Below are 71,078 nucleotides of genomic sequence, written 5' to 3' on the forward strand. Positions count from 1 at the left end.
AAAAAAATGTGTTTATCTATTTGTTTGTGTTTCTCCCACGATATTGGACGTTGTAGGATGCATTTTAAGATTTATTTATTAGGGCACAGGGTGACCAATAAGGTCTGAATTGGTCTGTAATAAGAAGGCTGTCATAAAGGGTTTTATAGGTATGCCTTGAATTGTATAAAATAAGACAACTAAATGGCTGTTGCTGCTGCTGTAGTAAACATTTATTATTTATAATTCCTAAAAGCTGAGAAGCATTCATGTTTTACAATAAGTTTGCCTGAACGTTCTCAATCTTAATTTTCAAAGTCTCGATTCAGAAGAAAATCTCTCTTTGACCGCTCTCGGCCGCCGTAACCCATTCCAGATCGTTACGGGTGAGCGCATCTCATCGTGCGGGGTGGGGGGGACGAGGTCAGAACAATTCATTTTAAAGAAATCCACCGCTCGTTGCGTCGTACGCCCATTAACCAAACATCACAATAACTATGTAACGCTATGTTATTTAAATAAAATGTCGTGTGTTCACAAATTTAAAATATAATTGGACTGTTAGTGACAATGGGTTACCGACCACGAACACCATCAAATCCATCTTCTCCTCACCCTCCCCCAACGTCGGGCGCGCAGTTGGATTCGCCCAAAGCGAGGCTCCGCGGCGTAAAGGCGCGCATTGTTAATGCCTCTTAATCAATTATAAACAACAAACATCAACAACAACAAACGCAAACAGCACAACCCCCCCAGCCTTCGTCTATGCTCTAACCATGGCCCGAACGTTTCAGCCGGGTGACTTGGTTTTCGCTAAGATGAAGGGCTACCCGCACTGGCCTGCCAGGGTAAGAGCGCTGTGGCCGCCAAAATCGCGCGGCTTCTCTGCTCCCACACCACCACCACCCCCCTTCCCCGGTCCTTTTGCGCCGTCTGTCGATTCTCCGTGGCGGTAAGGGAAGCTTAAGAATATGATGGTCGCATGGGAAGGGGGGAGTAAAGTTAGTCATCCTCCTGCCTGCGTGCATGCAAACGCCCGCTGCTCGTGGTGGTTGAGGCAGATCGGCTTTAAAAGTTGTCCGCGGCCTGGCGCGGGCTTTTTCGTCTGGGGCCCGGCTCGGTACGCGATGGTTTTGCACGGATGTTTTTTTTTATTTTATTCATCGTTTGCACATGCATTGCAGCTACGGTGCAAAGCTCGTGCATTTTGAACCGATGTGCAATGATGCTTTTTGCACATGAAATGTACAGGTACGGAGAAAGGCTCACACTGCCAGGGGACGTATTTTTAATAACGTGGCCGTAGCGGCAAATGTCAAGCGCTGATGATTTATGTGCGGCTCCATACATCTGAATTCGGTTACAGGAAAACGTCATGCATTTTAATTGATGCGCACGAATTACGTTTATACCTGAAATCGGGTACGGACAAACCTCATGGCAGGGGGGGGGCATCTGTAACAGCTGTAAAGGCAAACCTCGTGCGCTGGTGCGGTGATGAATTTGCATGAATCTGAATAGTTACAGGCTTTTTGCACCGATGTGTTCGTATCGTTGCTTCTAAATACCGCTGCGGGAAAACTTATTTTTGCAATGACATTAGATAAATGTATACACAAACATCGTGTATTGGCCATTGTGTTTTGTTTCTATAAAAAAGGGGGAAACCTATTCTCAATTGTGTACATGTTTTGTACCCGAGTGCAAGTACAAACAAAACTTGTTTCCATTTATTACAGGAAGCATCTTAATACTGCACAGGCAAAACCGCACGTGTTTGGTGCCAAGGGTCCTTTCTGAATCTTGGAAAACTTATATCTGCATAAATGTCGCAAGCCCTTTATCAATTTTGTAACAGCCAACTTGAAACTATATTCAAGTGAAATGTGGATTAATATGAATTCAAATATAGTTAGCATTTTTGTGTGCATGTAGGCTTAAAATGGTAATTATTTTACTCAGGATATTGCAAATTTTAAATTAGTGCATCCGTTTGTCAGTTAAACTTCCAATTCCCTCCCTCGCCATGATGCATGCATATAATCCAACGGCGAATCACAGATATATGGAACTCCCAATACTACTGGGCTGCAATGTGACCAGGAGATAACACAGCTATTGGCTTATGAACCTCGTACTCAAAACATTCTTTAAAATTGATGTCTATAATCATCATAGGGCAGGATCCTTTGGAAAATAGTGTGCTGAGATTCAGTGATACTTTCCTGGATAAAATACATAAATTATGGTGATATACATTCCCACTGGCGTTATGCATGGAGCCAAATTTCATTATTGATTGCATTATACAGTATAAACAAAACGCACAAGGTCCACCAAAATATAAAATGATGCAATAGTGTGTATAAACAAAACGCACAAGGTCCACCAAAATATAAAATGATGCAATAGTGTCTGGTAAATGTGCAATTTGATTTTACAGATTGTGACTTGAGACTGCATTCATTGCAGCACATGCGTACAGTGTTGCACATTAACAGCTCAGTAAGTATTGCACATGCACAACACAGTGGCTTTATCTCCTTAAAACAACACACCGTATTTTCACTGTTGAATTGTGTGGTGTGTGCAGATCGACGAACTTTCCGATGGAGCCGTAAAACCGCCAAACAAATATCCCATATTTTTCTTTGGCACCCATGAAACGTAAGCCCAAACACCATTGTATTAATCATATAGACTACTCTATATTATAATTCACATAGTAAATAAATACACCGTATATATGCTGCATATATGTGTACAACAGATACATTTTTGTGTTGCTATCATTGTAAAATAAGTTGCTTCCTTACTGACTGTAAGGGATTTAATTTCTGGCCACGGTGTACAAGTCAATAACTTATTGCATATGTTTCATTAGTGCCTTCATCAACGCAAAAGATATCTTTCCATACAAAGAATACAAGGACAAGTTTGGAAAGCCAGGGAAGAGGAAAGGATTCAACGAAGGACTATGGGAAATAGAAAACAATCCCACAGTAAAGTTCAGAGGAAATGAAGTAAGTGATTACTTGGGGTGAAAGTTCCTTGGAATAAATGCAAGCAATATTTAAATACAGCAGAGGGGGCCAGAGGACGTAACATCAAGCACAATTTTTTGCTCTTTGCTATCGTGGATGTAAATGCACTTTTAAAAAATGTTTTCTCCTGCTTTTGTGTGTTTTTTTGTTTAATTGTGCACTGATTCTTTGCATTAGGAGCAGTCGGGCTCTTCTGAAACGGAGCAGGATCAGAAGGGCGAGAAGGTGGAGGAGAGCAGTGATGAGGAGGGCAAGTTGATCATTGATGAGCATGGGAAGGAAAAAGACAAAGAAAAGGAGAAAGAGAAGGAGATAGAGAAGGGAAACAAGCTTGCTGTAAAACGGAAGAAGTCTCCAAATGAAGAGGTTTTTATTTTAAGTTGATGTTACTTTCCAGATACAGATTGCTTTAGGTTTTTATTGATGCACAAATTAATGGATTTTGTTTTGTTGTATTGAAGTGTTTAATCCTGAAGATGTTAGTTTTAATTAACTTAAAATGTATATAGTTATTTTGACCATTATAGTTATATTTATGTAAATTACATCACTTGCGATATTGATCATTAACAGTGTACAAAACTAGCACACTTTCCACATAGACACCAATAAGGTTGATTACCGGCCTTCACAGTCTGATCACAGTAAATTAAATTAGCTGCTTAGTCGTGTAAAAACTCAACAATTACGATTTTATTTCTTGTATTTCATGTTCTCTTACTGCTTGCAGAGGAAGGCTATATCTTAATTAAATTGCTTTTAAGATTTAAAAAAATCCAATTATACATTGTTACAGATAATTAGTTGGTATAACTATCAGGCTAAGTTGACACTTTTACATTCGTTACCAGGCTCATAAGTAACAACTTTTTCCTGGCCCTATATGTAGTTAATCGTTTGATCTGTAAGCTTAGCATTCCATCCTGCTTTACGAGCAGTTGAATGTATCTGCTATTAAGATTTAAGGAAAAACTTTACTAACAAAGGTATGAAAAAGGAAATCACATAGCTTGTCTTGTTACAACTATGATCACGCATTTAAAATTAAGGTAAATAAAATGTATGTTATATATATTTTTTCTCAAGTCAGGGAAGCGGACAAGGTCAGATGACCAGGAAAATAAAGAGGATCAAGACAGTAATTCGGAGCACGAGCAAAACACGGAGCAGGTTGCAAACTCTCCAGAAAAGCCCAGCGATGAGGTGACTTCTGTTACGATAAAAAAAAATCATTGGGATGCTTTGAAGGACACCTGAATAACATTGGATTTGCAATCATCATGCCTCATGTATTTTTCTTACCATGTAAGAACATGACCATAATTTCCATGGCATATTTTTATATCAAATGTGTTTGCATAAAAAAAAAGTTAAATATTGCATAGTCCATTGTAATTGTTTTAAATATAACCAACAACTGATGGCATATACAGAGTATTCAAATATGCTGAACACTCATTCAACTTGTTTTCCTTTTTTTCTTTTCAGACTTAATTCTGTCAACCAGAAGTCAAATTATACATTAATTATTCTGGTATGCCACCTTCAAGTGAACATTTCCTTTGTGCATCAGTATGCCAATTTTAAACTGCTTATGTATTGTCCAGAATCATGTGGTATTATCTCACTGAATACCAGTTTTCAGTGTTTTACTGTGCTTTGTTTTGTATTACCTTAGGCTTTGCTGGTTTGCGTTGTAATAGCTCTTTTGTGTTGTATATCTAAATTGCCTTTCAATGTATATGTAATGCATATTAGTTGTGAAAATATAGTTTTACTTTTGATCTGCTTTATAAATGTTTCAAAACAAGTTTTCTATCCATGTCTGTATTTGCAAATAAATGTAGTGTAGAAAATGCATCTAAAAAACATAATGTAAAAGTTTTATAACAGATTTTTGTTGCAAATGACGTGGGTTTTTACAAACAATACACTTAAAATGTACAGCAAAGTCATGTTCTGATGAGTGTTGCATTTTATTTTAATTGGTATAATTGCAGTTAAACACTTAAATTCCTGTGGTTTTGTTAGTGTCCTAAATTCGGATAGACTGAGAATCTGATGTGATGTGATTTGTTGTATTATGTGACTGCACATATTCCAGGGGATTGGAATTGATTTTATGACTGCGTATTTCTTTTATGAGTCTGTTTACTTTATCCCCATTCATTCATGTAGTGTTACCACTTTTGTTAATGTAATTTCTCTTTAAATAAAGTGTACACTGTACTCTGAAAGCTTCATTATGCAGTTTATCTGCCGTAGCTAAGTGTTAAAGTAGTTATAAATCGCACTTCATACGAATAAATTGTGTGTGTGCGGGTGCATAACAATGATGTACAATGAAACGAAAATGTATGTGTAACACACGATAATGTGAAAAGACCACAAATGGGGACCAGCGCCCAAACATGTTTGAGATTGTGAAAATGTGGTTAAAATTTAAAGATAAGCTCCCAAAATTACTCTGGTTTGTCAAAAAAGTGTATTAAAACATGCTACAGTATAGACAACATGAATGGGTGAAATTGGGGAAAGCAGCGAATGGTACAAACGAAAATGTAAATTACAGCAAATTGTGATGTATAAACATTATCTTCCTTTTCACTGGACTATGCCTCAGTTTTTCAATTTGCATAGTACATTTGTGGCATACGTGTAAGTTGTGTAGCTGTTAGGCTCTCAAAATATTTTCAACAAGGGTATACAATTGAAATGTATGATAGGGAACACCGCAACGTATAACATCTGACTTGGGTTTCACTTGAAAATATAAAAAATGTAGGGAACAATATTTCCCTTGAGTAATATTTCTTTAAAAAAAAATATGCCATGTTATAATTAAGGTTCAAGTACACGTAGTTTTCTCCCACCTGACCGTGTTATGTTTACCAAGTGTCTATCATCCCAATTCAAGTTGTAGACGTATAACTTCGTGTCAGAGGAACACAAACAATAACGGTATTTTCTTTAGTACTCCGGTTTTATCCGCAGTAGTTCAGCGCGACAGGATATATGCACACATCCTGTCTTTTAAAAAAATTACATCCATGGAGTTTAAAGCAGTGCCAATACTTTGTATAAGTTGACCAAAACAAGTGGCCGCTATACGCAGAACAACCACGTGTAAAACGAATTCGCACGGTAATTAAAGTTTTGAGCGAATTTACACAACTGAAGAAGGATTTATTGTTTTTTTTTTTAAGCGGTGCATTCTTTTATACGTCTGGCTGCTGGTGGGAAGCATTCAAAACACGACGTTCCCCCGTCCTGGCCTGCTTCGTTTTGCTTCCGCAGGCCACAAAACCCAGCCCCCTTTTTGCCAAGACCGGATTTGGTTAATCTTTCCCACCCCCAGAAAAGCGAGAGAGAGACACACAAAAAACCTTTTCAGCCAAGAAAAACTGCATTTTTCAGTAACAGCTGCCGGGTGCTGGCATTACTTCTGGTTTATAACGTAAGTGTTTAACGTTTTATTAAGACACACACACATTGCATCCCTTTGGGGCAGGGTTATCTTACAACGAGTTAACGCACAGGGCACTTGCATGGCCCCTCCCTAAAGGGAACTTGTGAGCATTTCGGGCACCGAAACGTTTATGTATAACGAAATGTAACCGTGCTATAAATATATATCCTCAGAACAAGCATAATGGCTATGAAAACTACTAGGTTCAGGCCAACAGGAGTGGGCAGAGCGCAAGCATTGGACAGAAAGGTGAGTGTAAAAGTTGAGTTTTGGAAGCTTAGATAATGCAAAGATCCTCTCTAAATGCATGTTACTGTATAGTCTAAACTCTCCGCCGAATGCGTTGACTTGATTGTATGGTTCCGTATTTCATACGGTCGCTTGGCTGTTCTTGAATCTAATGTATGAAGACCAGAGTATAGTTGTTGAGTGGTTCCATCGAATTGTTTACAATGTTATTCGTTTAGGGTGACGGTGCACGGTTTCTTTAAAATGTAAACCGTAAGGCGACATCAAGTTCACTGGTGCATACTGAATGGTTTTAACTTTATATTCTTTGGTTCTCTCTGTAAAGTCACGTAGATAGGTACAAATGAATAAAGATAAAATAATAAAAAAAAACTACGACGTTTCGATCACAACACAAGCGAACGTCATCGCTTGTGTTGTGATCGAAACGTCATCGCTTGTGTTGTGATCGAAACGTCGTAGTTTTTTGTTTATTTTATCTTTATTATTTTTATTAATTTGTACCTATCTACGTGACTTTACCGAAAGACCCAAATAATATGATTTCCTGCAGTCACGAAAGCTTTAAGTCAATGATTTAACTTTATATTGCTTCAGCTTGGGAGAAGCAGCGTGTCTTTGTTTATGTTTCAAGAGCAACGTACGACTACTTGGTATTTAAATGATGTGCTGTGAGACTCCTGGAGCACGTAAGGTCCTTTCATGTGGGATGTTGATCATCTATTGTCTTGGTATTCTCTTCGCAATAATGACTCGATTTCAGTCGAGTTGGGACCAACTCAACCTTCTGGAATAGATACATCGGAAGTCAACGGTGGCATTCAGGCAGCAACTCGCATTCAAGAGCACCTTGACCATGTGCTTTTAAAGTTCCGTATACTGTTTCGCGAAAACATTAAACTAACATCAAATTCCAGGTGACAGTGTTTGCATCGGTGGTGAACATCCCATATCTGAATGTGTTCTCGGCTGTACTTATTTTAAATACTGTTCTTACTGAGTGGAGTTGATATTCTAGTTACTGTCTGTACTTTATTAAGTGCAATGTGTATATATTAGTCTTAAGTAATGCAGTGTGCTCTAGAACAGAGTACTGTCATGTCATTATGTTGCAGGATAATGCAGTACTGTATAGAGTATAGACGAAGTGTGGACTTCATGGCTTATTTGACTGCCATCTAGCGGGTAATGACAGTATTGTGCTCTAGATTTGAAGCTGTTGTGACTGCAAGGATTCATACTCTTAGTCACGTAGGTAAAAAAAATGAAAACAACTCAATTAAATCATGATGACGGACGCTTGTGTTGCTCCCGAAACGTCGTGATTTTATTTAGTTTTCATTTTTTTTTTAAATTACCTACGTGACTTTACCCAAAAAAACAGACAGTATTGTGCTCTATAACAAAAGTACGACTGATGATTCTGAGCACATACGTACATCAACAAACACTTGTATCAGTGACTTAAAACTTTCGTTGACTGCAGGAATTAATATTCTTTGGTTCTTTCGGTAAAGTCACGGAGATGATGACGACCGCTTGTGTTGCGATCAAAACATCGTGAGTTTTTTTGGTTTCAATGAATTTTTGTATAATTTTTTTTTTCCATCTACGTGACTTTACCGAAAGAACCAAATAATAATTACATCAGTGAATAAAATGTAAACACTAAACATACATCCTGACTTATACTCCTTAAATACACTGACATCAGTGTGACATTTAATTTTACAGAACATAAGTTCAGGACGTACAATTATAAAAAAAAAACATAAAAAAGTATTTTTAACATTTCAATTTCTCGTGTCTCAAGTCCCATGTAATGTGTACAGCTTTCTTAACGATGACTGAAAATTATGAGTCGAAATGCCAAGCAGATGTGAAAGATCACTGATGCGTATATAATTATCAAGTGGCGATTGAAATTGTTGCACTATCTACACTAGTATTATTACGTATAATAACAGTGAACCCTTTTAATCATCAACTCCCTACTCTCGTATTAAAATGCTATGGCGTTTTGCTTTTTCTTCACTTTTTTTTGCCCACGGATGAAGAATTCACAAGGAAGCAGCGAATCTTCATTCGATGTCAGTAGTTCATGTGAGTGGCACACTCTTTCATGTTCCCAGCATTACACTACATAAGGTGGACACCACACACTACCCAAGTTACAGTTACTCTTGGTATTGTTATTGTTTTAAAGCTTAATATATTTTTTTCTAAAATATATCACACTGATGTTGCTGTTTTAATCCATCCGTAAAGGTTCAACACTAGATTTTTATTCCATTGCATTGTTATTCAGCGTGAAAGGGCCACTGGTGTTAAGTGTTGACAAAAGGGTCATCATTTATTCGTGTAAGAATTACAGTATTACTAGTGTTTTTGGTACAGTACTCGAAATATCAAATGTAGTAATCATATACAGCATGGATACGCTGTACATGTGATAAATGTCCATTGTTTGCCAGATAAATTAAAACGTCAATTTAACCTAGACTCAATTATGTAAAATTCCCTTTTATAACACTAATATTTTTCCAGTTTAAAAGGACAGATACATCAGAGTAAGTAAGCAAAAGTCTAAAGCATAACCACCCTTTTCTTGTGGCAGATTTTGAACCAGCAAGGAAGTACTACTTATTTATTTACTCCCTCATGCAGTTCCTTGGACATTCTTGGGTATTTGTCAACATGACCGTTCGCATGCTTCATTTTGGAGAAGGTACGGATAGAAATAAACCACCGTGTACAGATATATTGTTTTATTTACAACTCGGAATATACTACTTTTTACAATTTTGTCCATAACCGTTATTAATTGGAGTCTATTTTACTCTGCAGACTCAATGATAGATACTTTTTATGCAATCGGCGAAGTGATGAGTTACTGTCAAGCTTTGTCGCTTCTGGAGGTAATCAATTCGCTACTGGGCCTCTCGAAAAGTGCTCTCATCCCCACGATATTACAGGTGAGATGGAGACACAATACTCTTACAATATGCATTTGGAATACTGTAGCTGAATGACCCAGATATTTGTTTCTTTTATTTCTATGGCGTGAGCAAGACATTTCAGGGCTGCACTTGTATTTGACCATGCAGTACTTCACTGCATGGTCAGTGCGGGTTGGTGAGGATGGGGGGAGTCACCATTATCATCACGATCCATGGACAGATAGCCCGTAGGTGTGCACTGCACATTTCGTCATTTATTTCCACGTTCGTCTTTCTTGTACCAATATTCTCAAGTAGTGCGCATCTTTATGGCACCAATCTCTTATCTCGCCAAGCCATTCTCTGAGGTCTTCCTCTCTTTTTGGTTCCTTCAATTTCAACAACACACTTTTGATGTTCCTGTTGTTGTCCATCCTACATATGTGTCCAACTAGTACCAGTTTCTATGTCATCACTGCCTGCATCAGGTCTTCTATATGAAACCTTTTTCTTACTTCTACGTTGGTCACTCTTTGCTGCCCACACTGCCTACTGTGTACACCTCTTTATTGTGCATGATGGTGGTTGCCCATCCGTGCAATATCCAGACTCAACCGTTGCTTGGCTTCTGTGGTCTGACGGGATCGGGTGCATTCTTGGCGATTTGGTCATAGGATACGATATACTGTATTTCTTGTGTCTTTGGCTTAGGTGCTCAGTAGGAACCTTCTGCTGTTTGTCGTAATCTGGAACCAAGAGGAACTTCAAAACACAGTGGTGGTGTTTGCGGTTTTCTACTTGTGGAGCTCCATTGAAATATTCAGGTGAAAAAGTGCTGAAAACATAGTACACTTTACATTATTGTATACAATGTAGCATTTGGAACTGGTTTATTGCAACGTGTGGCTTGACATCCACATATACTTATTGGGCGAATATAATATGTTGTCATAATTAGGCACTGCTATGTATATAATATAATACAGTAAAGCATCACTTTTCCACTACAGTAATGGTTTTTGGTTTGCTATCGACAGTGCTTCCTTAAGTGTGTCCACCTTCAAAATGAGGCCAATCTGTAATGATAACATTTATAGCAACAATGCAACAAAAAAGTCACTTGAACTTTTGCAGGAGAGTCAATTCACATAGCCCGAAAATACATGCATCAATGTGCGTGGACTGACGGGCGTTTGTTGCTGGTGTGCATTCCACATCGTGTACGGGTGAGTGTGTATGCAGAACCGGATTGGTATTCACAGGGATGTTTATGGTTGAAAACTAAAGTGAAACTTGAGTCTTTGCAAACAAATGTTACTGTATTTAAGATGTCCTGGACAAAGCCATTATTGATTCCACCCACACCTCGCCAATGCTTTCTACCCTCGACCAGAATCCACATCTGCGGCACCGTAGACGCTCGACCTCCACTAGATCGTCCCTCCAAACTGAATTAAAACCACATTCAAGTATAAATGTCACTTTTTTTTCTTGGTTCTTTCGGTAAAGTCACGTAGAAGGGAAGTAATAAAATAATAAAAATAAAACATAATAAAATTATTTTATTATGTTTTAAAATAATAAAAATAAAACATAATAAAATTATTTTATTATGTTTTATTTGTATTATTTTATTACTTCCCTTCTACGTGACTTTACCGAAAGAACCAAGAAGATGAATCCCTGCAGTCACGAAAGCTTTAAATCGAAAAATAAATGTCACTATTTCAGATGGCAAGATATTTACGTAAGAAATGTAGGTATTAATCTTCTCTGAAGAAGTGTAGTACAGTAATGCATTTTCGATGGATGTGTTTCACGTAGGTATCCGTATTACATGCTTGCCAGCCTGAGCATGGAGTGGGAGCTCCTGACATGGCTTCGCTACTCCTTCTGGCTTCCACTCTGCCCGCTGCTCTTGTTTGCTGAAGGTTTGAGCAAACAGATTGCTTGCAATAAATTCAGTACAGTTTTGCATATTTCCGTATAACGATAACTCCTGAATGGCAGATGTAAAAAAGTGTCGCAACACAGGTATGGTATCTGGCTCTCATCTTGTTGAAAAATATATCTTCTGAGTTTTCGTTTTAAATCCATTAATACAGGATAGTAGTTGGTCTTATAATTATGGTAAAGTTTTGTTTTTAGGCTTTGTTGCCTCTCCCCAACAAACGGCTAAATAAGTGCACTGAAAGTCGCTGCTAAACTGCTTGTCGGGAAGTAAATTGTACTGGTAGGAACCACCTGGTTCCACCAGCCCACATGGGATTATTGTGTCCGTCCGTCGTGCATCCAAAAATAGGAGGGGTGGGGCTGGGTGGAGAGGGGAGGGTGGGAAGGGGCTGGGTGGGGAGGGTGGGGAGGGGCTGGGTGGGGAGGGTGGGGAGGGGAGGGTGGGGCTGGGTGGGGGGTGGGAGAGGTGGGGCTGGGTGGGGAGGGGCTGGTCACCCCGTGGTGCCCTTATAAAACTCAACGTTTAACCTACTCACGCCGGCTTGTGCCTGCCCTCACAGTGGGCCACATTTGAGGAATACCCCACGCCGCCGTTGACCCTGGCCATTGACCGAGCAACCCAACGTTCCTACCAGCTCCCTCCGCAGGAATGTGTTGGATAGCTACACTTCTTCAAACCTGTTTGACCAGCAAAGCTTAAACGCTTCTGGAGAGCAACACCCTTTTCCTGTATGCCGAAATCCACACTGTCTCAGAAAATAGATAGGAAACTTGTTTATGTTGTATACACTAATATGAAGAATTGCTCCACATTTTATATACTTCCTGTACTTTATTTAAAATGTTCCTTTCAATGCTTACAGAAGGTCAAACTGCAGCCCTGAAATTGCTCACTCGTGCCACTGCTGGCAGTAAGACCTCCAAAAGAGGGAGATCTTGACAGGCTCTCTAGAGGATATTTGGCCCACTATTCTACACTGGCCAGATGCCTTGAAAAAAGTGGGACTGTCTGTGCTGTGAATAATTTTAATTTGGATCTTCGTGGTTTTTCTCTTTACAGTGATTTGCGTCCTGCAGTCCCTTGAACATTTTGAGCACTCGGGAGAGGTTTTTCTGAATCTCCAGGAGCCACTAAACATATCAGCACTGTTTCCTTACGTACTCTACACTTATTTGCTGCTAATATTGCCACTCAGTAAGACTGATAGTTTTTTTTCCTGTTTTGTCATTTACAGCAAACGGCATTTATGCATTCATGGTTTGCCTCTAATAGGCAAGAATATAGTATAATTGTGTATCATGTTTGTAACTTAATATATGTACATTTTAAATGATGTTCGTCAAAATGTGTATACATTTCAATATTTCTAACTCATATTTCTATTTTCAGGGTTTATCGTCAATTCCCATTATCTTTACAAGCAAAGACAGAAGAACTTGGAAATGCTTAAACAAAAGTTCCAGTAACTATACACACATTGCCAAGTGCCACGTAATTACACCTTTTTTTTCAAAATACTGTATAGACCTCAACTTGTGAGGAACCAAAAATTGCGGATCTTGTTATCTGCAAAATTATCTCTGAATTTACTCCCTTTATCCACGGGAAAAATGTACAGATAATCGTGGATAATGAGTGATTTTTCACCCAAATTCCATTAGTCAAGAACATTCGTGGACAATAGGAAATAATTCCGCAATGATCTTTGGGATAATTGGAAGAATAGGGTCACAAATAAGAGTTTTCACAAACCATACTGCTGCCACAGATAATAGGAGTTATGGGTAATAGGGTTAAAGTTGAATTAGTTATTTTCACTGTATATAACCTTTTATGAAACACATCACATAATTCAAACTGAAATTGAGAAGTGTTTACTACAGTCATGCAGTTTTACATTGAATAAAAAGTACAGTATTACTGCAATACTTGTAGCCATATAGTGAATCTTTAATACATGTATATTTTTTTTTATCTGCCTATTCACTGCCGTCAATTTGAACAATTGTCACGATATGGGGTCATGACTCATTTCTACTTCTCGTCTGTAAGGTGGTTTTCTTTACTTAACTGCATAAAAATCGGTCGTATTTGAATGTATGTATCACCATATGCCTAATCTTTTTATATGGAGCAGTTGTCACATACCAGAACCAATTTTCAACAGCTTTTGACAAAGCATTGCCTTTTTTTCAAATAGTGCCTATTGCATTGAACACAGATTTATATTTGTGAAAAAATCTTACGATTTTTAGTTACCGTAGCTGCATTTCGTTGTGTTATAAGGGCTGTATTTTCAATTTGCAGTGCAAACAGCATACAATTAAAACTTCATTTGTAGAAAATGTTACAAGCATATAGCACTGGAATACAGTACTCTTTGTATGCTTTACATTAAACACGGATTTGAAGCTTTCGTGACTGCAATGATTCATACTCTTAGGTTTTTTCGGTACGTGACTTTACCGAATAAACCTAAGAGCATACATTAAACACGGCTTAACAAAATTTCTCTCGAAATTGAAGTTCAAAATATGTAAAGTTATCATTTCCTGAACTCTTATACCAACTTTGGTCATTGTACAGTGGGAGGTTAGCATTGCAATTGCTGGGTGTGTGGCCATTACAGACAGCTCTAGAGAAGGTAGTGATAGAATACAACAACCCTTATGTCTATAACTAAACTAAATAAACCAATTTTATTTTACCAGGTAAGGCCCACTGAGCTATTTGGCTGTGATTCAGAAGCGACCTGGCCACAGATGACAGCTCAATGAAGTGGCTTATGTGTACATTTATAGCAGCCAAACACTACAAACGCATGTTGATTCTAAATGCGGAGGGAAAACACGTAGGACTCGGAAAAAAATCCACACGACCACGGGGGATAACATGCAAACTCCACATGTACAGGCGTCGGGCTTGGGATCGAACCCACGATCTCTTGTATACCAGACGAGGGAGTGAACATCTCGCTACCAGGGCACCTGTTGACAGCAGAAACCCCAATCACACACCAGTACTTGCACAGGGAGCTTGCACCTTATTGTTTATGCGATGGGTACAGAGTACATACTTGCACGGTATTGGTAGATTACATTGTTGGTGCTCATTTTGCAGTATTGAAACCGAAATGGCAACGTTCTTTGTGCTCTTATTTTCACGTGGAAATAAAAAAACATGCAGTTTATATCGACAACAGGTGGTGTTTTGGGTTTTCATTTGTGCTAAAGCAATTGCTACCTTACACGAAATATATTAAGAGCCAGAAAGTGCGCATAACATGACATTTCATCAATGCAACTTTCTTTTTTATGTATTTTCAACTTCTATCGCTCGCATTGAACATAGCCGACCGTGCTCATCGGAGGTATTTGAGATTATGCTTATTTAACCCTTATTTTATACCAAGGTAAGAGCATATTAAGCTGGAACGTGTCCCTGTTTACAAAGGACAATGTACATCATGCAACAAAATGTGTAATGTAGTCTGGTGGTAATCATTTCAATGAGGCTGTATGACTAATTACTGTAGATAACGGATGTGCAGGTGCTTTCCTCCTTGAGTAACCATACAACCACCAAATGCGTGTGACTCATAAGGACACACTTGATGGGTTGCGAGGTGGCCAGATGGCAGAACAGAAAGTGGGTTGTGAACCAACTTTTACAGACCTTTTGACTGTCATCTCATACTTGTGGGTTGTCTCTGGGTTTTATTCTACAAATGGAATTGGACAACCATACCAAAGCAGGTCCTTCAAAGAGTACATGAGATTACACATTTACACGAAAACAGATGCAGTCCTGTATTTGAAAATATATTACGTACTGCAATACTTTTTAAACTCTTATATTATACGTATTTATTCAAGAAACCAGTGTCTCACAACTTTCAGGAGGGGGTCCTGTTCCGTTTTCAGTCGAGGGCGAGAATTGCTGTTTCCCCAGTCACATGTACACGTACTTTTTTCAAATGTCGGCATAAGGGGCCGTCCATAAATGACGTCACGCACCTAGGGGGGGAGGGTGAGAAATGTGACGTCACATAAAAATGCCCAACTTTAAATGCATATAGACAACACGTTCTACTTAATTTAATATACTTTTTTATAAATGTTTTTTCCTACAACATCAGAGTGCAGTGGCACATTAAATACGCACTACAATGACAATAGTTTAAAGCGATTTGAAGCATGTTTAATATTTTTTTTTTGGGGGGGGGGGAAGAGCTTTGTGACGTCATATTTGAGGGGGGGGGGGTCTGACTTTTTGTGACGCCGTGTGACGAGGGGGGGGGGGGTCAAAAATCGTCCAAAATCGCGTGACGTCATTTATGGACGGCCCCTAACTATATTTAAAATTCCACCGCGAAACGGACTGCGCATGCCCACCGGTTCGTACACCAACAGTATTAACCAGGGAGGCCCACGGGGCTCGCACCGCCCTACCTACCGCCCGCTTGACCTCCCCATGTCAATAATGAATAACCCCGCATGAATGAATAGGTTGCGAATTGAGATGCAGTGCTGGTGATTTATGTAAGAAAATTTTTAAAGTAACCGCTTCAGTGCAATTAAACATAATAAAGTACTGCGATGTGAGATTTTAAAAAAAACGTTATGAAGGGAAATAATAAAATAATAAAAATACAAATTCTCACGACGTTTCGACTGCAACACAAGCAACCATCATCCGGTGTGAAATCCACAGCAAGAAAATTTGAAAAAATTTGTTTTTTCAAATTTACAAATATAAAACAATAAAAATTCTCACGTTTCGACTGCAACACAAGCAATCATCATCAGGTGTGAAATCCACAGCAAGAAATTTTGAAAAAAGTTTTCTTGCTGTCGTGAGAATTTTTATTGTCTTCTATTTATTTTATTATTTCCCTTCTACGTGACTTTACCGAAAGAACCAAGAATATTCAGACTTGTTTTACTTTATAGCTGTACACGTGAGTGCCTTAAGAGGAGTCGCCTTAAGAGGAGCCGCCTTAAGAGGCCTAGCGCCGTGCGAGGCACAAATCGGCGTAGCAGAGAGAGACACCCACCAAAAAAGCAATCGATAATCCCTTTCAGGTAAGTTACCGCACCAGTGAACGTTATTAATGTTGATTACTTATTTCTTGTTTCGTTTACTAAAATAAGCTCTGGCAAAGGGACTCGGATGTCGGGGGGCAAGGGGTTACGAGGGTTATTGGGTGTCAAAGGTCGGAGCGCCTCCTCTCACGGAAGGGCGAAATGTTCTGCATTGTTTGTGAATTTAATGAAAGGTTATGAAGTCAGCAGTGTTACCTCCAACACACGTGTGTGTATGTGTCCCAAGCCTCCGCTGTGCACTTGGTGACAGAGCGATACACGGTACAGTGCTGGATACTGTACCTCCCCCCTATGTGCACACAGCACGTGTTGGTCGTGGCAGCATTGGCTGGTGGCGTTTGAGGTTATGCTTGAGATTTAACCATTATTTTCGACCAAGGTAAGAGTGAATTATGTCGGAACATGTGTCCCTGTTTACAAAGGGGGAACTAGGAAGGATATTAAGTCAAGGAGAGCAAGTCTAAGCACGTTGACCGGCTAGAGTACACTGTACTGTAATGGTCCGTACGAGATGCCCTCCACGGTAACGAAATTAAAATCTACAATATAGTACTGTATTGTGCAGATACATTTTCGCCTTGCAAGATACAAAAACATGATTACTATGTACATTACGTGGAGATTGTTACGTCATCTTGGGAATTATGTCACATACCTGTCAACCCCTTATTGCAGAACAATGCAGACCTTATTGGTCACCCCGTGTCCTTATAAATCTCAACGTTCATCCTACAACGTCCCATCACAAGGGAGAAACACAAACAAATAGACTAAACATGTTTTGCCCGTATTGAAATAGCTGTACACCGTATGGACCTGGAAACTAAATTTCCCTGTACAAGAATACGGGTGAACCGTATGGCTTGACATGTATGAATTGTCATGGGGTTCATTAACATCCACTTTACAGTTGTAGTTGCCATCTGTCCTAAATTTCCGATGGCATTTTATTTTTGAGGAACCTGTCCTGGGTCTTCCCAGGACCTTAGAAGTCCCCAGTTGGTGTCAGTTTAATTATAATACACCAATCAAGACAATGCATTTATGTGTAGTTTTCCCCATGTTCGGTAATGTCAGAATCTGCTCGTGACGTTTGCACCTTTGGGACTGTTCATTGAAGAATGGGACATGCTCTTGTAGCTTTCAAACGGATGATTTATTTTAATGCAAAATGGCCAAAGTGAAAAAGCACTGACCCATTGGTTACCCAGCAAACCTAATGTCTTCCAGTTCTTACCGTGAGCAAATCGAAATAAAAAAAAACATTGCAGCCAGTAATCGGAAGAAATGGAAATGCAAACTGTGTTCCAGATGAAAAGGCCTCGCATTTTCCTTCACTGTTTCATGAATAAACACGATTTTGTACTTGCAGGACGTGTCGTCACAACAAGGATCACTCCAACCACAACGCAGTGCGTGGGATGGAATGTAGTCACTGTGCGTAGTGGTGCACTGATGGTACTACATGAATAGCAAAAAAGCACTTTTATGCTGAAATTGCTGGCCTTAAACTTAAAATGTACTTCTGGCAATTGAGATGGGCTCAGACAGTCCTCAGAAGCATGGGACGCATGCCTTGTGGACCTACAAGCAGCCAGCAACCAAAGAGTGGTACTGTCTTGAACCTGGTGAAGAGATGTGGCTGCTCAAATGCCACGGAACATGTCCACAATTCAACAACACCCTCTGGCCCTGGGGCTGCTGAATTATGTGGCCGAGATTTATTTTCAAGAACAATATTTTCCAAAAGAGAATCTGGGTTAAGCCCAACCATATTTGTCAACTCGATGAACAAAACACATTCACTTTCTGTGCATAGCAGCTGTTGGCCAGAAGTCTCTGTTTCAGCAAGGAAAGGCTGCAGCTTATTAAAATCAACATCATTGGGCCTGTGTGAAAAGTTCAGGAATAGAATACAAAAGTGTGTGGGTTCACAGAATTCTGCAGTGGGCTACCACATGTCAGCTAAGGCATTAAACAGCGATGATGCCAATGTGTTGGATAATAAACATTCAGAAGTTAGAAAAAAGCCACCGTGGCGTGTTCTTTTTTTTGGCTCTGACAATTTTGCATTGGAATCTTTGCAAGCTTTGAAGAGTGCATGGTAAGTTTTTAATTATAAATGTTTCACTTGGAGAACATGCCTTCAATATGTATATTGCATAAACCCACTTATAAAAAAAAAAAGCTGTCTTAGATTGTAGATGAACATTCATATATATAGGTTGTTCACACATTTGAGTACAATGCTGTTTTAAAATGTTATACGTTTTGTTACATGGTGAATCTTGCTTGTACCTCTGCAATTATGACTTTCTACTTGCATCTTACTCAGGTTATCCCTAAAAGATGTGTTGCATTGAGCCTTAGCCTGGTTATATATAACTTGATTTATTTAAAGGACATTGTGCAGTATATTTTTACAGATGCGTGACTCATCTATGTTGCTTTGTGGGTTTTCAGTAACAGTGGATTGTTGGAGACATTGGAAGTTGTGGCCCTTCCAAAACAAACAATACCGGTACGGAGCCTTGCTTCAGAGCTGGGACTGGTGGTGCATGACTGGCCATATGTACCACCATCTCCATCAATGTCTTTGCCTGATGGACCAACCAGTGTAGGGTTCCATGTTGGTGTTGTTGTATCTTTTGGCTGTCTTCTCAGTCAGGATCTCATCTCCTCTTTCCCATAGTGAGTACCATTTTGATGTTAACAACAACCCCCTGGTAAATTTATGAATGCTGATTTAATCCTTCACATTTGTGATGTTCTTGTTTTCATGGAATGATGACATAAGCTCACGTATAGGAGATAATTAGTTTGTGGGGCAGAGAAATGCCAGTATGTGGGGATGCCTTCAACCAACAGTAGCTACATTATTATTCTTAGGTCTCTCTTTCTAGATCTGTGTCTTCGTGGGATTTCAGTCAGCTTAAAGGCATTATTATACTCTAGCATTATTTAGAATAACCTGAACAATTTATAAAGAAAACTTTACATTTATGAATGGCCAAAATCCTTACTTGTAGCAACGACTTGTGGATATTGTCAAACTTAAAGATTTTGTCTTTTTTGTTATTATTACATTTTCAGCGGAATACTGAATGTTCACCCAAGTCTGCTGCCTCGCTGGAGGGGCTCTTCACCACTTATTCACACGGTGCTGCGTGGAGACACTGTCACTGGCGTCACGGTCATGAAGATCCGCCCACAGAGGTGACACATTGAGCAAATGAACAGCACACACCTTTGTTCTGTCACAACCACCACTTGGCTACCTTCAGTCTTGAGAGTCAAAATTACTTTTATTCATTTCAAATTGTACACGTGTCACAGTGGTGTCATTTACATATCTAATAATCGTATCTATTTCTTTAACACAGTATGTGAAGAACATTTACTATTATGTGTATGTGTTTTTCTTTGGTCAGGTTTGATGTAGGAAATATTTTGCTACAGGAAAAGCATTCTGTCCCACACAGATGCACGGCTGTGGAGTTGCGGAAAATGCTGTCACGTGTCGGAGCAGAGCTGGTCAGATTACACATTCATAATATTTGTGCTTGATATTTGGTTAGCTATTCATATTCTGTATAGTATTTTGTGGGTGTTGATGTATGTCATGTACAATGGATGGTTGTACTGTTTTGTATTACAGCTCATCAAGACACTGTCTGATCTCCCAGGATACACTGAGAAGAGCACAGAGCAACCTAAAGAGGGATTAACATTGGGTGTGTTGCATTAAATGTCATATTTTAAGCTTTTCAAAACAAGTACTGTATGTCTTTTTAATCCGTATATTTTAATTGTCATGACATGGATCAGAAACATGAACATTGACAAAGAAAAAGGAACAAAACGATGAAAAGTGTGCATTTAGACATGGATAAGTACTTGCTTGTTATCAAACTGAGAAATAGAAACGCATGGATTAGAGAATATATGCAAATTATGAAACATATTGATGGTTCAGAAACATACATAGCCTTGGGCAGAACACATCACTAGAATAGATGATGGCCGGTGGTCGTGACTAACGATGGAATGGAGGACAAAGGAGATAAGATTGACAGGACGTACATAGAGTGGTCATGGAGAGATGAAATCAGCTCCTATGCAGGAGCTGGATGGATTGTTCTATTGTGAGACCATGAGGGATGGCTGTGGCTTCAGGAGGTATTTATATAACTGACAGAAATACTTACCTTGTCATTTTGACAAATACTTGCAACAATTTAATCTGTAAATCCCATTGTCCAAGGGGGTCAGTCAGTCTTTGATTCTTGCCAATTCATACTTTTATGAATCACCGCATGTACCTCTGATTAGCATGGTTGGCTATGTACGGTGCGAAAGAAGTTCAACATACATACATGAGACCTCAAGCTTGCTATGAACATTGACCACAGTTTGCCTAATTTTACCTTATAGAGAACAATACTTCTGTTGTCTGTGACAATCTGTGCTCATATTGAGCATACACATTTCTACAATGCAATCTAACAAAAAAAACATGTGTTTTGGAGTCATCCTTTGACAAAAGGTATACTATAAATGTTATTTATTGTTAATATTACCATGAGATTCATTTAAATTAATTTCACTCACAGCTCCAAAGGTGAATACGTCCATGTGTTGGGTGAGATGGGACCAACAAACGACAGATTACATTGACAGGCTGTACCGTGCTATTGGGACACAGGTACATTTCTGTCATTACAAAACAAAACTTTAATGCATTTTATTAAACTTTATGTCTTATGAGTATTTCAATATATGTGTGGGTTTTTAATTGTATAAATATTATATGTGTAAAATGAACCAAGTAAACCTGTCATTCAGCATGAGTGTTTCTTTTAGCTTCCTCTCAGGACACAGTGGATGAGCAGACCAATAAAACTGATGAACATGGTGGACATTGAAGATATGTCAACAAGTCTAGGTATATTTACAAGTTTTGTTTTGCAAAACACATTTAACCTGTTCATAATCCAGTAATGGGAAGGATTAGTTATCTGTTGGTTGTCTGGTTGATGGTGAGATTAAGGTACTATGATTTTAGCCTTCAATTTCCGTGACAGCCCCACCATCACGCTGCACATTTGCGGAATTCAATCTTCACCTATTTTTAAGAGGCACGAAAAGGCCCCCACCTATTTCGCCTGGCCTTTGAGTGACACTGTTCATGGCTCCATGCTTCATGGTTATTTATGTCTGTGAAATATTGTGCACATTACAATTGCATTGTAATTGTTGAAAATGAAGTAAAATGCAATGAGCGGTATTTCTTAATGGGTATGGTGGTTATTATCCTGACCTTAATTTTTATTTATATATATACAGTGTAGCTGTGATAAAAACTGTACAAATGTTTGTATTTATTGTTCTCATATAGCTGTAAATTGCTTTGTATATAAACAGAACTAAGTTAAGTAATTTCGATTTAAAGCTTTCGTGACTGCAGGGATTCATCTTCTTGGTTCTTTCGGTAAAGTCACGTAGAAGGGAAGTAATACAATAATAAAAATAAAACATAATAAAACAATTCTCACGACGTTTCGGCCACAACGCAAGCAGCCGTCCTCAGGCGAAGAATGAAACACCACCAAGCTTGGAGCGTATATTTAAGCTGGGTTAGAGGGGGGGAGGTGGGAAGAAGAGCGCCTAGACAAAATAATTTGCATATCAAGAGGAATTCAGCATATGGAAAATGCGTAGGAGGTGGGCTGGGGGGGGTTCCAAATCAATACTATGCCCGTGCATTATGCAGGATTAGCAGCATAAAGCTGACCTGAAACACGGTAGGACAAACACCTCAGCCGTGGCAGATCACTGTTACAACTCAGTGGGCTCACATGACATTGACTTCTTCAAGACAGAGGTTCTCTGCAAGCCATCTGGCTATCATGAGAGATTCGTTCATGAGGCGATCCACATATACAAACACAGAGACAATTTTAACCGAGAAGATGGATTCTGGCTTAGCAATCACTGGAAGGACGTAATAAACCATTTCGATACACATTAGGGTGGGTAGAATAATACATAGTGTTATATTAAAATGTATAAGGTATAGGGTGGTTTATAGCAATACAGTATGTAATTTAATGTTGGGTTTGTCTATGGCAGTATATAGTACGGTATAGACGCGTGTGATGTAAGAGAATAAAGTTTAGATGGAAGCATATTATATAATTTTTTACAACGTAGAATTTTGTATGTATTACTTACTGTTAGTAACTCAGCTTATTGTAGAATATAGTAAGTATACTGATGATGCTATGTAGTTTATACTTTAGTTTGTTATGCAGTTTATACTTTCGTTTTTTACGTGGTTGTTTAGTAACTGCAGCTACATACTATTAACATTCCTTTCCTTTGTTAATGCTACCCCCCTCCCCCCCCCCTTTGATGCTGCTAATCCTGCATAATGCACGGGCATAGTATTGATTTGGAACCCCCCCAGCCCACCTCCTACGCATTTTCCATATGCTGAATTCCTCTTGATATGCAAATTATTTTGTCTAGGCGCTCTTCTTCCCACCTCCCCCCCCTCTAACCCAGCTTAAATATACGCTCCAAGCTTGGTGGTGTTTCATTCTTCGCCTGAGGACGGCTGCTTGCGTTGTGGCCAAAACGTCGTGAGAATTGTTTTATTATGTTTTATTTTTATTATTTTATTACTTCCCTTCTACGTGACTTTACCGAAAGAACCAAGAAGAAGTTAAGTAATGATAGTCATATGTCCAGGATGTCTGTTAATGCTTATTATACTTGTTATATATTCAGATATATTTTAAATTAACATTTCAAATATATATGCATGATTACATGGCTTTAGTTTTGCAGAATCAAAGCTAATTTTCTGCAACAAATGGGATTTTCACAATGCCTCATGGAAATTGGGTACATATTGCACCTTAATGGTTTCTGATGTGGTTGCTGAGCTGACAAAAAGTATATTTCTTGCCTCGTTCATGTTTTTTTTCCTTCCAATCTTCATGTGTGCAGCAGCCCAAAAGAGGCCAAATGCACATCCTGGAGATCTATACTTTTGCAAGCACTCCAACATGCTGTGTGTGAGGTGTCAGGTATGATTATTCTCTTTGTCTAATTGAAACATTCAATCTTTTAGCAGCTGAGAAAAAAAAAGCCACTTGTTGGCAGCAAGTGTTTAAACAAATATTAAGCAATGTTATCTTTATGAAATATCTTTGACAGGTTGGGTCCCATGTGTAAAACTCTGATGTGATGTTCCCATAGGATGGCTGGGTTGGCTTCCGGACACTTGTGCTGAAGAAGAAACTCTCTGCAAGTGACTTCTACAATGGCTACTTGCACTCTTTTTTCCAAGAAGGGCATCACACAGAAAGCACTGTTGGTCAGAGCACACAGCCGGGCGAGGAGCCTGAAGGAGCTGCAAACTGTCCTGGTAGCTTTCATACGCCTCCATCTGTCATAGGTTGCAATGGCCGCATTGAGAAAAAATCTCATTTTCAAGATTCATAATTCATTATGCTGCTGTGGAATAAAAAATATATTTGGGTTGTTTGTCTGAGCGTATATATTTTTGTAAATATGTAAAATGATCATGCAAAATATTGATGAAAAATAAAGTATGTTAATGTACCAAAAATTCTGTGCTCTGTTTTTATAAATCAACACTTAAACTTCAACCACCTCTGTGGATTATTTATATATTACATGGATACGTTTTTTGTTTCTCCTATAGATATATATTTACTCAGGGAAATATATATTGTATCCCTAACTCATCTGCACGCATTTTCTACAAGTCTTGAGGTTCATTTCACACAGAAGCTCGACCTTTAGTTGTCATGGAAATGCTAGCATGTATTTTTTACAAGATAGCAATTTAGAAATAAAAAATTTACACAGCAAAAGGGTCAGATTTTGCCATCTAGATAGAGATGAACTCGGAATACATCTAGAAGAAAGCCAACACCTGCTAACACAAGCATGTGATAATAAGCATTAGTTTAATACAAAATTAAGCAAATACCTTCACAACCAGTGTTTAAGAGCTACGGCTTGCTGCAAATTACATAAGTCACACCAGACCACGTTTAGGATGATTACAACCCAGTGTGAATGTCAAAGGGCTCTAACGGTCAAATGAAAGCAACTTATCGAATATCCTAAGAGTTCAGGGGGGAAACAAACACCCCATGCCCGTTCTGCACAGTTCACTTGTTCTTAAGCTCTGTTGTGTACTTACATATTTTATCAGATGCTTATTTTCAAATACTGCATCATGCCTAATACTCCGTATATAAAACAGGAATTCTCCCTGTTTAATCAGTGCCGCAATAAGGTTCTGTAAAGGGAATAAATGTATTTCATAAGTCAGTGAGGAGCTGCTCTGATTTTTTAGATGGGGAAGGTTAGATGTGACAGAGAAATGCAATTGCAATGCTTTTCTGCTGATTAAAATTTTCCTAACCTTTGCACATCACAAAACCTGTCTCTTGTCCCTCAACCCTCCAATAAAATAACGAATGCCAACTAGTTTTATAATGGGACTTGCACGTGCATATGCTTGCATGTACAATATGTAATTGTGATCGAGGCATTCATTCAACACAAACCTCTTTACCAGCCGTTACAAAGTATTATCTGCAAGACCAGAGAAAGTGGTCTGTAGAACAGTTGTCAATACGATTTCTTTCCTCCAAACACTATTATACTGCATTATCCGTGACAAAAATTTGGAAATCTCTGCTCAATTAAAATGATCTGAAACAAACCCAATAACAATCCAGATGTTAACAGTTTGACTTCATATGTGTTTAGAAGATGTAAAAATGGCACTCTTCATGCATGGTTTCTACATGTCTTAAAATACCAGTTAGATGAGGGTGTTACTTATGGGACATCAACAGCTGTGCTCTATCCACTGATGGATGGAGTTCTTCCCAAACTGTCCCCATTCCTCACCGCCTCGTTATGCAATAATCCATTGCTGCTGCACATGCACTAATTTCAACGCCGCTGTATCTATTGTGGATGTCCTCTTGTCAAAGTCCACTTTTCTTAACAGCAAATGTCTCCGACTTGCAGTTGTTCTATAATCCACGTGTTGCTCTTTTCAGTGTAAATCCAATCATGCACATCAGCACTCTTTTTTTGCACTTTCCATCTTGCATTCAATTTTGTCATAGTCGGATGTGTTTTCGATTTGTGTCACCCTAAACAGATATTTTAAATTATTTAGGAAACTTGTACATCGCTTGTTTTACTCACACAGTATTGGAGACTTCAAATATTTAACATTACAAAATATTTCTGCAGCGATAGTTTAAAAGTGGAGTCACGTAGGTAAAAAAAAATGAAAACTAAATTAAATCACGTTTCGGGCACAACACAAGCGTCCTTCAGGTGGGGACAACGTAGCGAAAGCACAACCACTTTATTTGATTTTTTTACCTATGTGATTTTACAGTCACGAAAGCTTCAAATCTAGAAAGAATGGATAGTTTAAAACTCCAACATTGTATTGGCCTAAGCCAGGGGTCGGCAACCTGCGGCTCCGGAGCCGCATGCGGCTCTTTTGAACCTTGACCGCGGCTCCGGGGCGGATGCTAGCGAGGGGAGGAGGCGCACTGTGACACCTGCTCTGGCGTTGCCGCTGCTGACAGGTCGCCGCTCCGCTCCACACTGCCCGCCCGGTGACAGGCAATAACGTTGCGGTTGCTTTGTCACATGTTTGGAAGAAGTAAAAACCTTCCTGGGCAGCAAAGAGCTCACCTTTGCTGAGCTGGAACAGCCAGAGTGGCTGGAAAAATTACATTTTATGGTAGACATGACAGCACATCTAAACACGCTAAATACAACCCTTCAGGGGAAAGGAGGCACAGCCCTGCACATGCTGGAGGAGGTTTTGGCATTCGAGCGCAAGTTGACAGTGTTTGTCAAAGATTTACAGAGAGGTACACTGTCTCACTTTCCCTCTTTGAGAGAGTTCAAACAAAGTCATGATACGATAAATTTGGAATATTTCAAGTCTGCAATCACCACAATGCAAAGTTCGTTTGGGAAACGATTCTGTGAGTTCAGAGAGGAAAAAACGACATTATCCTTCCCTGTCACTCCCCTGGCGATCGATCCATCCCTATTGAATATGACTGCATTTGCAGGTGTAAGTCAACCTGATCTTGAGATGGAACTGGCCGATATAGCCGACAAAGATATATGGGTGTCCAAGTTCAAATGCTTGACCGCTACTCTTGAGGATGTTGCCCGTCAGAAGGCCATTCTGGCTCAGAATCATAAATGGAGTGATATTGAAAACCTTCCCAAACAGGACAAACTTGTATTCGAAACATGGAATGCCATCCCCAACACTTATATAAACATGAAAAATTATGCATTTGGAGTCCTGTCGATCTTCAGCTCCACATATGTATGTGAGCAGGTCTTCTCCAACATGAACTATATTAAAAACAAACATCGATCACGCCTCACAGATGACAGCTTGCAAGCCTGTGTGAAAATGAAGGTGACGTCTTACAGCCCTGATGTGCAGACACTGTGCACTGAGGTTCAGGAGCAAAAATCCCATTAACCAGGTAATTTAGCTATTAATTTGCAAAAATATATTTTACATTGTTAAGTGAAAAAGTCCTTTTTTTATTCAGATTGACAGCTGACTGCACGATCCTGTATATAGCAATAAGGTAAGAAACAATATATGCAGTGTTATATTTGTTTTAATAGTTGCAATGGTTTTGCGGCTCCCAGTTTATTTTTTCCTTCGGAAACGGGTCCAAGTGGCTCTTTATGTCTTAAAGGTTGCAGACCCCTGGCCTAAGCCATGCATCGATGGCAACAACTTTTCGCAGTCATTGATGCCAGATAAACAGCTCAAGTGAAAGGAAACAAAGCTGCATTTCCACTAAATTAAAATCAGGCCATACATCTGACATCTGAATCAAGCCTCAATATTAATACAGTAATGCCTTTCATACAGGGAAAAGTTTGTGGATCTCACATCAAACTTTTGTTCAAGGTGCCTAGAAAATATCGCACTATGCAAAGGGTTAATTGAATTCATCTGTGCGAACCTTTTGAGTGTTATCCCCTATAGCTTGGCTTTTTCCACAAGGCTACTCTGGTTTTTCCCCACTGCATGCCACTCACACATAAAAGACGGAATGGGACAATCGTCGTAATGCTGGAGACCCGTGCTGAAATTGTAACAAAACAAAAAAGTGTCATCTTAAAACGCGCTGAAGAATATTAACTCTCATGTGGCAGTAACTTCTCGAATGTCTTTCGCCATCTAGTGTCGGTGTGCTGTACCGCCACCGTGGAAATGTCGATAAGTTGTTACTGCAATTCACACAGAGTGGAGCGAATCCACGGACGGGAGACGGTGAGTTTGGGGCAACATCACCTTTGAGACACAGCAGTCGCCAATTGACTATTCTTACATTGTGTAGATATTTAAAAAAACACGAAAGTTTAACGCTGAATCGTTGGTAAATTCGTGCCACCCCCCGACTAACCAACCAACATTGAACGTTCACCCAGCGGAGGCCGTCGTCAAAGCGATCGGTGGGGGCCTTAGAAGCTGAGGTTGTGAATGGATCTGTCGCTACACGTCAAAGTGAACGCATTTTATGAAGTGGACGGACTGTCCCCATGCGTACAACTTTAACCCCTTTATAACGTTATAATTGTACAAAAGGCCTCCTGCTGCTGCTGGTATCACGCTACCGCGAGTGAAGCCGTAGAAGCCCCCTCCCGGCTGAGACATTTACAGTAGCGCGTTGCGCTAATACAGCAAAGGCAACAGCGTCTTTTAAACTTTGTAATTCTTGTTAGAAACAAAACATAGACGTTAAGGCGTCGCTGGACGATAATGAGACGAGAGAGGGGGGGGTAGGGGTTGATTGTCTTTGTAAGTACGCATTGGGCACGGCGCTTTGTACGTTGAACCGGGAGGAAAGCAGAACGTGACATTTATTGTGAAATCTTTCATTTAAAAAGGAGGGGGGTGGATTACATAAAGCAAAGCATCAAAAAAAAACTAAATGATGAACGAAGCAAAGTGGCGACTACACCGAGCATTTTCTTGTTTCCTCTGATCGTAAAACAAATAGAGATGGTGGTGGTGGTTGTTGGTGAATGCCGCGGTGTCGTGGCTGATGATCTTTGCAGCTTTCAATTCCACGAGAGGGCAGCATCGAGTCGCTCACGGCGGCCTCCGCGTTTGTTTGGGAAGAGTAAATAACAATAAGTAATATTTAAAAATACTTTATTTTAAACACGCTTTAATGAAATGTACCATACTACCCCATTGGAACCTCATTTGCCAATAGCAAAATATGATAATTGTTTTTTTACCCTTTTATCTGGCAACAAAACTGATACCTTTTTTTTTTTACAAGAAGTCATGTTTGCATTGACCACAATACCTGCAGTCGGAATGCAAACAAAAACATAACTCTGGTCCAACACCATGTGAGACTAGGCTCTAAGGAAAGCTGTCTCGGGTGTGGACCAATCAACTTCAAGGACAGTGCATACAGAGTTATGTTTTTTGTTTGCATTATGACTGCAGGTATTGTGGTCTATGCAAACATGACTCCTCGTAAAAAAGGTGTCAGTTTTGCTGCCAGATAAAAGGGTAAAAAACCAATTATCATATGTACCATACTAGTAATGGTAGAACTCCACGACTCTAGGAAGTGGCCCCGAAGCTTGCCACAACTGTGGTGATTTACAGCCAACGTGAGTTGAACGTGGACAATTAGACCCAAGCCGAAACATAACATATAAAATGTACGTTTAAAATATATATATATTTTTTAAAATATAGTATTGTCATCAGTATGACATACGTATATGGGCCTTTTAAACACCCAATAAATGCAAATCCTATTCAGCACTTACCACTTTAATAACAATGCACTTTTGTTAGTTTCAAATGGCAGCTTATCAATCTAAAAATAAATTACATTTATATTTGTTGTCATAAAATATGCATATATGTACATGAAATACATTATATATAATTTATAGGAACCTGATGTTTTTAGCTAATATGATTGAGTACAGTGCATTTAAATTAATGAGATCCATAAAAATGTATCCTTTTCCAAAATGTTTATTTGCATCACATTTTACTTAAAATTTAACATTTTTATAGGAAGCCCATTGGTACTAATTCCCAAAATGCTAATAAATACACTTATGGGAGACCAAGCAATGATGTGCAGTGGTGCTGCACTGTGCACACCATTTAATCTGAAGTATTTTTTTATTTTTTGCAATGGTAGAGGCTGTGTGAGATTGCTGGTGCCGTGCCTGCCCCGCCACATGCTGGCTGTTCGAAGCCTTCTGAGTCTCGGCTTGTTGGTGGCTGGGCGGACCTCCACACACCCTCTCGCCATCAGACACTCGACGAGGTGCAATGAAATGACGTGACTTTAAAATGCTACAGTATTCGGTTGCTATTGTGATTTCCCAAGTTCACCAAGTGGCACTTAATTTAACACGTAGGCTTTCGCGACCAGTATTATTCATTCTCTTTGGGTCTTTCGGTAAAGTCACCTGAAGACGATTGCCTGTGTTGCGTTCGAAACGTCGTGATCTATTATTTTTCTATCTACGTGACTTTACCGAAACAATCAAAGACTATTATTAGGGATCGTGAAATATTTTACTGGTGCTTATTTTGGATTGTAAAAAAGTGTAGTGGAAAATGTTGTTGTGTGTGTGTATAAAATAAAAATATACTAAATATACTGCTGTTTTACTGCACAGCATTCACACAATTTAAATTTGGTGTGTTTGCTGTATTTTTACTGACAGCCTTTGTGGTTTGTTATTCTTATGTTTAAATTCAGGGTCCAGTTACCTGTATGCGTCAGACAGCACCTGTGGTGGACAGAACAAGCACGCAGCATGGCTGACGAGGGTACCATGCGTGAGACTCCAGACAAAACGATAAAGTATTTAGGGTGAGTTCAACCGAAAGGAAAGGATTTTTAATTGCAGTACTGTACAATTGAATTTATAACTTGCATTCCTCGTGTGACAACCCCACATTAATATCAGTGGTAGCACAGCTGTTTAACCATAACATTGCAATGTCGTAATTGTACTCATGCGTTATATGCCTGGCTACAAAGAATCAGCTGACATGAACAGTATAACAATGTTTCCTTTTTTTATTCCAAAGCGCATGACATCACTGTAGCACTGCTAATACATCACAATGTCACTTTGAAAATGAGGGTGAAAATAATTTTACGCCATCAAGTGAAGATCAAAGAATTCATGAAATGGCCCTACAGCTTGTTAAAAATTAATAACAATGCTGCACTTCATCAATATAACATTTTTGTTCAGGCTCACGGTGAAAAAATGCACTATAAATCTCAATTTATATTGACACTATTTTTTATTACGTGGTTTAAAACGCGTTTTTATATATTGCATTTTTTAGGCTTACTGGATATATCAACTGACATGAGAGGCTTGCTCAGAATCCATACTTAAAATATTTAAATTGTCATATACATTGTTAACATTAACTTTTACACAATAACCACATTTTGTTAGCGACAAAGTACTTACATTTTTGTCTTTAAACAATGATGGATATTATATACACAAAATAAATACATTTAGTATAGTTACCAAGAGGATTTTTCACAAAATATTAATGCACTGTATATTTTTTCTTAATAATTTTTGGAAATCAAATGATAGTTTCTCCTTCCATATTTTCTGCTCATTCATAACAACCTCTTTTAACTAAAATTCAAATGTACTGTTGCTACAGTCTTACAATGCAAACTGAAGTTCATCATAATTTTTTTATGAAAGTATGGGAGTGATTACCATATTTTAATAAGTCTGCTAAAAAAGGTTAAGCTTGTATTGCCTTGATTTAATTTGGAGTATAACTAATGCACATTAAAACTAAAATGTAGGATATGGTAATTGTACATTTCAGCGTGGTGACCATACGTATAGAGAATTCTACACGTTGTTATTATACAAATTGTACATATAATTGCTGCCACATGCAACAGTAGTTGGTTGTATCTTTGCAACAGTTACAAAATTGCAAGCTGTATATGGTAATTATTCATGCATACTTTTCTTTTAAAATAGGCCATTATGTTGGAGTCATATTTTATTTTAAATTATGTAGCCCTTAACATTACAGATGGCCATTATATATTTATGTTCTTATGCCTGTCCCAAGTTCATACGTTTCTTATTCTAAAAAAAATCCTCGGGTGGGCTTTAACAATCTGTTTCATCCAGTTCTTTGCTTTTGTAATTTATATAGATGTTTAAATATTAGTTATTTCTTACGTTTCTACATCTATTTTAATGTTTATAACTTGCAATAACCAGTATGGTAATGAAGTATAGTCAAGTAACTCCCATTACCTCCACAGCATGGGCCTTCACTCATACAGCAGTGGATTGCTCAGAAGGATTCATTTTGGTGTTTGTGAACATTTACTTAAATTTAGTGAAAACATAATGTTAGGATGTAGTTTATGATAGATGGTCTCATACCCATTAAATGTTTGACCAGGGCAAATCGCATTTCCCATCCATGTGTGAGAATTGTACTCTGTCATTGCTAAAATAATTGTTTCCAAACTATATTGCAGCAGCTGCACAAAAATAAATACTTCCAATAAAACATGTTGCCAGCAGTACAACTGCAAACACTTACCTTGTAAATTGCACCACAAGGCAGCCCAAGTTTTGTCCAGAGAGCTGAATAAAGGTTTCCCAATGGAGAAGGTTAGGTTGTTTTTCTAAAGCAAAACTTAGAACACCTCATATTATGCCTGGGGCACGACGTTTATTTCTGTATGTTTTGTTTCTGTAACAAGTTCGTGGCCCATATACCATGTACAATTTTATGAGTTTTCTAAAATAGCTGAGGATATACAGCATTTAATGTGTCTGTCAAACATGTAAGGCCCTGGCATACATTAAATCAAATGATTAAAAAAACTGCATTTAAAGTCTTGAAGCCACTATATTGCCAAGCTGTTTTAAAGGAGACTTGTTTCCTGTCTCTTGTTTGCTTTAGTGCCGTCTTTTGTGTCTGCCAGTCATGCACTACTACTTCGGCCTAAATTATCTGTCCAGAGATTGGTAAAACAGGTATTTGTTTAAAATTTAGTTGGCCTGAAGGGGTCTCTCAATGAGTACACAATCCAAGCAATGGAGGATGTCAGGATGGTGCTTTTTATAACCATTTATTGGAGGCCTTCCTTTCTTTGCCAGAAATCCATCGGCAGGCACAGGTCCAGTGGTTGCCTTTTTGGATTTTCAGGGGGCTGGAGAGGACTCTTTATGTCAATGCTATAGTGAGGAGGATGGGAGCCAGTGTCATTCCACCACCCAGTGTAACACATTATTTGGTGATTCAGCAGTGGCTCTGGTGCACAAGTATAAACACCAGAAACTCAACATATTCGTCAATCACACTGCCTTGAAGAGCCATTGCCCAAAATATCACCTATGGTATATTTTGTTCTCTTAGTTTTTTTTGGTAAAGTCACGTAGGTAAAAATAAATAATAAAAATAATAGAAATAATAATAGATACATCACTGATACAGTAAATCTCGCTGTGACGGTCCCACCTGATGACGGAGACTTGTGTTGCCTCCGAAACGTCGTGATTTATAATTTGATTTCTATTATTATTTCTATTATTTTTATTATTGATTTTTACCTACGTGACTTTACCGAAAAAACCTAAGAGTATGAATCCTTGCAGTCACGAAAGCTTCAAATCTAGAAGTATATTTTGTTATTTTAAAGCAGTGTTATTGATGAATGTGTAGGGTATTTTGTTGTCGAGTATAATACTGTTTTTTCAATAACACAGATACAACCAGGCCAATTTGTAGACTGATTAGTCTTTTATAATATTAGTCCTTTTCATTGTAACACTGTTTATAAGGATGTGATGCGTTTTATGTTTCAGTCTCCATCGTGAACACTCTTGATGATGGGTTTTATTTTGTATATTGATGTGTGCAATTCAAATGCATGTAAACATGAATTCAATTAGTATTAATACAATTTATGTTGTACTATTATTGTAAATATTGGCAGTGAAGTTGCTGTTTCTGTGGCTATCAATGTAACCCAGTTCAACTAAAATTATGAGAATATATTGTCTTCGGTTTGAGGAACCTTCCAATTTTCTCTAAAAATTATTTCAAATTTTGCTTACATATTTCAGAATATTTTCAATGTTACTGTGAGGAAATTGAAATACTGTATGACCACAGGTAGGCAGGACATCGGATAACTGTCAAGCAAAAACATTTTCTCTCCGCCTGATGAAGACCGCTTGTGTTGCGATCGAAACGTCTTGGGTTTTTTATGATTATTATTTTTTCATTATCTGTTATTTTTATTTTATTTTCTATCTACGTGACTTTACTGAAAGAACCAAGAATATCAACAAATACCTGTTGCCTTGGTAAATGCATAGACTATGTTCAAGCAAATTGATTTTTTTTTTACCTCTGACAAGGTCTGATATGTGTGAGAAGATTGCTCCTAATGGATGTTTCCCAGGTGACGGGTCAGTGTAGCTTGTAAAGGATAGCATTTTTGCTGGGCACTTTACTCCAGCAGCTAATAAGCTGCGGCTCGTGGCTTGAACTGAACGAGTCCTAATTAAAGTGGAACGAACAATGGGGCCCTTGGCTGCAACCTTTTAGATCACAAGTGGGATGTCGTCTAATTGTTATGTTTTGCATGCCATAATTTTATCTTGGATGGTACCATATGACTTACAATGTTAGCAGGTGCGCTTCATTTTTAAGCATTAAAATTGTGCACTCGATTATCAGTTGAAATTTTCCACGAAACATTCATTCATGTTTTTCTACGAATTCATAAAACATATAGGCTGCTCCGTGTGTATTTTGAGGTGCCGAGGTAATCCACGCGTTGGTTAATGCTACAAAATTGGCTGTATATTGTACACTGATATTTATGAGAGGTGTGAGAGTGTGCACAGGTGTTGTTGGGTTCTTTTGGTTTTGCTTCTTGCTGCGTCAGACTAGCCAGATAATCATTCGCCAGATATAGCCAGCATCTCTCTGAGAGATAGTCTTACTTGAGCATCTTCGTCGGCTGATAGGAGACATACACCTTGCACCAGCATGAAACAGTTTTTGTCCAAGTTTTCTCATAACACAGAGGATGAAATGGCTCCTGAGGTGACGTATATCAGGTAAGGAAATAACTAATGACGTTTACGTAAAATATTAACCATGACGGTTTCCCAAAAATAAATGTCCTTTTTAATAAAGATAGATTTGATCGTAAAAGATTGTGTAATGAAATATAACAAATGAGGAGAGTGTGTATTTTATTACATAAAGTCGTGCTAATACAGTTTGAGCTTTTTCATAACTACTGATGGGTTGTGTATGAAATAAAAATACTACTTTAAATACAAAAGATTGCGTTACCCTTCCTGAAAAGGATATATCATTTTTATATTGTGAGTAAGTTGTCATAAACAGTATAGAACATTATTTGAAAAGAGCAATGGCTTCCTTGTTCACAAATAAAGCTTATTGTATATTTCGCGATTTCTGTATGTCAGTGACTGATGAAACAACCTTTGAAGATAACACACCTGGAGCTTTGTGTTCTTTCATGTATGTCTCTTGTGGATAACTATTGATAGTTCTCTTTTGTAAAAATTATCTCTTATTGGGCCTCTTAGAATTCAATACAAATGGGTTCAGTAATCAGAAATGATCATGAATGTTGTATGAATTGTACAATTTTAAATATGGTAGTTTAAATCTTCATCCCCTTTGTTAATCCACTGCTAGATGAACACCTCTCCACAACTTTCAGTGTTTTGATATTCAATGTCTTGGTGGAATGCTTTAGAATTTTTGTTGCATTCAAGGGTATATAATTAGAAGTGCACAGAGCAGCACCTTTTACTGTTTGGCTGAATATTGAAGACCTAATGAGGTATTTCCCCAATTACCAAAGCATCCATAATGTGCCCGATTTTGTCAGTTTTCAGAAGCTAAGCAGGTTATTACCTGGAAGAATAGCCACAATACACAAGCAGGTTGTCATAAGGCTTGCAGGGTTAGGTAGGAGGCAACAGGGGGCAGATTATTTTTTGTTATACTAGACTTCTATGCTCCACCATCTATGCTGCCTGCCTTTACCAACCTACACTGACCCAGTACGGTGAGGTATGGTCAAATAAGCCTCACAACCTATACAGTATAGAAAGGCCTTAACATTCAAGTACAGTTACACCTCTGTATACCTATTACCCTCTAATCATATCCATGCCTCCAAATCGATCCATGCAAAATCGTATTATTCGCATGACAGTTATTCCCATTCGAGCCTATTCTCGGATAAGAACCATGACATTAAATTTCAAGCCTCTGCATGGATAAAGGTCACCCACAAGTGGTCTCTTAGAAGTGCTAAATTCAGCATTTTGTTCGTGAGGCAAGTAGAGTGACCCAGAAATGGTGGCAATTTCATCCTATTCATGTTTAACTTCGATTACCCGCTCGGATAAAAATGAGTGATTTGTGCGGAAAAAAACACCGAAAATAGCATCATCTCCAAATGCCCCCCACATCAAATCGGAAAAGATGATTTGCCCTGTAGTAGGAATGTATTAACAATATACATACCGTAGTTTGTGTTCAGCGAATGGTATTGCCAGCTGTCGTTTTATGCTTGTTCAGTCTGTGTAAGTCGTCTTCCCGCTCCAAATGAGTCATTCTCTAAATATGTAGCCCAGCATTATTACAAGACACTCCTAAGTCTCTTTAAAGTGTGCTTACACTTTGATTATGAAAAACATTTAGATATTCCATTTGTACTTAAATCTCGAATATAAATTTTCCATTTCAATGATTTCAATAGATGTAGTTATATAATTTTTAGGCATAAAATGTAATGTTTGAATATATAGCAAAATCTTTTGAGAATAACTTTTAAAAAGTGGCACAGTTTTGGGGTGGAACAGTGGCTCATTGCTGGGCACACTGCGCTATTACCAACCAGAGTTCAATTCCCAACCGCACCTGACTTCAGTGGTGACTGATATATGAACCAATCCTGCCTCCTCCCTTCACCAACTCGCATTGACCATAATGGTGAAGTATGGATAAATAACCCCGATGACCATGGCATCGGGAGGGCTTTATCCAGCAGTAGATTGACAAATTGCTTTACATAAAATAAACAATGTTATACTTCGTTTAAAGTGCCATTACAAAGGGTACACTTCAAATGTTTCACTTGTTGTGCATGTTTTACTGATTTAAGAATTTGTTTCTGCATGTCCATTTTTATCCCCATGATTAGCCAAGAGGAGGCCCAAGCCATTGATCAAGAGCTCTTCAACGAGTATCGCTTCAGCGTCGACCAGCTCATGGAGCTTGCCGGTCTCAGCTGTGCCACTGCCATCGCCAAGGTCAATCATAGTTAATATTTCCTTTGTCCATGACCACCCGGACATCGTATCAAGTGGCCATGCTGCTAATTCTGTTTGCAATGCTTTTAATGGCTTTTCTCCAGTGGTTGACTTTCAAATAAGCAATAAGGGACTTGTAAACCGAGAGGCAGCCATCCAATTCTGTACTGACCTTGAGTATTGAGGAGGTAATTGTCTGTCTGACTTTCCATTTTTCAATGATTAATACATTACATTTGTTTGAATTAAGTGTTTGTAGTTTTTCATTTTAGACTTTGTTAGCCAAATTAGACCATACTTTACCAGACTGGTTGTTTGACCATACTTTACCAGGCTGGTTAGTACAGGTTGGTGCAGGGGGTTCTGGGACCGGTTCAGATATCCCTTGCAATTGGTGCGAGCCATGGCCAGGAATCGAACTTAGGTTTCCGGGTTCGTATGGCAGTGCGCAAGACCACTGCTCCAACACTCCACCCCACTGGTTTTATTGTAAAATGATATTCAACAATGCCATGCTTGATTGAAATAGATGTAGCTAAATGTGCTTTGTCTTTGGTGTGTGCGTGAATACATGTGCGTAAATCTGTGCGTGTTTGCGGATGTAATGGGAGGCATGTGCCATATTTAGTACGTCAGTCCAATCGGGCTATGGTTCTAGCTGATAGTCTAGTAGTCCATTAACAGATTAGTGGTTAGGTGTTTGTGGCAAATGTGACGTAGTTAAACTTTTGCCAAATACTTTGCAGACAATAGTATCTGCAGGCTACAAACAGATGTGAAAAAAAAATGTGATGGCTGCGTAAGAAGGCAATAGCGCATTTGCAGATGTTCTCACTTGGCTATTCTCTAATAACCAGTCTGACGCAATTGTAAATTAGAGAAAGAGGAAAATTATTGGATGTTGACCGTCTCTTATGTGCTGCATTACAAGGAAATATTTTTGTGATGAAACCAACACCATATTAGGATTTATTTGAAAATCAGAAACATCATTGTTTACTGAGAGTCTTTCAGTATTCTTTATAGGTTTAAAAAATATATATTATTTGTGTATATGGTCAGGGTTTATGAATTGTGTTCATGCACATTATGACACTATAGCTCAATAGAAAATCACTTCCAGTTTTGTTCACATATATAGCGAGTATTCAGGTAAAGCTCTGCATCCTATGAATGCACACACATCTAAAGTTCCTCATCGTATTTACTAAAAGCTGAAACAAATGCCTGCATTACATTGTATGTGTAAGATAGACTAATTGTAGTGTTTATTTGCTTATTTAAAATAATTATATTAAATTCACAATTGTATAACAGCCTACATCTAAAACAAACCAGGAACGGCCGGTAATGTATTTGTGTGTTGAATGTTTTTCTCGTTTCTAGCTTTATGTTTCAGTGTATAATGTGTTGTTGTCATCCTCAATATACCTTGAGGGATGGTTTAACTGTTGTGAGAATCTATTCAGAATATCAGAAACGTACTCACACCTATTGATTGAATACTGTGTGTTATAACAATCACTAACATCAATGCACGTTTCTTTACTTGTCTCTGTTTTACATGTACTACTCACCCAACACCACTCACCAGACACCACTTGTCAGACACTCATCTTTATCTGACACATACCACTCACATGACACTCACCTATCACTCACAATTGTGTATATATATACTCACCTGATAACCACCTAACACTTGGCAGACACCACTTAATTGACACTCACCAGACACTGGCATTCACCAGGTACTCACCACTTTCCACTCACCATGCATCACATACTCGGTGATGACGACTGACACCAGGGAGCTTAAAATTAATCATTCACATTTCCCACTTCATGTAAGGAGCCATCAAGTAATTTCCCTCCCTTCACTCCCCCTCTTTATTTAAACTAAGACATGTCTCTTGAAAAAAGCTTAACAATCGTTTCGTAACGATTTTCATACCTCGTAATTCAACAAATGGTTACAATTTTGGGTAGTAATTTGTTTTAAAAAATCTAGATGTGTTTTTAAACATTGTGGTGCATTTTAGCACTAATGGTTGTTAGGGTCACATATTTCTGTCATTACATGCTTCATATATGAATTTGAACACAGCGGTTTTCACGCACACAATTGAATATGTATATCGTAAACATAAATAAATGTTATCCGCTGAATTGCTGGATCATTACACATATACCGGTCATAGTGAGTTCGATCTATTTAAATGTCTTCAAACCTTTTTGGCAGCTCCTCTTGTGTATGTGTAAACATTCATCTACGGAGACCGGACGCATCGTGGTTAGTGCACTACTGGAAGAACTCGGTGACTCAAGTTCGATTGACGACTAATAACTGGAGAATATTTGAAACAGTCCTGGGCCTCCCCTAGGTCAACTCACCCTTTAATGGGTACCTGGTGTGGTGCTTACACATCAGCACTGGGGAGACAAAGGCGGCCGGGCATGGTGTTAGCCATCGGCCCAATCGTGCCGCTCACAGCACTAGCTGTTAAAGGCTATACTATACAGGGGATCTTTGTTTTTGTTATACATAACACATACATATCAGTGACTGCAGAAAGTTTCTAAACATTATGGCATGTAGGGTTCTAGTTAAAGGTTCTGCAGGCCATTTTAATGGCTTATCTGGGTGTTCTCTGTGAGTGACATTCAGGCAGCTGCACTTTCGCCGATAAAAACAAGAACAGAGGGTTTTTTATGTGATGACGGTGAACTTGAGGTTAAGGTTGGGGGGGTGCACACATGGGGAAGTGTGGTATCTTCATGTGCTTTGTCACGGCTCCTTTTCTCTTTGGCTAAAAACATTCTTCAAGTGTGCAACCTGTGACAAAATGTTACTCTTTTATTCATTGAGTACAGAACAGAGTGCTGCGGGAATGAATAACTGTGGACGTGTTTCCTTTCTGGAATCCGTTACAATGACATTGAGTTTCCTTTTGAAAGTGATGGTTATGTTTTTTACATATGACTCTTTGACATCATTTGTCAATATGTCTGATCATTAAATTATGTGAATGTATATATTTATAAATATGCTAATTGTCCACAGTAATATTTCATGGTATTTTCAGATTAATTTCTCAGGATAAACCCATGTTTCCGTAGAACGTGTGTTTTTTTTGGACTTCACCGAATGATGGCACAAGCATGTGTTTTCCCTAAGCGCTGTATGTCTCCATCCTTCATGCACATGACTACACATCTGTCTAAGTTTTGTCGACGCATCGTGAAAAAAACAGAACATGCACGTCTTTCATTTTGTTTTTGTTCCCTCTAGTTTGTGAAACTTGTTTGTGCTGCGTATGATTTTAAACAAAAACACCCTTTGCTTGTTTACATTTAATTCATATAGTCTTTATATAGAAAATGTATATTCTAATTTAGTTGCAGCTATAATTGTGTTTAAAAAAACTTTCATGGTGGTGAAAGATTTAGTGTTATTTGTTTTGGAAACAGAAACGAAGTAATTGGGGAAAACTATGTCCTTTGTACTCTACATGTGATATTGCAATACATGCTCGTATGAAGGTTGTCACAAGGTGGGAAAAGTCAACTATTATGGAAAGAAAGTTTTCAATGGAAAAATATTTATCCACTCATTGTCTAAGGATGGTATATCCCCAATGGGTCCGTAAGACTGTCAATACCACACATTTATTGAAAAAAATATGAAAAAACACTTTAAACTTACATTCATGAGGCTGCCAAATAGATGGTTCGGAGGTCAGAGTGCTATCCAGCACTGCTGAGATCCTGGGTTTGAATCTTCTGGGAAGCCACCCGTCATTAAACCTGGTTCTCAAGTGTATTTAGTTGATGGTCTAATTCCAGTGAAAAAAATGACTGCACAAAACACCTAAATCGTTTTTTACTTAGTTTGGATCAATTCCAACTGAGATTAAGCATTTGGCTGTAATGTGATAATCTCCTCTCATAACGTGTGGGAAAGTGTTCCCCTTACCATATAAATAAAATAAATTTAAAGCCACTTGAAGGATGTTTTGGGAGATATCCTTGAAAAGTTTGCTTCCGCAACCATTTTCTCAAGTACTGGGTGTGCTGCTTTGCAATATTTATGAACGGACTCTCCATCTCATGACATGATGTCAATGAACAATTGGAATCATTTACAGGGGAAAATATAAAGCAAATACATCTAATCTAATTTATAGGGCACCTTCATTCATAGCTTGCAAAATAATGACAGATTGGAATGATGTATTTGACAGGGGCGTACATTGATTGAGGCATGAGTGACAGCGATAGAGGGTACTTAGGGATCACGAAAGGGTAAGGGAGGGATGGGAAGGAGTGGAGTGGTGAGGGGAGGAAAGAGGAAGAGAATGGGCAATAGAGAAAAGGTGAGGCTTTAAGAGAGAAATGGAAGAAGGAGGGGGCCTGCTACAAGGGAAGTGTATTCCAGTGTGGAGTGGTGCAAGGAAGGAAAAGGACTGAAAACAGGATTTGGCACAGGGAATATGAGGGACGGAGGAAGAGACAGTGAATATTGGGAACGAAGAGGATGAGAGGGGACATGGAAGGAGATGAGAGAGGCACGGAGAGGTACGTAGATGATAAGTTCGTCATCTGGCCACATGGCCTACCAGCTCTGGACCAATTTTTCAACCACATAAATTCCATACACGCAGCCATCAAATTCACCATGGAGGTGAAAAAGGATGGCAAGTTACCATTCTTGGATATTTTAATCGAAAAGAGACCAGATGGCTCAATGGGACACTGTCTACAGGAAAGCCACCCATACGGATGCCTACCTAAAACCTGACTCCCACCACCATCCACCCCAGAAGAATTCCCTCATCAAAACTCCACACCATAGAGCTCGATGTATTTCTGACCATCATCACCTAGCCAGTGAACTGGAGCACGTACACCAAGCCCTCAAGAAGAATGGATATTCAGACTACACAATCCATAAAGCTATCACCCCAACCGTTGGGAAAGAACCATCTGAGGACCCAATCAAAACCATCACCTTGCCATATATAGCGGGAGTCACCAAAAAGATTTCCAAAATCATGAGCAAACACAAGATCCAGGTACGAGTCAAAACAGCACATAAAATTTGTGATTGGATCCCATCTGTGAAGGATGTGATCCCCGACATGCAATACCCCAGTGTCTACAAACTAAGCGGTGTCTGCGGCAGCAGTTACATTGGGGAAACTAAGCGACATATCTCGGACCGGGTTCGTGAACATAAGGCAGATGTGGTGATGCTCCTTTCCGAGCTCTCTCTAGCTTACATTTACAAGCAAATTTCTTACATTGACATGCTAATCTCTCACAATACAATGGCCACCTCCACAGCTTCGTTTGTCAAGATTTCTCTGAGCTTACATTTACATGCAAATTTCATCTCTAGCCCCGCCCACTGACCCTTGGGCTACACCCATCTCAAACCTTTATAACTCTCTGCCTTAGCAGCGCTCCCACCATATATTCTCAGCAGCTCTCCCGCTATATTTTTCACCTGATGACGATTGCTTGTGTTGCGATCGAAACGTCGTGATATTGTTATTATTTTTATTATTTGTTCTATCTACGTGGCTTTAGAATATGTATAAGATATATCAGAACACTACAAATTTCGAATCTTAGCTGCATTTGAAATAAATTTTATAAAAAAAATTCATGGTATGCAGGAAACATATACAAGTTTGGTAATAATTGGTATATTTGATTATGGGTGGATTTGGACCTGAACCTTCATTTGATTCAGATTGGTCACGTGCATTATCGAGCCGGAAATCTCCAGTGCACTACAAATTGCTATAATTTTGGGCCAGTGTTGAGTCTTAATTAATTGATCATTATTAACTATCAACAGTATTTCTGCTTTTAATTAAAATAATTTTTTAACCTCTTTAGCGGTTATTGTTCTTCATTTGCTTCAGTTTTTCTTCAGAATCGCTTGGCCCTTATGTTCCTTCCTATTTAATAATTGTGCACTTTTTATCAATAGGGTTCATGCAGCCAGTGTGTAAGACTGCTGTTGAAAGCACAAAGAAACAACGTGTTTATCTCAACTCCATACTGCTGTATTTCTCTTGGTAACAGCTACGAACTAGTTTTACATGCGTCAGATACATGACACTGTGATACGTTGTCATATTATGTTCCCGGCACAGTGACGTCATTATGCAGATGTGAGTGGTGACGTCAACACCCAGCACCAGGCAGGCATCCAGCAAGCCAGAGACACTTCTTTTCTAATGAACAGGCGACCCCCGCACCTGCGACCTCATTGGTCCTGAACGACGGTCACGAGTGGAGCCGTTGTAAGCCGAACCCTCGTTTCTCATAGGTGCAAGGTTATAAATTGGGGTTCCGTTCCTGGAAACCCAAAATATACTATTAAAATACCAAAATTGACCACGAAAATAAATGAAGATAATCCTAACAAATATTTATTGCAACTTCACGTAACTTTTGCAAACATTTGTTAAGTAAAAATAAAAACATTTGAAAATGCTTAAGTACGTTTCTGCATGTGCATCGCATTACCTCTTCTCAAGACATCGCAAAAGGCGACATTTTTTCAAAAGTTGAAGAAAGTTTACAAAAAAGTAAAGAGCGTTGCGAAAGAGATGCGTTCGCTCTAGGCGCAGCTGCAGACTGTCGGGATATACTCTACATATGCATACGGCGGAAGAGCAAAGCAGCGCCATCAGGCGACTCGGCTTCGTTAGCAGTCGTTAGGCTGTTGTAGATAAGAGTTTTGGTCGTTACTGTGGGGGTCTTATTATTAGAAAGGTCGTACAAGCGGGGGGGTCGCAAGTAGAGCCGTCGTAATTCAGGGGTCACCTGTAGTATGATTACATTGATTTCTGTAGTCTACACTCAAGTTCATAGCTGTTTGCCATTGCATACGCATTTAATGTGAATGGTATAGTACGTACGTCAGAAATTAAACCTTACATTATGATCTTTTATTTTAACCAATGTACATTTTTGTCAGTTATCGAATATAAAACCCCCCAAAATGAGTGTAAAGACTGCAATTAAAATATATTTGCAATATTAATGCTATTTTGGAACATACTGCTGCATGATTTTGTTTCTCTCCAATTTTTTTATATATTTTTCTTATTGTTTAACATTGTTGTCCTATAATGGTTACTGCATACAGGCATACCCTCTGGAAACCTTGCCAGCCAAGAAACATACACTGCTCATCATCTGTGGTCCAGGAAATAATGGTGGAGATGGGCTGGTATGTGCCCGACATCTCAAGCTCTTTGTAAGTATTGTTTTTATTTTATGCGAAATGCAATGTTTGATATCATATTCTTTGGTTCTTTCAGTAAAGTCACGTAGATAGAAAAATAATTAAAATAAAGTTAATAAAAAATATTAAAATAATGCAGTAGCCTGGTTCTTAATCGGAGTGAGTGTATTGGCAGTCTATAATGTAGACTAGCCTGGTTATTAAGTTTGGTGAGTGTACTGGCAGTCTATAATGTAGACTGTAGCAATGGTTATTAAGCTGGTATCAGCTGAACAAAGTTTAGCACAATGATCCATTCTAGGAATTTCAGGACAGTCCACATGAGATGTAACATGTAATGTGCTTTGCATCCAATTATATTCATCATCCAATTGCAGTATTTGTATAGGCTGAACATTTGTTCCCAAAAGAGCTACTTTTGGTGGAAGTTAAAACAAAATGCAGGTGTTTGCAGCAGTTGGTTTTTGGGTTAGGCCGCGTAATGATTGGGCCAACTTTGTGTCGATAAGATTCTCCATTACCTGGTATAGGCAAGCAAATTAAAATGCCTCGTATACATGAATTTAATGCACCAATTATTATGGATTAATGTAAATTCCATGTGACAGTTTTCTTTAGAAAAACGTCAAGTATGAATCACTTGATTAAATTGTATATATTTAGCAAAGTACTGGGATAAAATACCAGAGTAAAACATGAAAGACATTCCTCGTGTATACAGTTATTTGTCATTGTCGTCATACTTTGAATTATCTCCAGTATGAGCAACAATTGTAATTTACAACACTCAAAAGAGACGGACTCATCAGAAACCTACTTTACCATGCAAAAGTGTAGCTTAACGTTCAAAATATTAAGTGTATTAATATCGTAATGGTGAATACATGTTGCGTATTCCCATATGCTGCATGCTCAAGATGTTAGAAAAATACATCCATTGTATTTTTGGAAATTGGGATATGGAGTGCACAAGGGGGTAGTCAAAAGTTTAGAAAATTAAACATATGAAGTATAACTTTAGTTTTCCATTCAGCGTTTTGACATCACCAAGAAATGTGAAAAATGTCTGTATACTCTTCCCTTAGTTTAGATGGCTTGGACAAATGGATGGAAGCCATACAGAGTAGTAGCAGGAAAGACAACACCAAGCAGCTGCTGTTTATTTTGGTGATCCTTCACGCAATCTGCAGCATGTTGTTTCGATGTTTCTTTCGGCACCTAAGTGACTTGTCTTCTAAAAACTATGATCTAAGATTTTTAAAAGGAAAAACACAAGAACCTTGCATTGGGATCATATTTTTTTTGTTTTAACATCCATCGATGAGGAGTTATAAATGGGTGCACTGCAGGATACCCTAGAACACTGCACATGCTGCAGAGTAATTGGCGTATGTGTGGCTGCGTTGCCAAAGTCTAGAAGTCATTTATAGAGGCCCGCTTCAAAACCAGACGTTGCTGGCACTTATCGAGCATATCAGATCTCTTTGTTAGTCGTCTTATAAATAAAAAAAACATGGCCTTGAACTGCACTGGTGCAACAATTATCCTGGGAGTAGAGCCACACTTGACTTTATTTCAAGGCAAAAAATAAAATGTGGAAAAAGATTGCTGTTAATCGTACATTTTGTATATTAAAAAAAACACAAGCAAGGTTTTGTTTGTTTTAAATGACAGCATATGAGAATTGTTTCATATCATAAGCCCTGTTTTTCAAAGAATGCATATGTGTTACTCTGTGTCAGGGATATGAACCAACAATTTTCTATCCTAAACGTCCCAACAAGCCTCTCTTCCAAGCTTTAACAACACAATGCGAGCGGATGGACATCCCATTTCTCTCATACCTGCCAACACAGGTGGGGTGTTTCACATGAATACACCAGAAAGCTTCCCCACATTGCGCTGGGCTAAAGAACACATGCATGGCTTTACTCTTGCACACTTCAGTCATCGCTGTTGTCATTTTAATGAATGTTTACACCAATAGACATGCCAGCTGAAATATGTCATCACACTAATAAGCACACTTGTAAGTGCTTTGTGAGCCTAGTTAGGTCTTCCACATGATCATGGACAAGTGTGACACATTTAACATGCATAGAGACTCGATCCCCAAGGATTAGTTTGAATGGCTTGGTCAGCACGTGACAAATGACATCGTGCTACACATCAAAAAACACGCTTGTGGAGGCTGTGATCGAACTTATTCTTTTGCAGGTGCAGCTGCTGAATGATGCCTACAGCTTGGTGGTGGATGCTATTTTTGGGTTCAGTTTCTCTGGGGAGGTACGCGAACCATTTGGGACCATTCTGACCACGCTCAAGCAGGTCAACATGCCCATTATCAGCATTGACGTGCCTTCAGGTACCATTGCTTTTCAAGGTTGTCTCACTAATCTAATATAAACACGTGTTTGAGTATCTTAAAAACGCCCGTGACTGTATGTATGTTAAACGTCTTTCGCACCATACATTGCCAACTGTGCTAATCAGAGGTGCGGGAAAGGACGACAAACTAAACACAAAAATTAGTTCTAAAGACATTAGTTTTTAATCTAAATTAAAACATTTATAGCTCCAGTGGCTTCCTAATATTTGAAGGAAGAACATTCCAGACGGCCACAGAAGCGCATCTGAAAGTGCGCGATGCGGTGACCGTCTTTGTTCGATGTCCAGCCAAAAGCCGAATGAATCTGCTCTCGTGATAAATGTTATTCTTTAGTTGTGGACATGGATGTGGCGTTTTCCTTCAATGTGGCCACCCTTTAAATAACAAGAGTTTTGTATTTTACTTAAATAGAATTCGTATTCGACATTCCATAAACATTCAGGCTGCCAAATGAAAACTTGCCCCAGTCCTTCTGCAATGTAATCTGTCTGCTTTGTTTTATCTTTCATGCTGAAGGCTGGGACGTGGAGGCTGGTAATCCGGACGGAATTCAACCGCAGATGCTCATCTCGCTGACGGCACCCAAGCGAGCCGCACTACATTTCCGTGGGAAATACCACTTCTTGGGCGGCCGCTTTGTCCCGCCCGATTTGGCTAGGAAGTACAACCTCACTCTCCCCGAATACCCTGGCACTAGCTGTGTCCTCTCTCTTCTCTAGTCATTGCTGGTAGCAGTATATAACAAACAAAAAAACTTTCAGGTTTATTTCAAGGTCACGAAATAAGGATTCGAATTAAATGCATCGTGACATGAAAGATTATCAAGCCATCGAGGCTAGGATTTATTTGTATGCGTGTTGAACTTCTTTTTCACAGTACTAGCCAACCAATTATTATTGACATTGTTAATGCAAGATGTGTGTCAGGTTCCGTTCGTTTGTGTTATCAGCATTTTGCAATGCGCTTTAAATCCGAGTAATTATGTTTGATATTTCGACAGCAGTATGGCTAAATCTGCTAGGGTTTCCAAGGGTCTACAGACTGTAAATGCAGCACTGCTCTTCATTCGAGATGTTTCATTGCTATGGAGTATTTTATTTTGCAACTGCTTTTTGGTAGTTATATGTTTTGAATTGTGAAGATTAATCTATCATGGATTGAATGGTCTTTAATTGTGGTATTTTGAATTGTAAAATAAATATGTAAGACATCAGTGTTGACGTTTTTGAGGCATTCCTTTCATAACACTATGCAGTCGTGTTCATTTTTTCATTTTTAAATCTTAATTGAGTTACTTTCTTAATCCTCTTCATTAATATAAGTGGAATGTTAGTTTATTCTTTGGTTACAGATGAAACAGTGACAATCCAGTCAACGTAATGCTCATGTATTAAAGCTATCCATATTCTATAGAACTTTCATGAATTCATTTCAGTAGTTTTCATTACACAGTATTAGGTTTGATTGTAATATTCAATTAACGTATGACCTTTTTTAGATAGAGCAATTAACACTTATGTCACCTATTTGAATAATATCTTAGGAAATGTTTGCCTTTTTTTATGTTGGCAAGCATTGACAATGCTATTGTTTTTTTCTACTAGCATATTTAATATTTGGTTTATCATAAGCCTATTGTCATGTTTTTTTCTGAAGTTTAAGTCACCAATACGGGAATGCACGCAATTTCAACAACGAACACCACGGGTTAATTTTAATTTTGCCGCGTGTCGCCAAACGTGTCGCCAAACGTGTCGTGCTTTAACCTTAGCGGCTTGTTACGGAATGTAACTTAAGCGCAAGCCTCCAGCCCAATCTGCTGCTTGTATCTGCAGCGGTGCATACTTTTGGATGGCGATAAAGAGTCTCGCCCGTATCCTGCGCATCTGCTGAACAGCTTTAAAAAGTGGATGGATTTAGAAGTCCTGGCTTGGGTGCAACAGCCAACGGCAGGTGTGTGGTGCAATAGGGGCCCCTTGCCATGGCACCGTGGGGGGTTTCCCCTGAAGACAACAAGCCATGTTTTCATCCTGTAGGATTTCAGTTGCTTTAAGCCCTTATAACCGAATAACACTTGTGTATTTCCACAAAATGCATTGTTTTGAAAAGAACACCACTTTTATATATATGTTTCACCACTCGGTGTATTTTGTAAGCAATTTAATTTGGACCGATCTAAATACGTGAAATGATGTTACAACGTCATCTAATGATTCCTTTAAAAAGAAAAAGAAAACTTGGCGTGATTTCTGAGAAAACCGTCAGCACCGTAATTAAGGAAAATGCGTAAGCGCGCAAAATGACGCGTGACGCGCACGCTGGCACTGACTCGTCCTCGCACGAAAACTCTCAGCACGCGTCCGCACGCTGTTCTGAGCGTACAATTTCCTTCAAACCCAGACACCCTTCTCCACCCTCCCCCGAACCCCCGAAGCCCTGACCCACCCCTCCCACTGTGGCCTCCCAATTGCTTGCCCAGCTTCTATCCTCAACAACAAACTCACTCACTCGCTCACCCACCCACCCCACGGACAGACAAGAGAGCCCCGCTCCCCTCCGTTCCACCCCATTCCACACAGCCCCCCCACCCCCCCCGGGGATTTGCCAGGCGCGTGTTTAAAAGGACGAGGACCTCGCCGATTTACGTAGTTTCTGCGACCGTGAGTCGTCGTTGCGGGGCCGTCCTCCGTCCCAAGTCGTCCGCGTAAGTGCGCCTTGACACCGACGCGAGCATTGTGGGATTTGTTTTTAAGTCGTCGCGTAACACGTCGCAAAATTTTCAATTGCAAGCAAATGGACCCGTTTCATGTCGTAAAGAAATGTGAACAATCTGCCAAGGTTCTAATTTTTAAATTGCTTCCTTTTTTGTTGCTATTGTATACTTTTAATAATTGCTGCTGTTTCAGTATGATTTATTATTAAAGAGTTGGAAGTTGGTTCGTATAGAAATTATACTATAAATGTCCGTTCCAGAAGCTGTACTTAAATTACAATGTTGTATATATTCTTTATGCTACCCTGAGGCTGAGTGAAGGCTGCTGCAGATGACTAACATAATAACTTGCATACCATATATCTCAAAACATTAGCTGCATACAGATGCAATATGCACTGTTGATAACCCTGTTGTCATAATATAAAATTGAATACAATCGCAGTTTACAAAAAAAAAGGGGAAAGGAAGATCTTGGTGTTTCAGCTGATTGGCCTTCTTTGGGAAATATTGAGGTTTACCGGTACATTTTAAGACATGTTATCTTCAATCAACATTATTTTATGTACAAGTTCACTGAAGCAGTAACTTCTTTGGAATAGGGGACTTAATAATATGACTTAAAGCTTTCGTGACTGCAGGAATTCACATTCTTTGGGTCTTTCGGTAAAGTCACGTAGATGGTTGCTCTTTTCTCCTGATGACGATCGCTTGTGTTGTGATCGAAACGTCGTAGTTTTTTGTTATTTTCTTTGCACCATCTACGTGGCTTTACCGAAAGACCCAAAGACTATGACTTAATATGTTTGCCTGATTACAATGTGTGTACTCGAGTATTTATTCTCCAGAACCATCGTTAATATCGCTTACATTGTACATGGTTTTCCTTTTTCTTTACTTGATGAAAAAAACATACTCGGGTGGCTATTTATCTCACAACTTGTTCTTGATTATAAATACCTACATTAATTATCTCATGTAAAGATAGTTACATCCTTCATTTAAACCAGGAGAAGACCTGAGGTCAGTACCCATGACGCACTGAATTCGATGTGCCCTGGATCATTCTATTTCTATCGACACAAACGACCCAAGCTGCGTTAATTCTATTTCTACCGACGCAAACGGAACGTATGCTAACCGCCCATAGCACGCGGCACAGAACAATGCATGATATCAGAACAATTCAGGTATCGCTGACTCGGAAATGCAGGGCACGTTTGGGGATCGAGATGTGGTGGTGGGGGGGGGGGTTTGAGCGCTCGGGAACGGCTGCAGAACGAGCATTTCAATCTTTCGTTACTGGTGGCTGCGTCCAAGAGAGTCAGATATATATAGCGGCACGGACCGTTATTGTGGGACATTCCCAAAATGAGCGCAAGCGTCAGAGCAGAGAGTGTGGTGCTGGTGTCCCTGTGACCGCGAGCCATTTCTGTCCGCATAGCAAGCGGCTGAGGTCACCGTTTGGCAAAGCGAAGCTCGGCTTCAGAATCGGCCGCGGGTCGCTCACACCGCCGTTTCGCTCTTGCGGAGCGAAAAAAAAGCCAAATTAACCTCATCTCCGGTTGCGAGATATTGATTTAATGAAATTCCATCACTATCACAACACCGCTCTCGAGTCGCAATTAAAGATCACTCGGACTACGCCCGGTCGCTTCAGCTACGTCCATGGCAGGGTCAGTTGGGGAGACGAGATATAATTGTCTCCTTCGAGCTGTTTTCACATCGTTACATAAGGATATGCAGCTGTTGAACTCCGCGTACGAAATAACATTAATGTTCAGCGATTTAACGCATTGCTGAACGAGCGGGCAAATTAACTTGCAACGAGTCTACACGCCTGATTATGTAGTGTCTGCTTCCTGTGCAAGTTTAAGTCACTGCGAACTTTGTGGGGGGGGGAAAAGACTTGTTTTTCTGTTCTGTGTAATACTTATTAGGCATACACCGTATTCTCCAGATGATAAGATGATCGGAATATTAAGCCGCACTTTCAATTTGTGCCCAGTGTCAATGTTCTGCAAATCTGGTGAACCACAACAACCGCTATTCGCCACTAGGTGGCGGTGACGTTACCACGGCGCTTGTGCCAGGCTAAGTGAACTTTAAGGCCACGTGAAGTGTCGGACGCACGCTGGCAGGAGGTCACGGGGACAGACCCAGGTGCCATGGGTTGACTGACTGAGATGACTGGCCGATGCACCACCTGTGCCCCCTACCGTGCCAACAAATCTGGTCACACATACACACAACCACCAGATTATACTTACCCCCCAAGTTTTGTTTGAAATTACGGTGTAAAAAAGCGTGTCTTGTAATATGAAGAACATGGTAACAATGTGTTGATTCGATGATCAATATAAAGTATTACATTCGCGAAATAATGTTTCAAATCATGTATATATATGCTTGATGATGTTAATTATATGCACAATATATGAAAATTAATCATTAATACCAAGGAGGTAAACAAACGTGTATAAACCACATTAAATTATGACATCCTGGCTCAAGAATTTCCTTTTTTACACTTTTCAAATAGAGCAGAATGCACATACGCATTAGCTCTGTCCGTCAATCTGTTTGTTCGTCTGGGAAACATGGTAACAAGGGTCACGATAACTTGCACAGAGATGATTCACATGAATTTAACTTTAGCATAAAATTGTGTCGCTATTTGAGACATATTGGCAACCAACAAACGTAACGACAGGGTTGCCAATCGTAGACCAAAAAAACAGCGCTAAAAAGACTCGCTGTGGCTTGCCAACCTTGCTGGCTGAGGCATGCCTTCTCGGGCAGAGCTGCAGCCTGTGGATGGTAAAGCTCGCAAAGATACTATATCAGCCAAAAGTCTGCCAGGGATTTGATTGAAAACCGGCCAAATAGAGCAAAAATGTTGCTCAATAGTGGACACAAACCAGTGCTAAAAGTGGCCACCTTTGCATCCTAGCCGTTGACAGCCATGGTCTACGGATGTACTGCTTCGACAGACCAAAACATTTATTTTACGTAGTGGTACAGAATAGAGATGTATTTACACATCAATGCCTTCTATTACATACGCAGCTTATCGCCGTCGTCGTCATGCACATGCTTGCTGACATTGTGCCTCGATGCATGTTTTGACAGCGCCTTGATTTAAAGGTGCGCATCCCCGTCGCCTGTCGCCTGCCGGATTTAGCCTGGGTCAGGATCCCTGCTGCTGCTGTTGTCCTCGTGTCCCCGTGCCTGCGGCCTCCTGGCGACATGGGCGGTGGGCGCCTGCTTGCTCTAGTGCTGGCTCTGTCCCTCACGTGCTGCTTCGCGCAAGGTCGGTATTTATAGGGTGATTTATGCACCTGGGGGGCGGGGAGCAGCACCGCACTGTGAACTCGGTGACGTAAGTTAGATACCTGGCCAATGCTAACATCAGCGGCGTGGGACATCTGAATTGGTCCTGGACACGCTGACCAGACGTCTGGCCGGCGTGGAAAAGCGGGCCAAATTATCCTCCAGAGGGGCGCTCTAGAGCCCCTTCTGCCAGCAGTGGCATGAACTAGAAAATGCGGGGCTGCACCTTAACCCTTAATTACATGGACACACCCCCACAGCTCACCAATCCGCACTCACCAGCGTGGTGGACGATGTTTAACAACCCACTGACTGACACTGTCTGAGAATGCCTTCATCCGGCAGTGGAGTGACAAAAGGGCTCAAACTATTTTCAAAATATTTTTTTTGGGACCTGAGTTTCATGCACAGTCCTTGGGTGCAATATTTTAGCGCATGTCGCCCAGTGCCGGATTATCCTAGTAGCAAGAGTAGAATTTGCTACGGGCCCCGCACTTTTAAGGGCCCCGCGCTAAATGCTTTCAAGCTATCAATTTCGGTTCAGTGATTCTACACTTGCTCTATTACTATAGTACTATACTGCCTTCAACTTTGACGAACGACTGGGTGTTTAAGGTTAGCGATTTTTGGTATTTTTTGGCTGTATAGAAAATGAATATGTATGCTTTTTTAATTTAGGGCCCCTTTATAACATATGCTACAGGCCCCGCACGAGCTTAATCCGGCACTGATGTCGCCACGGATCATGGCAACAAGTCCATTACCAGCACGCCTTAAAGTTGTCTTAAACACACACACACCATTGACAATTGATACAATTATATTGCTCTGTACGGAAAGTGGTGACTGACACATACCGAGTAATGCTTTCATTGAAACCAATTTTAACGTTGTGCAAAAATAGTCAGTCCTACAAAGCAGTTAAACATGTAATTGAGTCATGGGGTGATACCTACCTGTACTTATCGCATGACTGCAAGGAATGGTGAAAGTTTTGGGAGGGACTTCATTTAGCAGTGGATAGATACTAGCCTGATGATGATGAGTGCCCATTGAGATAATTGTCTCTTTCACTGGCAGAGCCAGTGGGGATCACACATGGTTCGAATTCGACCCTCGATCTATGGCTGCGCCATTTTCGCACATGCGTCGAATAAAAATCAAGGGACAAGTTGTTACTTGCTAAGAGCTCCTATCATTTTTCATTGCTGGAGGGGTTGCCCCCCCCCCCCACCTGAAAATCCTGGCTCCGCCATTGGTCTATTTTGCCTGGGATGCAAGGTAAAAAAGTGGTTTCTTACTTAATTAAGCATGGGGTGGTACTCTTCAATTTATATCCCTGAGTCAGTGGTACAAATTCCACATTCCTATGCCAGGGTAATTATTTCTCGAGGACAACCACTGTTGACGTCCCCACAAAAGAATTAAAATGTTATCCATCCTGGAGGGATCAAAGGTTGGGTGAACCTCCAATCGGGATTTGAACTCTCAACTTTCCTTTTGCAAGGTGCACACCGTTGGAAGCACCTGCAAAGGATGCAAAGGATGGTACAAAAATATGTTGGTACAGTGCAATGAACATTGCAACTCTCACAAAAATACGTGACAAAAAGCACGAAGAAGCAGAAATATTACATCGAAAAAATCTATCGCGGGAATGGCCACAAATATTGTTTCGGCCCATCCAGCGTTCCGCTCTCACGATTTAAAGTGTATCTGTCTTCATAACCCCCCCCCCCCCCCGCAAATTTTGTCAGAGCTGACTGAATGGACGGCGTGGTTCAACGTTGACCACCCCGGCGGGAACGGGGACTACGAGCGCCTGGAGGCCATCCGCTACTACTACCGGGGCCGCGTGTGCGCACGCCCGCTGGACGTGGAGGCGCGCACCACCACCTGGGTGCCCGCCGATCACACGGGCGAGGTGGTGCACTTCAGCCCCGAGCAGGGCTTCTGGTGCATCAACAAGGAGCAGACGGCGGGCAGCGAGTGTTCCAACTACCACGTGCGCTTCCTCTGTCCAGTCGGTCAGTGTACAAGAGTATGTCCTGTTGGGGTTCGAAGTAAACCGAGTCCCCGTGGCTGACGCTTAGATGCTGCATTGCGGGAGTGCTTTATAATCCCGCGTTGGTTTTTGTGGTCGTGCTGCCGTACAGCTCTGCGGTGTGTTATCGGGTTGTTAGCGCGTGAGCAGGTGAAGGAGCTTTTCGTGTGTGGAGTTCAACCCAGAGATAATACCACGCATAAGCACTCACTAAATAGCTGAAAGGACATTAATTTTTAACCCAATGCGTGGCTCGTGAATAAGAGTCCTTGGATTCAGGTGTAGATTACCTGGGTAAGTAAGTAATTATTGTGACATTATTATTACCGAACAACACGCGGTACTAAAATATTGTTGGAGATTCCAGATGTCAGAATTATGAAAAAGTGTGAAAGCAAACTCTGCATGAATGGAGCCCACGTTTATTTTTGCAAAGGGATATTTGTGTGCGTTCACACCGATGTATATGTATTTATAAATGCATATTTACATCTGTGCGTTTTATATATATATTTAGACATTGTATTTCACAAATAACATCCAAAAGGAAATGCGACCCCTTTGTTCAGACTCCGCTGCAAACGTATTAATCTTTTGTGTCACGTAGTTTTGCCTCGTGGTCGTTGATGTGAAAAGGGCCAGCTTCAGTTTCATGAACTAAAATGAATTATCGGATGGTCATTGGCAGAGTCGGCGAGCAGATGGACCAAGTGGTCGGGCTGGAGCGGCTGCTCTGTCAGCTGTGGGCCGGACGGGGTGCAGACCCGGCAGCGGGAGTGCATGCCGAGCGCACCAGACGCGTCGTGCCCTGGCGCGAACGTCGAGGAACGAAGCTGCTTCCCGCCTCCTCGAACCTGTATCCTATTGCGAACCCGGCCAGCGGTCAAACGTGGCAAGGGACCTCCCGTTAAAGGTGTGTGTGTGTGTATATATTTCTATATATTAAACAGCTCCTTGCGTTTACCTACAAGCACACTGTAGGGTCTGCAAAATTATTAAGAAATCGAGTGAAACAACCTTATTAGACTCAGTCATGGATTGAAGACTACAGCGCAGTACAACTCAAAAACACATCAGAAGATCTTCGCAGTGCTATACTAAAATGTGTGTGTGTTTGCGGTAGTGTAGCGGTTAGCGTGATGCGTTATGACCCAGCAAGCCAAGTCTGATTCCTGCACACCACCAACACCAGGTGACGATTATCTGAACCTGTCCTGAGCCTTTCCTAGGTCGACTCAGCCTCAAATGGGTACCTGGTGCGATGTGCTGACCACCCACATCCTCGTGTGCCACGCCAGCCTTCATCGGTGCTACTCGCCAACAGCATTTGACCCAACAGTCCGTCAAGGCTACACGGGGGATCTTTGTCTCCGTATGTATGTGCGACCTCTCATTCAGCCTGCGCGCTGCAGTGTCCGGAGGGGCGGCCAGACACGTCTTGCCGCGTGTGCCTCTGCGAGGGCCACACCATCTACGGGCGGGTGGCAGCGGACGGCGGGGCACCGCTCGCCGGCGCTACCATGCGTCTCACGCCGCCCTCCGCGGTGCAGCAGCTCGTGCCCGAGCGCGCGCTCGCCCGCACCGACCACAACGGCGTGTTCGAGATGCACGGCGTGTGCGCCAACAACCACACGGAGCTGGGCGTGCACCGAGACCGCTTCGCCCCGGCGGTCTTTCGGGTGCAGCCCAAACTTCGCGGCAAAGGCATCCTGCGTGCCACCCTCCAGCTGGCCGGTGGGTTCACACGGATGAGAGAGAGCCGCGTAATTCTGGCCACTACCATGTTTTTTAACCACCTTTGTTCACGTTTCCGACACACGGTACACTCCCAACAATAAAGAAACTACCTCGTGTTACGGGCCGTGTGGGGCCTTATTCACAGGGCTTATTGTTGGGGTGCAATTCAGAGTTGACCGTTTTTTGGTCAATACATTTTTTTAACGTACAATTTCAAACGTTGATTGGCTTTTATGGCACTGGAGTTAAAGATATGGCATTGTTTTGCGATGCAGTGGCACCCCGTTGTTACGAACCACCTTTGTGAGTTCTCCCACATCCAATATAAAACAAATTAAAGTCACCAAAAAAATTCACATTGACGCAATTACAGTGGTTCCCCAATTTCACGTTTTCCCACATTTAACATAACATCTGTTTGGTCGCTTGAAAAATGTAACATCCCCGTGTTATTGTACATTTGACAGCAGTTCTATTAATGCAGGGGTGGCATTCGTCCAGTGGTTCATGATCTGCGCTAAATACCTGGGGACCTAATTTTGATTCCTGGTCACGTCAGTGGGGAGTGATATCTGAATAGGTTCCAGTCCCCACCTTGATCAACAAGCGCTGACCAACATGGTGACGTATGGTCAAACAACCCCTATCACCAACTTGATATGGGGAGGTCGTCATCCAGGTGTGGATTGATAAGGAGCTGTAAATTATTGTTATTACAACATTATATTCAATTAAAGCTAATAATTACCTTTCGATGTTTGAATTATAATGCGGACATTTTGCATAATTTATTTATCATAAACATAAATAGGGCACTAATAAAGATGAACATGTGGCTTGGGACGGGAAAAAAACGCCACTACCATAGAATGGTTCAGGAGGTAACATCCTCCCAATGTAAGCTGGTTTATGCGATTCATAAATGAATTGCTTTTGCACCTTCGATGGCCAAAGTTGTATAAACGTACACTAACCGCGTCTATTTTATACGTGCGCAGAAAAGCCACAAATTGTCAAGCACCCAGAGAGCCGAGCTCGGTTTGAGGGCCAGAGTGTCACCTTTTGCTGCAAAGCCACAGGACACCCCCTGCCCACCAAATACATCTGGTGGGTACTATGATGCGGTCTCTTCACAAAGGGACCCTTTATCAAACGGTGTTTATCATCTTCAGCGTATGTTTGGGCAATGCAACGGCAAACACACGCACTCGGTAACGCGTAGCTTTTATTTTCGCGCGGGTTTTTTAAACCCTTTAAACCTCCGCATGTCAGACATAGCGGCGGTGATGTTTGTCCTATTGAGATTTTAGAGGGTCCCTGGGTATTCTACAACATCCTGACTGTGATTTTTATGAGTTACGTGCTGTCGAGATCACTCAAGCTTTTTGGTTTACAAAGCTTAAGCGCATAGTAAGATATTTTAGCTGTGCACTTCAAACTGCTGTCTAATCACAACGTTTGAATTATTCATTAGTGATTCATAATATCATGACATTGGCCATGAAAGCCTTCGGATAACAAAATGGATGATATCATTAAAGACACCTTGTAGTTTTACACTTTATCTTAATTACTGAATATATCTCCATAATAGAGGTTTTTTGGGTTAGATCACGTAAATATATAAATGTGTCGTTAAAACTCGCCACTACCCGACACAGCCAACTAGTAAGGGTTGTCACGTGAACAGAACGTGCCAATTCGTCACTAGGACAGCACACCGGTGTGTTGGAGAGGCAAGCCACAACATTTACAAACTGAGTACGATGTTTCGCCAGTAATTACAACTAGCTTCATCAGGCGACAGCCAGATTTGTCGAGAAGTTTACCTGTTTCGTTCCTTATATAGAGGCGTAGATGTGTTGACCACCCTTCTGCGCTCTTGCACAATGTGGGGGGGGGGGGGTGGGGGATTACTGAGGCAACGTACATTATGCATGTGCATTATGCGAGCCCTTTAAACGTGTCGTTCCTGTCTATTGTTTTTTTAATTAAAATAGCCCGACCAACGGTAATCTCTATTGAAGTACGCTGCCCTTTGTAGGCATGCATTTACGCGATCTAACCCAAAAAAACTAAATTATGGATGATATTGGTCGCAAAAGCCTACGTGTTAAACTAAATATATCTCCACAATTTTTATGATGTAGCAAATTGCTTGCAGTGGGTATACCTGTTTAGAACACCGTGATAGCGCAGAATACATTTTTACTGTTTTGCTGTAATATGCTGGGCTGCATATTACATTTTAAAAAATGCATATTACATAGTTAATTAACCACCTACACGTATCGCCTGCATCTAAAAACCCACGGCGTCGTTTGTAGCATCACGGTAAACCCCGTTAGAGTATCTCAAATGACCTTTGTGAAGATGACTAAGCTCCTGCTGTCGTTTACAACTCTTTCTAAACAGAATAACGGCTTGCATCATGCTGCGATGCATGTGTACAACTATGCGTGTGCTGGCTGGTGTTCTAATGTCTGCAGGTACCACAATGGCTCCATGCTGCAGGGAGGACACAAACAAGATAGCAGCCTCGTGCTTTCTAATCTTCGGCTCCACCAAGCCGGCGATTACCACTGTAAGGCTGTGAGCGAGGTTGGTGCTGTGAAATCCTTCCCAGCCAAGCTCTCATTGCTGCGTAAGTTTTTCACGGAGAACGCACAGAGTGTCCTCCTTGCACCTTAGGCCTTCTTATTTTTAGTCGTGGCTCGGCTCAGGTTTGGCTCGCTTCGAGCGAGCCAGCTCAAAGTCACGCTTAACTTGAGCCGGCTCTGAGCACGCGTACCACCCAGGCTCAGGATTTTCACAAGCACGAGCCTGAGCCAAGCCACGGCTGAGCCTGTCATGGCGTCTTTGGAAGAAAGTGAGCGGCTCATGCCTTGAGCTGAGCACTGAGTGTTAGAGGCCAAGCCAGAGCCGAACCACGACTAAGAATATTCATTCTGGTGCCAGCGCATGCACACACAACCATGCAACATTCGTTCCCTTTAATCATCCCGGCTAATTAATCTAAGCTTTCAAGCCCCCCACAAAAGAGCCCCCGTGTTTACTGCCAATGTGCTGCTGTGGCTTTTGACAGCAGTTATTTTTCGTTTGTTTTGTTTTTTTAAGAGGCCACAATCTGTTTTCCTCCACCCCAAGAGATCGTATTAATTGTTCTCGGCTGTGGAAAACAATATTGAGTTCCCTGAAAATATACTCTTGAGGGCAATTACATTACCACGCTGTGCTACTCGATGTAGAACACAAAACACATTAACAGGTCATTTGTTGCAATGCAATAGTACAAAAAGAGTGTGTATATTGCCATGAATAACAAGGTGTACTTTAACGACTGAATGATGCCGTGATGTAATGATTAGCTCACTGGACTTTCAATCTACAGGTCGACGGTTTGATCTTTTGGTGTGGCATTTAAAACAATAGTGCAGGTTTCTTTTACTAAACTACATTTTTTTTATTTTACCAGGGAAGGCCCACTGAGCTATAGAGCAATTTTTCTGAAGCGACCTGGCCACAAGTGATAGCTCAACGAAGTAGCTTATCACGTGGATATTTGTAGCAGCCAAATACTCTAAAACATGTTTCTAAATGTGGAGGGAAAAACCGGAGGCTCCGGAGGAAAATCCACGCAACCACGGGGAGAGAGACATGCAAACTCCAAATATACAGGCGTCCGTGTCAGGATCAAATCCATGACCTCCTGCGTACTAAGCGAGGGAGTTAACATTCCGCCACTGCGGCGCTCAACAGCCCTACCACGCCCACGCCTCTGCCCATGCCTCTGTGTGAACGGGAAGACCTCCATTAGACGATTGGCAGGTCGCATGTGATAGGGTAAAGTGTGGGTACTCCCACCTCTTCCAAGATGTCTGTCCAGCGTGGAAGAGTAGGCCAAGTACTCTATAAAGGAGCTCCCTAGAGCTCACTCCGATGGAGGCCCTTCTGCCAGCAGTGGTCTGTGCAAGCATTTGCAGGGCTGCACCTTGGCCGATGACAGTAATGACAGGGTTGTGTATTGTAGGAATGATGTAAATATAGGATGCTTAAAATTTTTTTAACACTTATATGGAACTATCGTTTTTAATGGAAAAAGAGCGGGTAATAATACGCTGTAATATGATAACAAATGTAATGTTAATAGCTTCAAAAATTCAAAGAGTCTCCACTTGTTCGCCATCATTGTCAACACGTGCCTGGAATCTTCTCCAGGTGGTCTCCAGAGCCCGGAGGCATATTTATTGTGGTGTTGTTGCAAATTCTCAGAAGTGTTAATATTTTTCTGAAGCACCCTATATGAAGCAGATGTACACATATACCGGCCATAGTAGCTGCCTTTATTTAATTTAACCAGTTGTACTGCCACTGAAAGAATACGTCTCTTATACAAGAAAGCCCTGGGGTAGGTACAAAATACACAGTAAAATAGGTGCAAAAAAAAACAATTCAGAACAACACAATGTGCATAGCATGAATAAATGTTTAATAAAATATATATATCCATACATACATATACAGAGGCATATATGCACAGAGCACAACAGGTGTTATAGGCTTCTGTGGGGGGCTACATTATGAGCAGCAGAGGACAGTGCAGACCAATATATATTGTTGTACTATCCTTCTATACCCCCATGGCTATGTTCCCTGCCTCCACCAACCCACATGGACTGGCACGGTGAAGTATGGTCAAATAACATGTGACCCACAGAGCGTGGAGAGGCGACCGTCCCCCAGCGGTGGATTGAAAAAGCACGATGCATCATTGTTGAATTATATTCTATTACAGAATAAATATTACAGAATAAATATTACCTAGCAAGAACCGATACAAAATTAAGAAGTGCCGTTTTGCATGATTTCTTTATCTATAGAATGTGTATTATAATGGCCAATACGTGACTGGTAATGTAATGTGACTACAGGGGCTCATTTCCAGCTCGTTAAAATACCGCACTTGCGTTCAATGCCCCTCGTGACATCTTTGCCGTTGCGTTTGTGTGGACGTGCCGCTCCTGATGCAGCTGCGAAGGACCCGGCCTGTAACCCCACGCCGACGGCGAATCTCATCCGTCTGCCACACGACTGCTTCCAGAACGACTCAAACTCCCTCTACATGGACGTGGGCGCCTGCCCCAGCAAGCCTTGCGCCGGAGCCGCCGATTTTGGCGAGTGCGGCGACCCCACCAAGCACTGCTGCGGCGTGGCGCGCATGGAGGAGCGCGACATAGCCTGCCAGGGCTACAAGCTCACCACCATGGCGGTGACTGAGTGCGGCTGCGGGAAGTGCGTCAAGCCCAAGGTGTTGGTGCGCGGGCGAGCGGTGGCGGCCGACAACAACGAGCCCCTGCGCTTCGGGCAGATCTACATCGGCAAGAACCGCGTCGGGTTCACGGGGTACAAAGGCACCTTCAGCTTCTCGGTGCCCGAGGAGACCGAGAGGCTGGTCGTGACGTTCGTCGACCCTTCGCAGAAGCTGGTGGACTCGACTAAAGTGTTGCCCTTCAACAAAAAGGGAGGCACCGTTTTCATTGAGGTCAAGATGCTGCGGAAAAAGCCGCACGTCACGCTGAACCCAGCCGTCACTAATATAGTCCCTCTTGGGGAGGCAGAGGGCCAAGATCCCATCGCGGAGATGGAAATCCCGCCGAACTCCTTCTACCTGGCTAACGGAGAGGTGTACAGCGGCTTCGTCAAAGCCAGTGTTACATTTTTAGATCCACGCGTGATAGCAACGTCAGCTGCTGCACCGAGCGACCTGAACTACATTGACACGGAAGGTGACATTTTCCCCCTTAGGACGTACGGAATGTTTTCCGTGGACTTCAAAGACGAGCAACTGCAGGAAACGCTCAACTCGGGCAAAGTGAAGATTTACATCGACTCCAACCAAATAAAAATGCCGGAGCATCACAACAAAATGAAGCTCTGGTCATTAAACACTGAGACGGGGCTTTGGGAGGAAGAGGCTGATTTCAAGTACTCGGAGAGTCGCCGTAGTAAGAGGGAAGAGCGTACATTCTTGATTGGAAATGTTGAGATCCGTGAACGGCGAATGTTTAACCTAGACGTTCCCGAGGAGCGGCGCTGCTATGTCAAAGTGCGCACGTATCGAAGTGAAAGCTTCATGCAGAGCGAACAAGTTCAAGGAGTTGTGGTTTCGCTCATAAACATGGAGCCCAAGGCCGGCTTTGCCAGTAATCCGCGGGCATGGGGCCGCTTTGACAGCGTGGTGACTGGACCCAACGGAGCCTGCCTACCTGCCTTCTGCGACAGCCTCCAGCCAGATGCCTACACAGCCTACGTGACAGCGAGTCTGGGTGCCGAGGAGCTAGAGGCCGCTCCATCATCACCCAAACTTAACCCCAACCTGGTGGGCGTGACGCGCCCCTTCCTCGACAAGCTGCAGTACCAGCGGACGGACCACGAAGATTCGGCCGTAAAGAAGACAGCTTTTAAAATCAACCTCGCCAAGCCTGATCCCAACCTCCCAGACGAGACTAATGGCCCCATTTATGCTTTTGTTAATCTCAAGGAGTGTGAGCAGGCACCGTACTCGGCCAGCCATTTCCGCTTCTACAGAGTGGAGGGTGACAGGTACGAGTTCAACAAGATACCCTTTAATGAAAATGACCTCATGTCCTGGACGGCCAACTATTTGTCTTGGTGGCCCAAGCCACAGGAGTTCCGTGCCTGCTACGTCAAGGTGAAGATCACTGGGCCCAAGGAGGTGATGCTTCGCTCGAGTAACGTTGGCGGCACGCACCCAGCCACCACGGGCCAACTGTACGGCGTGCGCGACGTGCGCAGCGTCAAGGACATGACCTATCCCAACGTGTCGGCTGCCTGCGTTGAGTTCAAGTGCGGGGGCATGCTCTACGACGAGAGCCGCATCGACCGCACCCTGGTGACCGTCGTTCCGCAGGGAGACTGCCAGCGTCAGAGCGTGAACGCCATCCTGCAGGAATACCTGGCCAACCACCCTCCCCTTGCCACTAACAATGCGAGCCAAGCTTTCACCATGTTCGCCCCGCTTGACCCACTGGGCCACAACTACGGCATTTACACGGTGACGGACCAGGACCCTCGCACGGCCAAGGAGATCGCGCTCGGCCGCTGCTACGACGGGACGTCCGACGGGGCGTCGCGTGTCATGAAGAGCGACGTGGGCATCGGCCTCATGTTCGCCTGCCGCGAGCGGGCGGTTGGGCGCGAGAGCCTCTTCGAGAGGGTGCGCAATTCCTCGCCCGTGGTCACGCGCACGCAGTCGTCCCGGGTCAGCGTGGCCTCCGGAGGGAGGACCCGCAACGGAGGGCTGCGGCGGAGGGGAGCGACGGTGCGCGGAGGCAGGGCCTTCGCCAGAGTCCGCGAAATGCAGAGCGGTGGCGCGGCGAGGGCGAGCCAATGAGGGCGCGGACATCAACCGAGCGGCGAACCACCGACAAAATATTTACGTGGACAAAAAAAAAAGAGTGGGACGTGTGCTTGCGTCACGTGAAGTAGCAGCATCGTCTCTGTTTTGTGATAAATATGTGGTATTTTTGTCCACGTGAAGATGTGTTGTGCACGGTGAAATGATGTAATGCAGTTAATCGTTTTCGGTGGCTGATGAAAACTGGAAAAATTCCATTCAACTGCCATTCAATTTCATTGCAGTTCTTGCACTTGAAAATGTAATTGGCTGCTTTTGCCAAACATCACTTTATCGTGTATTTGACCTTTACTCATAATATTATTTTTTCCGTATGACCTCTGCTCATAATAATTTGAACAATAATTTCAAGTAGATCTATTATGACATTACCAACATGCCTAACACGCACGCAGTGGAACAATAGCAGAGATTGTTGTAAATACAGTGATATGTTTAATATCACAATAGCCTTGGATATTTTTCAAGTCAATGTTTTGGATCACGAATCAACAATGCTAATTTAATAGCTGGTTCAGCTGGCATCACAAAAAGCTTTGGATTTTTGCTAATTACACATGTGCACACACGTCCAATACCCACAGATGTGGATATTGTTGCAGTATTCAACAGATGACTTCATTGTCTAAAATAAGACTTCAATAAAGGTGCTCAACAACTATGAATTACTTAAAGACTAGTGTGGTGCTAATAATTACATTTTGAGTTTGAAAATGTCGATAAGAACTCGGGGTTGTTGTAAACTGACTGCAGTTAATCATAGAAATGTGAGGCATAGTTATAATATAGGGGGCGCCACGGTGGTGAGACGTTAACTCCCTCGCCTGGTATACAGGAGGACGTGGAGTTCGATCCTCGACCCTGATGCCTCTATATTTGGAGTTTGTATGTTCTCCCCACGGTCGTGTGGATTTTTTTCTCCGTGGTGCTCTGATTTTTCCCTCGACATTTGAGAATCAACATGCGTTTTAGAGTGTTTGGCTGCAATTTGTGGCCAGTTCGCTTCTGAAACAAGAGCTGTATAGCTCAGTGGGCCTTACCTGGTCAAATAAAAAAAATAGTTTAATGTATCTTGAACTTTGCCTGAAATATACGAACGTGTACTCGTTACATGCCTTACCTTTAAAACCAACATTCTCCGAATAAATGACCTAGACTGCTTGACGCAACCAAGCAAGGCATGAGCTTATTTTAAAAAAAATTGAAGTAATAGCAACCTCATGTATTACGTTATGTGATTGTGGCATATGCACATTGTTAACCTAAAAAAATACACACACAATGTTGCTGACATCGCCAAATCAATTGTTTAACCAGAGTTAGTGAAATGCGTTCCCCTGTCTCTTCACGAGACGGAATTTGCCATCAAGATTTGTAATTTAAAACTGAAACCATAATGAAAATTACCTACTGCTGGACACTATTTGGCATGTTTTATTAATTTATTGTAGCATGATTTGTTTTAGTATATAGTACATAGCATATGACTATCACGAGATTTTCCATTGTGCGTTTTAAATGTTTGTCTATCACGTAACTGTTTATTTATCTTCATATATAATGTAGTATCGACAATCTTTTCACTAACATCTCAGACTTTGATATTTGTTCCATATATATTTACTGTGTATGTTAAAGAGTGCCATAACTTGGCTTTAAAGCTGAAAAAGTTTACCGGTATCAACGGTTGTATTTTTTTGTATAAATAATGCAACTTTTACGATGTATAGCCTCTACCTTTTTGATCATTAATAAAGTAATGCTGTATATTGAAATCTGTCCGTTTAACACGTAGACTTTGTCTGTCCCTTTATAATATTTTATTGACCTGCAATGAATGCAATGAATTGTACTGTTGCAATGAATTGTACTGTTGCAATGAATTGTACTGTTGCAATGAATTGTACTCTTGCAATGAATTGTACTGTTGCAATGAATTGTACTGTTGCAATGAATTGTACTCGAGGTAAAGGTAATGCAAGTAACTGTTGAATGAGCGACGTTAGAAAGCATACCTTTATATTTGTATAGGACTGTGAGGTTCATAGTTGAAAAAAAGCCATGTAACAATACCCTTCATCATAACCATCACCGCCACTTAATAACCCATGCAGTACATCTCCAGGCACCCTGCGACGTGAGAGCCCCTGCTGGCAGCTGTCCCTGTGTGGCGCAAGGCGAATACAGCGCTCGCCTGCAAGTGTCAGTCGGGGGCAATGTTGTTACGTTGCTTTTTAAATTAAGTGAATTTGCGAGTAATGTATCAACTGCGCACCATGACACTGGCACACACGGCCTACTGGTTTTAAAATAACGCCGCTGAGAAGTAGACGGCGAGTATTTGTGATTCATGCACCAGGATCGCGAACCTTTGCAACAAGCGACAAACGCGAAACCACTGGGCCACGTCACCATCGTTTGCCAATTTGTGCGCCTACGGTTAGTAGCGCGGTCGGCTACGTACGGCATGAAAGAAGTTAAACGTACGTACAACATGCATGGCAAATGTTAAATGTCATCGTGACGCCTTTTGCGGTATCGAAAATATGATGGAAAATGGTGAGCGCACGCTTCATGATAATGCGGTATAAATGTATTAATCATCAATGTGGACACTGGCAAAAGAAAATGTAACACAGGATGAAATGTGCGCGAAGAGCGACGGAGAGCAGCATGCTTGGCATTGCACTGAAGAGCAGGAGGAACACACGGATTAGACATCAGTTTCACTGTTCGAACAAGTAAGTGGGCTTAGGCAGGACACGTCACTCTCAGGGTATGCCGTGATGTCACAGAGCAAGAGGTCAAGGTGTGATATCAGTGCACAATGCTGTCATGTTAGAGAGCACAGAGAAAGCGGTCATGGCATAGAGCACCGAGCAAGCTGTGATGTCACAAAGAACAGCATGCAGTGTAGTTACAGAGCACGCTGTGATGTCACACGGCACAGATTAAACTAATGGCACACAAGAGAGCGTAAGCTATGAGTATATGAACGCTGTTGTGTTATAGAGTGCCGAGCAGGTTATGATGTCACAGATGTAGTGTTGGTTAATCCTAGTACACATTAAGAAGATTAATTATCATTCAGACATGAGTAGCTTGTCCCTAGCCGTCGGTAAAGTATAACAATGAGCAACTAGTGATATGAGGCATGTGAAAGTTGCGTATTTAAAAAAATATACAACTAAACGGGCAGAATCTATGCCCGTATTTACAAGTCAACGCTTGATTTAGTTTTTTTTAAGTTCGATTATGACAACTGTTTCGATGAATTAGCAGTTTTGACTGTACAGGAAAACCAGAGTTTTTAAACTTGTGACCGAGACCAAATCACGTGGGATGCTCCCTGTCTCATCAGATCTCAGAAGATGAGCAGGGTTGAGCTTGAATCGTAAATAAATTGTTGAACACAGTAGATGACAGCCCTTACAGGCTGGGGGGCGAGGGGGAATTGCAGTTTTGTCATTTAATGCTTCCCTTATTAAGAAGCCCACTGGAGCTATGCACCTTTAAACCTAGATTGAGAAATAATTTATTCAGAACTGCTTTTTGTGCTTAGTATGTTGGCCCTCCCACCGCACCTCCGATTATCACGGTTTGCTATGTACGGTGCGAAATAATTTTAACGTTCATACTTCCACATATATGCTGACTATCTTCACCAACCCTCACTAAGCAATGTGAAGTACTCTATTTACAAATAACACCCACTATCAGCATAATGGTGTGGGGAGGCCCTCATCCAGCAGCAGATTGACAATGGGCTGTACATGTTGGAACGTGTACGTCTACTTGCAAGCCGACGTGAGCCGAGAACTAAGCTTGTGCGTCTCCGGCGATGAAAAAAAATATAATTACTGCCAGTGGACGTATATGTCCTTCCCTGGCACACAGCGGTTGCTGCGTCGATAATAATTGCCACATGTTCGAGGGCTCACGTGTTAGGCTAGCGCTTGTCATCTCTAGTCGCCTCTACGTTCACAGTTAAGCCCTCTTGTGTGTTATAATCTATTCCATTTGCACACATTCAGACTGCATCAATTCCATTTCTCATTTGAACACAATTCCAAACTGCATCAATTTCATTTCTGAATTTGAACACAAATCCAGACCGTTCGTCTTTTGACGTATAAAGTCTCTTTCGTATCCATGAATATACAGGATAAACATGTTTTGTTTGATCCTAGCCACTGTCAATTCACGAGTGAATGAAGGCTTCTTCTCCAGGTCATGTCAGTAATAGGGGGGGAGGTGGGTGATTTATTAATTTATCATACATCACAACGCTGCTCAGTGCAGGTTTGGTGAAGGGTGGGTAAGTGGCAAGATTGGTTTTGATGTCACTTGCCACTGATGTTAGTCGACGCGCTCTCTGCCAGTGCTACCACTTCAACACACTTAATGTTTGTTGACTGTAAATGTATACGAAACAAAAGTTTCGATTAGGCCCATTGTGTTGAACAAGGTCATGCCAAAAACTCCATCTGTCTATTATAAAAGCCCGGCGTTCCGTTTGTCCGTCAGCTAAATTATATGAGAACCTTTCAGAAGACCTGAATCAAAAAGTTATAGAAAGTAATCTCCCCCACCCCCCAGATGTGGGGTAAAAAGTTGATCCAACAGGTTTACAAAAATTATCGACCCCCCCCCCAAAATAAATTTATTTTGTAGTCAAATATGCCTACACATCCTATATACAATATAATTATTAGAGTCAGTAGTATCCTCTATCTACTGACTATATATGCCTACACATCCTATGTACAAGAGAGTCAGGAGTAGCTGCACACATTGGGGGAGGGAGGGGGGTAAGAGGACATTCGTGAGGCCGACGGGCGAGGCTCACAGGCCGCCGAAATTCGAGTTTATTCAATGGCCAATCTGAATCCACCCAATGTTGGCCAGAGAACTCATCCCAGCAGAAGGCTCCATCAATTCCAGTGCATGCCAGTGCCATTTGAAATCGCATGGTGTGTAGTTGATGCAATCGAGCTTAGAATTATTAGAAACTATTAATTTGTCTAATTAAATTCTTGTCCCCGTCGCTGTTTCATCACTTTACCCTTTGTGTCGAGGCTTTTAAACAATAGGTTGTTTCTTCTACAATTCCTCCACATTTAACAGGTCCCTGCGGGGTGGGCTGGTAGGAACGAACAAATGAATGGCTATAATAAAATTAAATGGCGGGGGTACGATACGAAGGGAGAGTTTGAGGCCTAGTTCTAGGCTTTAGGCCTAGCTGTAGGCTTTAGGCCGCTGTCAGTTAATTTTTAATTTAAATGTTTTAATTAAAAACTATCTCAGGGAATTATAAGGGAATGTTACACTTGTTTAGCCAGGAAAGCCTCACTGAGTCTAAAGGTTTTTGTAGGGTCCTGCCAAGTGTTTGCAGTAGGGGGCGATGTTGCTACACCTAATCGGACATCGGACGGACGGACGGACGATATAATCTATTGTAGGCTGGTTCACTTCGTTCCTACCAGTATCAGTGTGGTATCTATTGTCATGCACAGAGGCAGGGGTGAGTGCATCGGAGCCCAGAGTGTCAAGATGCTGACGGGAGACACGTGCTCAGAGTCAGTCGTTACAGTGCAATGCGAGTGCATTGCGGAGCATTCAGACATCTTCATCCCATTACGCTCTCGAATTCCTGGCGTTGGATTGATTATCGAACTTGCAAGCCCACGATCAAAGCCCAATCAGGGATGCATGTTGTAGGGCTCCCTTAATATTCCATTGGGGCCTTTCAGTTGCCAAAAAAAATAATATCAGCATCCCAACGTTGCCATTAATAAACATAAGTGGTTTAATTTGTTGGCATCAAGCTAATTACCACAATTTTAAGTAAAAAACAATTATTACATTTTTTTTTTACCATTAAGTCCCCCTGAGCTTTTGAGCTCTTTTTCTGAAGCAACCTGGCCACAAGTGAAAGCTCAACGAAGTGGCTTACAATGTGAAAATTTAGAGCAGCCAACTACTCGAAACGCACGTTCATTCTAAATTAATTCACGAGCAGTCAAAGCCAACACACCCGCGTTCGTGAACTTATTTGGCTTTCATGCGGATCCCACGATAGTGGCGTGTGTGTCTACTGCGCAGCTTGTTAGATGTAGCAAGTCTTTGTAGATTATCGTCATACAATTGTGATACATTGACAAGATATCTAATTTTCGATTTAAAGCTTTCGTGACTGCAGGGATTCATCTTCTTGAAACGTAGTGAGAATTATTTTATTATGTTTTATTTTTATTATTTTATTATTTACCTTCTACGTGACTTTACCGAAAGAACCAAGAAGAAGATATCTAATCTTATCAAGGCATGGCGTAGCATTGTTCAGAGGAGCAATAAATACACTCTACAGTGTTTTTTTTTATTTTAATAATCGTGTGAAGACTGTGGACACACTAATGCCCAGGTGTGCACAGTTGTGCTCCCCAGCTTTCAAATCTGTTTCTGGGTTGTACCGTATGTTGTTGGCACAATGTCCGACGTTTCGCTCCATGTGCTGGGAGCTCCTTCAGGAATTGACTTGAGCACCTTACCTTGTTGTTTTAACTTCGTTCGAGTACTGGGACACGCATTGCAAATGAAATCCCATGTGAGTTCTCCGCTATAAATAATATATGCGCAATAATAAACGTCCTCAACAGCTAAACATAACAGGACTCGCAGCGTGCTAGATTGCCTTCGTAAAACAATCTTGCGTGATAGACTACAGTCCGTGCGCATATACAGTTGACGTGTTTCGCATGTTATTTATGGGATGCTGCGTTGGCTGTGGTGCACAAGCACAATCGACAACGCAAAAAACTCAGCAGATTTTTCAATTTCCTTCTTCTTTCGTGCGGCTGATGTGGATGCAGGGCAACGACTACGATGTTCACATTGAGGTGGTCAA

General features: G+C 41.0%; 5 protein-coding genes across 13 annotated transcripts; all 5 read left to right on the forward strand.

Annotated features, from left to right (window-relative positions):
* The first annotated feature begins 361 nt into the window (after positions 1 to 361).
* Positions 362 to 5,630, forward strand: LOC144741280 (hepatoma-derived growth factor-related protein 3-like). Of its 2 annotated transcripts, none has more exons than XM_078623870.1 (6): positions 362 to 827; positions 2,573 to 2,646; positions 2,864 to 3,002; positions 3,201 to 3,389; positions 4,110 to 4,226; positions 4,512 to 5,630. In XM_078623870.1, the coding sequence occupies exons 1-6, from the start codon at positions 756 to 758 to the stop codon at positions 4,515 to 4,517; spliced, it is 597 nt and encodes a 198-aa protein (XP_078479996.1). In that variant the 5' UTR covers positions 362 to 755; the 3' UTR covers positions 4,518 to 5,630. The 2 variants fall into 2 exon arrangements, with proteins under 2 accessions (XP_078479996.1, XP_078480002.1); XM_078623876.1 differs by lacking the exon at positions 362 to 827 and adding an exon at positions 2,428 to 2,484.
* Positions 5,631 to 6,307: 677 nt separating this feature from the next.
* LOC144741262 (very-long-chain (3R)-3-hydroxyacyl-CoA dehydratase-like) lies at positions 6,308 to 14,833 on the forward strand. Of its 2 annotated transcripts, XM_078623862.1 has the most exons (9): positions 6,308 to 6,480; positions 6,666 to 6,741; positions 8,799 to 8,844; positions 9,359 to 9,469; positions 9,589 to 9,716; positions 10,392 to 10,504; positions 11,505 to 11,611; positions 12,694 to 12,828; positions 13,024 to 14,833. In XM_078623862.1, the coding sequence occupies exons 2-9, from the start codon at positions 6,676 to 6,678 to the stop codon at positions 13,098 to 13,100; spliced, it is 783 nt and encodes a 260-aa protein (XP_078479988.1). In that variant the 5' UTR covers positions 6,308 to 6,480; positions 6,666 to 6,675; the 3' UTR covers positions 13,101 to 14,833. The 2 variants fall into 2 exon arrangements, with proteins under 2 accessions (XP_078479988.1, XP_078479984.1); XM_078623858.1 differs by lacking the exons at positions 6,308 to 6,480; positions 6,666 to 6,741 and adding an exon at positions 7,568 to 7,658.
* Positions 14,834 to 16,393: 1,560 nt separating this feature from the next.
* Positions 16,394 to 24,378, forward strand: LOC144741298 (methionyl-tRNA formyltransferase, mitochondrial-like). Of its 7 annotated transcripts, XM_078623896.1 has the most exons (11): positions 16,394 to 16,718; positions 16,966 to 17,118; positions 18,112 to 18,843; positions 19,203 to 19,430; positions 19,833 to 19,955; positions 20,171 to 20,273; positions 20,398 to 20,473; positions 21,353 to 21,444; positions 21,603 to 21,684; positions 23,754 to 23,833; positions 24,006 to 24,378. In XM_078623896.1, the coding sequence occupies exons 3-11, from the start codon at positions 18,257 to 18,259 to the stop codon at positions 24,249 to 24,251; spliced, it is 1,617 nt and encodes a 538-aa protein (XP_078480022.1). In that variant the 5' UTR covers positions 16,394 to 16,718; positions 16,966 to 17,118; positions 18,112 to 18,256; the 3' UTR covers positions 24,252 to 24,378. The 7 variants fall into 7 exon arrangements, with proteins under 7 accessions (XP_078480022.1, XP_078480029.1, XP_078480046.1 ...); XM_078623903.1 differs by lacking the exon at positions 16,966 to 17,118; XM_078623889.1 differs by lacking the exon at positions 16,394 to 16,718 and having other exon boundaries at positions 16,735 to 17,118.
* A 3,654-nt stretch (positions 24,379 to 28,032) lies between these two features.
* NAXE (NAD(P)HX epimerase) lies at positions 28,033 to 48,119 on the forward strand. Its single transcript, XM_078623931.1, has 8 exons — positions 28,033 to 28,137; positions 30,047 to 30,175; positions 30,617 to 30,730; positions 37,142 to 37,250; positions 44,419 to 44,529; positions 46,260 to 46,373; positions 46,735 to 46,882; positions 47,423 to 48,119. The coding sequence occupies exons 2-8, from the start codon at positions 30,087 to 30,089 to the stop codon at positions 47,623 to 47,625; spliced, it is 888 nt and encodes a 295-aa protein (XP_078480057.1). The 5' UTR covers positions 28,033 to 28,137; positions 30,047 to 30,086; the 3' UTR covers positions 47,626 to 48,119.
* Positions 48,120 to 52,757: 4,638 nt separating this feature from the next.
* On the forward strand, positions 52,758 to 65,940 carry CILP (cartilage intermediate layer protein). Its single transcript, XM_078623932.1, has 7 exons — positions 52,758 to 52,932; positions 54,710 to 54,979; positions 55,685 to 55,909; positions 56,395 to 56,730; positions 57,732 to 57,840; positions 59,223 to 59,377; positions 61,764 to 65,940. Exons 1-7 carry the CDS (start codon positions 52,869 to 52,871, stop codon positions 64,145 to 64,147), a joined length of 3,543 nt encoding a protein of 1,180 aa, XP_078480058.1. The 5' UTR covers positions 52,758 to 52,868; the 3' UTR covers positions 64,148 to 65,940.
* The last annotated feature ends 5,138 nt before the right edge of the window (positions 65,941 to 71,078 follow it).

This window comes from Lampetra planeri, chromosome 3 (genome assembly GCF_965212315.1).
Source record: "Lampetra planeri chromosome 3, kcLamPlan1.2.h2, whole genome shotgun sequence".
NCBI lineage: Eukaryota > Metazoa > Chordata > Hyperoartia > Petromyzontiformes > Petromyzontidae > Lampetra > Lampetra planeri.

Excerpts from the sequence above, each read along its gene's own strand:
- LOC144741262 (XM_078623862.1), top strand. The coding sequence starts at position 6,676 with ATGGCTATGAAAACTACTAGGTTCAGGCCAACAGGAGTGGGCAGAGCG. Across the intron at positions 9,470-9,588 it reads CATGCTTCATTTTGGAGAAG|ACTCAATGATAGATACTTTT; the intron begins GTACGGATAGAA and ends TTTACTCTGCAG. Across the intron at positions 10,505-11,504 it reads AGCTCCATTGAAATATTCAG|GTATCCGTATTACATGCTTG; the intron begins GTGAAAAAGTGC and ends TGTTTCACGTAG.
- CILP (XM_078623932.1), top strand. The coding sequence starts at position 52,869 with ATGGGCGGTGGGCGCCTGCTTGCTCTAGTGCTGGCTCTGTCCCTCACG. Across the intron at positions 56,731-57,731 it reads TGCCACCCTCCAGCTGGCCG|AAAAGCCACAAATTGTCAAG; the intron begins GTGGGTTCACAC and ends ATACGTGCGCAG. Across the intron at positions 59,378-61,763 it reads AGCCAAGCTCTCATTGCTGC|CTGCGAAGGACCCGGCCTGT; the intron begins GTAAGTTTTTCA and ends CTCCTGATGCAG.
- LOC144741280 (XM_078623870.1), top strand. The coding sequence starts at position 756 with ATGGCCCGAACGTTTCAGCCGGGTGACTTGGTTTTCGCTAAGATGAAG. Across the intron at positions 3,003-3,200 it reads TAAAGTTCAGAGGAAATGAA|GAGCAGTCGGGCTCTTCTGA; the intron begins GTAAGTGATTAC and ends TCTTTGCATTAG. Across the intron at positions 3,390-4,109 it reads AGAAGTCTCCAAATGAAGAG|TCAGGGAAGCGGACAAGGTC; the intron begins GTTTTTATTTTA and ends TTTTTTCTCAAG.
- LOC144741298 (XM_078623896.1), top strand. The coding sequence starts at position 18,257 with ATGTACTTCTGGCAATTGAGATGGGCTCAGACAGTCCTCAGAAGCATG. Across the intron at positions 20,274-20,397 it reads CACGTGTCGGAGCAGAGCTG|CTCATCAAGACACTGTCTGA; the intron begins GTCAGATTACAC and ends TTTGTATTACAG. Across the intron at positions 21,685-23,753 it reads AGATATGTCAACAAGTCTAG|CAGCCCAAAAGAGGCCAAAT; the intron begins GTATATTTACAA and ends TCATGTGTGCAG.
- NAXE (XM_078623931.1), top strand. The coding sequence starts at position 30,087 with ATGCTGGCTGTTCGAAGCCTTCTGAGTCTCGGCTTGTTGGTGGCTGGG. Across the intron at positions 30,731-37,141 it reads AAAACGATAAAGTATTTAGG|CCAAGAGGAGGCCCAAGCCA; the intron begins GTGAGTTCAACC and ends CCCCATGATTAG. Across the intron at positions 46,374-46,734 it reads TCTCATACCTGCCAACACAG|GTGCAGCTGCTGAATGATGC; the intron begins GTGGGGTGTTTC and ends ATTCTTTTGCAG.